Here is a 72,089-nt window from a genome sequence, read left to right as displayed (position 1 = left end):
CAGCAGAGGTCGTCTTCTTCATTGAGACGAAAAATTCGCAGAGTGTGAGCAGAAAACAGAGAGGAGGGACTTGCTTTTCTTTCTTGTTCCAAGTTTGTGAGAGAGAGATAGAAGTTCTCAATTTGTAATATCTGTATTCAAAGTTTGAGGTGAATAAAAGAAGTTCTCGTTTCTTGTCCCGTGGAGTAGGGTTTACCCGAACCACGTAAATTTGGTGTTTCTTTTATCTTTTCGCGTCGATTACTTAACAAATTGGCGCCGTCTGTGGGAACTGGGGCTCAAGATCGACGGAGAAGATGTCTATGTCAAGAATCGAGACTGAGAAATTCACGAGGAAAAATAATTTTGGTTTATGGCGCATAAAGATGCGTGCATTGCTCACGCAACAAGGGCTCTCGACAGCTCTAAAGGAAGATGATGAAAGCTCGTCATCGGCAATGAAAGATGTTGATTCCAAAGAAAAGGTTGCAACAACAGCTGAATCGGAGCTCAAGAAGGCAGAAATGCAAGAAAGAGCTCATAGCCTGATAATCCTATGCCTTGGAGATAAGGTGCTCAGGGAAGTGGCTAGGGAAAAATCTGCGGCAGCAGTTTGGAAGAAATTGGAATCGATCTATATGACCAAATCTCTAGCCAATCGCTTATATTTGAAGCAGCGGCTGTATTCTTTCAAGATTGTCGATGGGAAGTCAATTGATGATCAGCTTGAGGCATTCAACAAGATCATAGACGATCTTGAGAATGTAGATGTCAAAGTTGGAGATGAAGATCAAGCTATCATTCTTCTAAATGTTCTTCCTGCATCATATGATCAACTCAAGGATGCAATATTGTATGAAAGGGAGAATGATATATCGGTTGAGGAGGTGCAATCGGCATTGAAGGCAAAGGAGTTGCAGAAATCATCAACATCCTCTCAAAAGAAAGAGAATGTTGGTGAAGGGCTGACTGCAAAACAGAAGGGTGGTGGCAAGTCCAAGAAGGGCAAGAAGGAATTCAAGAAGGGAAAGTCAGATAAAGGGAATAAGGCTTCTGATGAAGAGGTCCAGACTTGTTATCACTGCAAGAAGCCTGGACATTGGAAGAGAGACTGCATAATCTGGAAAAGAAATCAGAAGCAATCCAATGCCACGGGCAAACAAGAAGTAAAGGAACCTGAGCAATGTGACACTGCAGAAGCTCTTAATGTTGTTGAAAAACATATTGATGATAAGTGGATTTTTGGATTCAGGATGTTCTTTCCACATGTGCCCTGTTAAGGAGTGGTTTGATGAGCTGCAGTATCAAAGAGAAGGAACTGTGGTTCTTGGGAATAATCAAACATGTGAAATCAAAGGAAAGGGGTCCATCAAATTCAGATTACACGATGGATCTATCAGAACTCTCCTTGATGTAAGGTTTATTCCCAGCTTGAAAAGGAATCTTATATCATTGGGATCTCTTGAGAAGAATGGTTATGAATGGAGATCCACAAAAGGAGGAATCACTGTCATTAAAAATGGCAAGGAGGTTTTGAAAGGAACCAGACATAATGGTCTGTAGTACCTTGAAGCTGAAGCAGTCTCCATTCAAAGTAATGCTGTTAAAGGTGATGAATCAATGCTTTGGCATAAGAGGTTGGGACATGTTGGAGAGAAAGGCCTCAACCATTTGCTGAAACAGGAGCACATCAAGAATCCAAATGTTTTCAAATTGGATCAACGTGAGCAATGCATTCTGGGAAAAAGTAAGAGACTCACATTCAACACTGGTAAGCATACATCTAAATTCCCTCTTGATTATGTTTACAGTGATTTATGGGGTCCAACTAGAACTGAGAGTCTTGGAAAGGGTAGGTACTACATGTCCATAATGGATGATTATTCTAGGAAATTATGGATATACATTTTAAGGGATAAGACTGAAGCATTGGAGAAGTTTAAAACATGGTGCAGTGAGGTGGAGACAAAAAAGGGAACCAGAGTGAAATGTTTGAAAACTGACAATGGTTTGGAGTTCATTTCTGGAGAATTCAATGATTTCTGTGCTCAAAAGGGGATCAAGTGGCATAGAACAGTGCCAGGAACTCCTCAGCAAAATGGAGTCATTGAAAGAATGAATCGAACTATACTAGAGAGAGTAAGGTGCATGATGTTTGAGGCTGGAGTACCCAAGAAATTCTGGGCAGAAGCTGTTGTGACTGCTGCATATCTAATCAACAGATCACCATCATCAGCAATCAGCTTCAAATCTCCAGATGAATTATGGTATGGTACTCCACCTGGATATTCACATTTGAAGGTCTTTGGGTGCAGAGCATACATACACACTAAGCAAGAAAAATTAGAACCAAGAGCTTTAAAGTGTATTATGCTGGGATATCCAAAAGGTGTGAAGGGATACAAACTCTGGTGTACTGAATCTGGAATGGGGAAGGTGTTCATTAGTAGAGATGTCATATTTGATGAGTCTCAAATGCCTTTCAAGCAGAACATAAATCCAGACAAGGATAGTCAACCACCTGACAAAGCTGATGACTCAATTCTGTTTGAGCAGACAGAAGGAGAAGAATTCAGGATGCCAGATTCAGGTGGAGACTATGGCAATCTGGAAGAGACCTCACAAGAAACTGTCCATGAAGCCAATGAGGATGATCTTAGTTCCTATCAGTTAGCAAGAGATAGAGTTAGAAGGAACATAACTCCACCACAAAGATTCAGCCATGCAGATATGGTATATTTTGCTCTCAGTGTGGCTGAGGAATTGGAGTATCAAGAGCCCAGAAGTTATGCAGAAGCCATGAGAAGTCCAGAGAGGGAGCATTGGCTGTTGGCCATGAAAGAAGAGATGAACTCTCTTGAGAGAAATGGGACTTGGATTCTGGTATCAAAACCTATGAACAAGAAACTTGTAAATGGATTTACAAGAAGAAGGTTGAGTTCATTGGCAAAGAATAGATTAGGTACAAAGCAAGGTTAGTTGCTAGAGGTTTTACACAGAAAGAAGGGATAGACTACAATGAGGTATTCTCACCTGTGGTAAAACATACCTCAATCAGAGTCATGCTAGCTGTAGTTGCTCAGTTTGACATGGAATTAGAGCAGATGGATGTTAAGACAGCTTTCCTTCATGGAGAGCTAGATGAAAAGATAAAAATGGTACAGCCTGAGGGTTTTGCTCATCCAAATTCAAAGGACAAGGTATGTTTACTACAGAAAAGTCTATATGGTCTCAAGCAAAGCTCGAGACAATGGTATAGAAGGTTTGATGAACACATGAATAGAATGGGGTTCTCAAAATCTGGTTATGACAGTTGTGTATACCTAAAGAAGAAAAAGGGAGTAACTGTTGCTTATCTAGTGCTTTATGTTGATGATATGTTGATAGCAAGCAAGGATAAGAATGAAATCAAGATCATCAAAGATGGATTGAATCAAGAATTCGAAATGAAGGATCTGGGGGAGGCCAAGAGGATTTTAGGGACGGACATAATCAGAGACAGGAAAGCAGGGAAGTTGTGGCTCAGTCAAAGGGATTATGTTCACAAGATGTTGAGAAAATTCAACATGCATGAATCAAGAGAAGTATCAGTTCCACTGGCTGTTGGTTTACAGTTATCAAACAAACAGAAGCCCAAGAATGATAATGAAAGTAACCAAATGAGGAACATTCCTTACTCAAACTTGGTGGGAAGTCTCATGTATACTATGGTCTGTACTAGACCAGATATTGCTCAGGTTGTAAGTGTTGTTAGTAGATACATGACAGAACCAGGAAGGGATCATTGGGAGGCACTGAAGAAAGTATTGAGGTACTTAAAGGGCAGTGCAACCAAGGCCATTTTATTTCAAAGGAATGAGAAAGGCAGTGGATCAAAATTGATGGGATATACTGACTTAGATTATGCAGCAAATTCAGACAATAGGAGATCTCAATCCGGATATATATTCACTCTATTTGGTTCAGCAGTAAGCTGGAAGTCATCACTTCAATCTATAGTAGCTCTATCTACCACTGAAGCAGAATACATGGCTGCAACTGAAGCAGTCAAGGAGGCAATGTGGCTGAGAGGTTTGATTGCAGATTTTGATGTTGGACAGGAATCTGTGGTTATAAAGTGTGATAGTCAAAGTGCATTGTATCTCATGAAGCACCAAACTTTTCATGAGAGGTCGAAGCACATTGACATAAGGATGCATTTTATAAGAGATGTCATAGAGAAAGGAGTTGTGAAGATGGAGAAAGTGAAGACTGAGGATAATGCAGCTGATGCACTGACAAAGGCCTTGCCAGTATCTAAGTTCGAGCATTGCTTGGGGTTAGTGAATCTGCTATCTCTTTAGTTTTTTCAGAGGTTTATTTTTCGGAGTTGGATTCGTGGAGCTTTGATCTGTTCTGCTTGATTTTGATTCTTCAAGCAAAACAGGTGGAGATTTGTTGTTATTTGTTTTGTTTAAAGGAAAGAAAAATCGTGTTTGAGCATTTAAAAGGGAATCGCACTTTTATGCGGAAGGACTCATCTGCAATTTTGGAAATGCGGAGGGATTTAGTAGCAGTTTAAGTTCTAAGCTGATAACTAATCAGGACCGTTGATTTGATCTTGCGGCTGTGTTTTGTTGGAGGGCTGAGTTAGTTATAACTAACTCAGCAGAGGTCGTCTTCTACATTGAGACGAAAAATTCGCAGAGTGTGAGCAGAAAACAGAGAGGAGGGACTTGCTTTTCTTTCTTGTTCCAAGTTTGTGAGAGAGAGATAGAAGTTCTCAATTTGTAATCTCTGTATTAAAAGTTTGAGGTGAATAAAAGAAGTTCTCGTTTCTTGTCCCGTGGAGTAGGGTTTACCCGAACCACGTAAATTTGGTGTTTCTTTTATCTTTTCGCGTCGATTACTTAACAAATTCGAGTCTTACAGTTAACCAAAAACAAGTTTGCTAAAGTGTGTGAAGCATATTACATCTGGAATTTCAGTTGGTCAATACATGTGAGCAAATTCAAGTGTTACATTTGACCAAAAACAAGCTAAGTGTCATGAACCGTATTACACATGCCAGGATTCTTGATACACCAGAGTGGCTGAATAGGCTCAGCACCAATGCCACGTCCCACCATTCTATATCTCCATTCACTCAACCTATCCACAGCCTCCCCACTTCTCTTCTTCCCCATTTCATCCCGATTCCCCGACCACAGCGCTTCCGCCATAGCCGAAGCTCGAGGCCAAATCCGGCTATCCATCACAGTCGAATCCGCCTGCTCCGACCACAGCGCCACTTCTCCTCCCAACACCATCTTCGCCTCCGCTTCCTTCAGGCCATACGTTATATCATAGTTATAAATAGTTTGCCACGTTTTGAACGGCGCACACCACGATCCCCCGCTGCCCTGATCAGCCCCGGGCGGCTTATCATACTCACTGTCGTTTCCAAGAAAACCTCCATGCCCGCAGTCCAAGTAATAGTAGTCCGCAGACGAAACAATGGCGCGGTAGCCTGCGCTAACAATCCTCTTGGTGTTGTTGGGCCCGTTGTTCCAAGACTGCAAGACGACGTGCTCAGGAGGAAGCGAGGAAGGCGACACTCTCACAGTATCGTCCAACAGCACGTCCTCCCAGTAGACCACCGTCCGATTCTTGGACAGGATGTATGGCAGAGTGGAATTCACAAATATTTCAAGAACATGGCTGAGGGTTGTTTGGTTGTTGGACAGGAAGTCTTGAATGTGAGGATCGGTTTTCCAGCAGTTTGGAGCGACCTCATCAGCTCCGGCGTGGTAGAACTGGTCGGGGAACATGGCAACGACATCGGAGATCACATTCTTGACAACTTGATACGTCTTAGGATTTAATGGATTGAGCTGTCCGGTGGCGGGCTCAGACGCCAGTCGATCAGCCCACTCGGCTTCTGCGGGCCACCAGAACTCATTCGCGCAGCTCATGATCTCAGGGTACGCTTCGCCCCACGATCCTGTATGTGCTGCAATGCAAACGGAAACAATAAATTAATTGGGAAGGTTGTCTGTACAAACAAGTGCCAAATGTTGGATGACAAGGTTTTGGTAATTTGCTGATAGAATATGCTGATTGTGGTTCTTAAGAAAATAAGAAAATAAGAAAAAGGGAAGGAAAAGACAACATATGAAGTGAGCATACGCGTGTAAGATTGCAAAGTTGAACTTGATCAAGTGTGAGTTGAACTAAATGATCCAAAAGGATCGTCTCTTCATTGTTGTTAATATTGATTGAGAGTTAGCAATATGTCGATTAGTAAATGATCTTGTCCTAACATTACCATTTCTTGTTCTGCTGCCCAAACGCATTTAAGTATCCTCTCAAAGTTGCCAATCAAGTCTAACTCAAGTAGCAATGCTGAACCATCCAAAAGAAAACGTAGTGTACTAACCAGGCATGTCGATCTCCGGCACGACTCTAACGCCATGCTCCATCCCGTGCTCAACGATCTTCTTCACGTCCGCCGCCGTGTACTTCATCTCCTCGCCGTACGCCCCTCTCTCCGCCAGCTCCGCCTCCGACGGCACCACAAGTGGGAAAGAATGCGAATCAGTTATGTGCCAATGGAAAACATTCAATTTGTTCATGCTCATCGCTCTCACCAGCCGCACCAGATCCGCCGCTTTATAGTAATTCCGCGACGTGTCCAGCAGCACGCCGCGGTGCGCAAACAGCGGCGCGTCCGAGATGCGGAGGCCGCACGCCGCCGCCGCCGGGTTTGAGTACACCAGCTGCGAGAACGTCTCCATCCCGCGCATCGCGCCCCACGCGGTCACGGCGGCCAGCTCCGCGGCGGCGCCTGTGGACGGGATCTCGAGGGTGTAGGACTCGTCGACGCCGTGGGAGAGAGGGGCGGCGACATCGGAGACGGTGATGGCGAGGGTTTGAAGCGGCGGAGAAGACGTGAGGTTGAGGAGTGGCGGGACGAGGGGGCGGTGGTGCTCGGAGAGGACGAGGCGGCGGTAGCGGCGGGCGGCGCGGATGAGGTAGCGGTGGCGGGGGCTGGAGATGGTGAATTTGGGGGAGAGGCGGATTGCTTGTGGGTGGGGCCACTTGATGGAGGTCGGCTTCGGCCAGACGTTGATTGGAAATTGAAGGGCTGAGGATTGAGGAGCAGTGGACCATAATGTAGTGGATATGAATATGATGAAAATGTGGGGAATACAAGTCATTTTTCATGTATTTTGCCGTTTAGTTATTTATGACCTTTCAACAATTTTTATAGGAAAGTTGTATGGTATCCATAGACAAAAGATACTGGTCTACACTGACGATATTAAAGATATTTTTCTTTATATTGGTAGAGGAGAATTACACCTAGTATTTGAATTTCCGGTATCAATTAACTATGTCCATTTTGGCACTTGTGTTCTTAAATTTAAATTTCATTAATATTTTACAGGTTGAGTGACTCAAGTCCGTCAAATGCTCCCTTCATCCATAAAATACAAATTCATTTAAAAATAATACAAATTTTTGAAAAATAGAGTAAATATGTTGTGATGGAAATAAATGTCTCGCTGTATAATTATCATAATAAAATGATGATTACGTGTGTGTTGTGAGTGAAATTAAAGTGAGACCTACATGATTAGTATGATAAATAAATGGCAATATTGAAGGTATTAATTAATGTGGTGTATGGAATATATAACCAAAAAAGAAATTCGGCACACATTTTTGGGTCAAACCAAAAAGGAAATATGTTAGAAAGATAACATCATAATTAGAGAGAAAATAATAAGTAGAAATGAAATTGAAGGAAGGGTATGTAATGAAAATAATAAATTATCAGTTGGTCTTGCATGCGACCCGCCGCATACTATGCGGCCGGTTACTTTTAATAAGCATAAGATATATATTTGTTCGCACAAATGTATACTTATGTAGTAGTACAAGTTTTCATGATTAAAAGTAACATTTATCATGAATAAATGTAATACTTTAGAAATATTATATTTCATTATAACAATAACTACTTTTTGTACGATAATGATTACTTGACTAAATAGTTAAGAATATAAGTATTAATGAGTGAAAATAACTAAAAGTAAAAGTTCTTATGAATAAAAGTAAACATTATTGTGAAGAAATGTAAACTTTCAAACCGGTCGCATACTATGTGACCGGTCGCACCCAATAATTTGCCATAAATTATTGTTTACAAAATTATGAAACAAAATATGTTGAGATTGATGAACTTCTTTGAGGAGCTCATAAATTGTTGCAACTTATTTTCGTAATTTTAAAGCTGCACAAAAGAAAAAAGATTTTGATAAATCTGCTAGTAACTCTATATTGATTATTGATAATTATAGATGTAAATAGGTCGAGCTCACAAATTATTCGAATTTCAATTAGAAAAAGAAAAACGTTTGTTTGGGGATTCATCATTAAATAAATAAGCCAAAGCTCAAGCCTCAATTCCGAGCTCAAAACAGTTTCCTATTCTAGCTTGACCTGAAGGGAGGGGACAATTGATAGCTTAATAAACTCACAAAGTCACTCTAGCTTAAACTCAAATTTAACTCGTTAATTTTTGTTGTAAAGTAAAGAGAATGAGGAGAGAATATTGTAAATAGAGAATAAATATGCAGTAGCATATTAATATTAGGATTAAATATCTTTATTTATGGTCTAAAAAAAATCTTTATTTATAAGATTACAAATCTAGAGTTTGGGGATTGGTCATCACAGTATACTAGATATAAATATATATTTCTACTATAATTTTCATTTTCTTCTTTTCCATTTTATATAGCTTACAACATCCACATTGGTGGTGGCTCATCGCTGGCTCAAGTCGATTTTGACAATGGACTATCCAATGCAGATGGGGGGACCTCGAGTTGCGGCTCATCCAGATGCACCCGACTCATCGCCTCTTTAAGGCACGGGCACGAATACACGCATTGAATTAAAAAACAAAAAATACATATGAAGCCAGCATGCAGAGATGGAAAAGGAAAGATATACTCCCTCCGTCCGCCAAGATTATGTCACAATTACTATATTGGGCGTCCGTCAAGATTATGTCACTTTCCTTTTTATGGCAATGGTCCCACCATCCTCTTTAATATTTTATCCTTACTAACACTCTTTATTTAAAAAAAAACCACTCAAAATTCAATCTCAACCACTCATCTCCTAAAGTGGTGGGACTCATTCTCCACTACATCAAAATCATCACCAATTTCATTAAATCTCGTGCTCAAGCAAATTGCCATAATCTTGGCGGACGGATGGAGTAGAAGATTGTGGAGGGGCCTTAAGAGAGAGAAATGTTGGTTTTAGGATTTTTATTGGTTTAATTATAGTTTGGGTTTTTTAAAAGTTAGTTGGGCTTTTGTTAAACCTTAAAATTATCAATTTAATTTTTTAACTATTTTACTTCATCCGTCCCACGAATCTTGACACGTTTGATTTCGGCATGAGAATTAAGAAATTGTAGATTAGTATTTTAAGTGTGTAGTTAATAAAGTATAAAAGTGATAAAGTAGGAGATAGAAAGTGATAAAAGTGATAAAGTAGAAGAGAAAAAATAATAAAAATGATAAAGTAGGAGAGAGAAGTTACCTTATTTGGAAATGTGTCAAGATTCGTGGGACAACCCAAGTAGGAGAGAGAAAGTGATAAAAATGATAAAACGTGTCAAGATTCGTGGGACGAATAGAGTAATTTTTAGTTTTCTTAATTATTTTAATTTTAATAATTTAAATTAATGTAATTTTAATTTAAGGACATATGTTGTTTAAATTGGTGTCATATAAATTAAATTAGTGTAATTTAAATTAATTCAATTTTAATTCAAGTAATTGTGTTATTAAAATTAAATGAAAAAAGCAAAAATCAAAACTAATTCACATGAGTCAGTGGAATGAGTCAGACCAATGCAGGCATTGACTCATAAGAGCATCTCCAGCGGGCGTGTCGAAGCCCGCGTCGCCAAGGTCGACGCCGCGCTGGAGACCCGCCTTGTTTCGAAGCAGTGGCGAAGCGAAGACTCGGGGCGAAGGGCGTTATTTTATTTTATCACTATACACTGTTTACGATTTCATATCATCAATGTGTAAGTGATATTGAAAAATATGATAGAGAATCTCTTGTGGTTCAAGAGTTAAATTTACTTGGAAATTTCCCATTTTTGCTATTGTACCCGTGATTCATTTGCAAGTTGAGATGACTATTATTATTATTATTTTTTTGGACTAAGTTGAGATGACTATTTTAGGTGTCTAGCACCATTGTACCTACTATTAATTCTATTCGGTGTGACATTATGGAGGTTCTGTCTATCCTACGCTGCTGCGTAGAAAGCACTACCGTGGATCTTTCGACACGTCACTACTCACCAACCCATTTTGGTTTCCGTTGGTCTAGTTCTAAATACCACCTTGCAATAGTTTTCTTGTTTTGCATAATTAGTAGGGCTGTCTAAATGGTTATCGGGTTTTGGGTATCCAATTAACCGAACCGAAATTCCCGGGTTTGGGTATCCAATAACCGAAAATTTCGGGTAATGGATCGGTTTCGGTTATTATTTTTTTGAAAATTTCGGTTATCGGTTAACCCGAAAAACCGATCGGGTTAACCGAATAACCGAAAATTATTTTATTAATTATTTAATATATATATATTATCAATATAATATATATTTATTATATATATATATATTATATATAATATATTTGTAAATTTACATATATATTATATATTTACAGATATATTATATATTTACAAATATATTATAAATTTGTAAATTTATAATATATATTGGTAAATTTACAAATATATTATATATATAATATATTATATATTTACAAATATATTATATTTGTAAATTTACAAATAATTTACATATATATTATATATTTGTAAATTATTTAATATATATATATTATATTTGTAAATATATATTATATATTTGTAATTTTTTTTAGAGTAGACAGAGCAAAAATTATTTAAATTTTATTTTTTAAATGAGTATTTCGGATACCCAAATAACCCAATTGGTTAACCGAAGCGGGTATTGGGTAACCGAACTTCTAAAACGGTTCGGGAACGGTTATTGAAATTTGGCAATTTCGGGTTCGGGTAACCGAAAATTCGGGTACGGGTAACCGAACCCGAACCGATCGACAGCCCTAATAATTAGCCTTTTGTGCATTGGACTCATTTCATTTCTTTTCCTTTCACCAATTTGACACCCAAAATGTCAGACTTCACGTCTTCATCTTCACGCCCCAAATATCAGACTTCCCATCTTCATCGCACCATCACGATTCAAATCTGCTGTCGTTGCCGACTTCTACCAGATTGCGGCGCTATGACGAACAGTAGTGGCGGCATAGCGAATTTAGGTTATTGAGAGGATTTAGGGGAAGAGAGAAAATTGAAAAGTGAAACGGTAAAATGCAGTCAACACGGTAAATTGGCTGCAACCACTTCAGGGTAGAGGTGTGCAGCGGGTCGGACCCGAACCGACCCGCCAAGTTTGTTTGATTGAAAGTTTTGAAATTTTGGACCGACCCGGACCGATTTCTGGGAGTGGACCGAACTCGGGCAACGAGTCCAGTTCGGTCCGGATCCGACCCGTCGATTCACCAACATTAATTTCAAATTCAATAATTACAGGGAAGTATGCATACTTAAGCCGTAGGTGATTAGGCAGAGAAGTAAATTAAATAGTAGAGATATTATTTGTGTTCTGTTCATGAAGAAGGACAAATGTGATTGTTCCTCTAATAATTATTAATTAGCAATTACCATAGATACATAACCAAGAATCATATTGACTTGATATACACAAAAGTTCAAACTGACTTTAGAGAATCACAAAATCTCTAGTCACCCTCAGGGGGCAGGCCTCAAACTGATACATATATATCGTATATATAAACAGTCGATCAATATACATTATACACATTATACAACTGAAATATACATAAATAATCGAGCTCAACTGAGTAACAAGATTCATATAAATATTAGTATTATTAATATTAAATATATAAAATAAATAAATAATTTTTTAATGTATGGGTCGGTCTGGGTTCGGCGGGTTCGACCGGGTTTCGACCCGGACTGACCCGGTCCTAGAAATTGGACCCGGCCCGGACCATACATATATAGTGGATCGGTCTGGTTCGGACTGAACCCGTTGATCCGGGTGAGTTCGGTGGGTCCGATTTAGGTTTGCTCACCCCTACTTCAGGGATATTCTTGTCCGAAATTCCAAAAAACAACTAAAATTTAGTAAAATACTTCCTCTGTTCACGAAAAAAATTTTGACTTTTCATTTTTGGGACGTCCACAAAATAACTTTTTACCCATTTTTGGAATACTTTACCACTTATAAATATCTCATTTACTCTTACTTTTCACATTTTCATCACTCTTAATACTAATTAAAACGCATTTTCACCATTCTCAATACACTCAACAATCTAATCTTCATTTTCAATGCACTCAACAAACATTTCTTAAAACTTGTGTCACTCCCTTCTAGGAAATTCTTTCGTAGACGGAGGGAGTAATATTGATGGATAACTATTAATTTTCACTATTTTATATTACTACCTCAAAAATCGCGTCTAGTTTGCACTACAAAAAAACGCCGATTTAGCGGCGAAAATTACCGGCGGCTCACCGACGGCGGAGCGGACGACCCGTGTTTGTCAAAATAGCAGCGGCATTACCGACGGCAACACTGCCGCCGGTAGCAATAATATGAATTAATTTATATACGTAAATAGGTTACCGGCGGCGATGCCGCCGCTATTTACCGGCGGCATCCGCCGGCGGTGAGGTCCGGCAATTGAAACACCGTCGTCCGGCCACAGTTACCGGCGGCGTTACCGCCGCCGCTAATCACCGATTCACCGGCGGTGTGTGCCGCCGGTAATCTGCTAAAAAAAATTCTTTCTTTTTTTTCCTTCTGTTCATTTTGTTTTTGTTATTTTTTTCGTTTTCAGCATTGAGTAATTATTATTGTTAAAAAAAATGATTAGTCAATAAAAAATTTAAGGACGTAAATGTTATTTGACAATATTTATCATTATTAATAATTTACTGAAACATTTAATATGAGTGAGAGAGAAAGATAAATGATATATTTTTATATTATTAATACTCTAATTAAAATATGATTAAGAATCTTAGTAAGAATCTTATAATTATAACTTAAGAATGTTAATTTGATTAGTGATTCACTCATCAATCATCACTAATCCAAGATTATTACTAAGAATTCAAGATTCTTAGTAAGAATCTTATAATTATAACTTAAGAATGTTAATTTGATTAGTGATTCACTCATCAATCATCGCTAATTCAAGATTATTACTAAGAATTCAAGATTCTTAGTAAGAATCTGTTGGAGTTAATTTTTAACTCCATAAAACTTTCTTAAAGTTTTGGTTTGTTTTGCCTTCTTCACGTGTGTTTTGTAGGGTTCGAATGGCTGAGTCAAAGAGAGGTTGAAGACTCCTACAAATAAGGAAGATGAGAAGACGAAAAAGAAAGAGAAAGGAAGTGGTTGGAGGCTCAAACGTGGCTGCTGGATGTTAAGGGAAGAAAGTTGGTGGAGTTTGTTCCTACAAACAAGGAAAACCTAACCACTTCAACAACCACTCCATCCATCACTTGTAGCACGTTTTTCAAGGCTTGGGGAGCAAGTTGGAGACGCCTATATAAGCTGGGAAAGAGTTCTCATTCAAAGTGCAGCTAGAGAGGGTGATAGGCGATTCTTGTACGAGTGTTATGTTGTGTGTTACGATAACATCTTTTACAGCACTCGTTGCTCCCTCAGTCTGCCAAGAGCTTACAGAGAGAAATCAAGCCATGTAGGGCAATGGTGTACGAGTGTGATTCTGTATGTCGGGATGACATCAGAGTCAACACCCGTTGTTTTATTTTGTAAGGTTTTGGAGTATTACTCTTGAACCGAGTTTTGTTTTTTAATGAGAGTGTCGTTTGTTCAATACCTAGAGTCTTGTAAAGGTATTGAACGTGAGTTGTGCATTCTCCCTTTAGTCATTTTGCCATGAGGCGTCTTCAAGTTATAATTTATAACTTGAAGAATTTTTGTATCTCCTTGTGTCTTCTCTCCCATTTTTATTTCCATTGCAATATTTCTCTATGTGCACTGGTGTGTTTTCTAAACACAGTGCATCACATCAAGTTTTTCGCTGCTGTTTACTCTGTGTTGTTGTGCGTGCTGTTCCAACACTCTGCACAATATTTTTGTTCCAGACGAAGCAACACTAACAGAATCTTATAATTATAACTTAAGAATGTTAATTTGATTAGTGATTCACTCATCAATCATCACTAATCCAAGATTATTACTAAGAATTCAAGATTCTTAGTAAGAATCTTATAATTATAACTTAAGAATGTTAATTTGATTAGTGATTCACTCATCAATCATCGCTAATCCAAGATTATTACTAAGAATTCAAGATTCTTAGTAAGAATCTTATAATTATAACTTAAGAATGTTAATTCGATTAGTGATTCACTCCAAGATTATTACTAAGAATTCAAGATTCTTAGTAAGAATCTTATAATTATAACTTAAGAATGTTAATTTGATTAGTGATTCACTCATCAATCATCACTAATCCAAGATTATTACTAAGAATTCAAGATTCTTAGTAAGAATCTTATAATTATAACTTAAGAATGTTAATTTGATTAGTGATTCACTCATCAATCATCGCTAATCCAAGATTATTACTAAGAATTCAAGATTCTTAGTAAGAATCTTATAATTATAACTTAAGAATGTTAATTTGATTAGTGATTCACTCATCAATCATCACTAATCCAAGATTATTACTAAGAATTCAAGATTCTTAGTAAGAATCTTATAATTATAACTTAAGAATGTTAATTTGATTAGTGATTCACTCATCAATCATCACTAATCCAAGATTATTACTAAGAATTCAAGATTCTTAGTAAGAAACTTATAATTATAACTTAAGAATGTTAATTTGATTAGTGATTCACTCATCAATCATCACTAATCTAAGATATATTCATAGTAAGAATTCAAGATTGTTACTAGATTGATAAAAAAAAATTAAATTAAAATAATAAATAAATATTTTTCCGACATAAAAATAAGGACGGAAACGAGCCAAATCCGTAATTAACAACATTTTTTGGATATCATCTCGACATATTCTGAGGTTATGAATATATATGATATTGTATATTGAAGTAGACTTTAAATGAATTAATAAGTACTAGATATATCAATAATACGAGTGTTCTGTACTGGTGACCACTCGAAAAGAACTTCAAGGTTAAGCGTGCTTGGCTCAGAGTACAAGTAAGATGGGTGACCGAGTGGGAAGTTCGTCTAAGTTATGCAATACTGTATAAATACGAAAATAAATTGTGTACATACAATAAAATAAATAAATAAATTAAATTAAATAAATTAAAAAAATTAAAAAATATTACCGACGGCAAAAGGCCGCCGGTAACCCTCCGGCAGTCCGGCGAGCGTGCGGCCGCCGTCTGGTGGACTTTACCGGCGGCGTCGGCGCCGCCACTAATCACCGGCGGCCGCCATATGCCGCCGAAATAGAGATCACCGACGACAAAATTACCGGCGGCCTCTTGCCGCCGGTAAATGTGTTTCCGGCGGCCGCCCTATATTTAGCGGCGGGAAAAAGCCGCCGGTAATTTGAAGTTTTTTTGTAGTGTTGAGAGATATTAGGTATTTGGCTTTTAACTAATAAAAATCATCCGAGAAGTCAGGATTCGTGTTTGTCTATAACAATAATAATATAAGATAAATAGTTAAAGAATCTGTTTTGGGAATTATAATGGCCAACGAACCAGCCACGAAATATAACAATCACAACCAAACATCAACCTAATTAAACAAACCCCTTGTTTTCAGATAGTTATTTAACAACAATTACATACTAGTAAATTAAAATAATGGATCTGCATATCTGCTCTAATAATGGCCGATCACCTTCTCCTATTCCTTAATTCTTTTTTCTGCAGCTGCTAATATGTTATTATCACCCATTCTCAGTCATAGTAACTAATTTTCCAACCAAACCAAACATTGTATTAATCCAAAATTATGGTTATGGTAGATGGCATGTTCACAATCATGCTCGACCCCACAACTACACATATGCTAAACAACAATATCCTTTATCTCATATATAATTTTGTTTTCGAAATATAATAATTATCCATTAAAATTAAAATTTACTAATTAAAAAGACTAAGAGATCTGTTAACGTCTAGTATGCCATAACAAGTATACAATAACATTGGTGACGTGCAATTTATAGTTGATAAAATATTTCCCCTTCAATTAACAAGTTGGAGACTCGGAGTTATTTAAAAGGTGTATGTGTATGAATGAGTGTAATCTCAAAAAAATAACAACTATACAACAACTCTATAGAATTTCATGCCCTATTTAGCAAACTTGGAGTGTCAATTTGCCTTCTCTGTTAATAACATATTGTGTTTAATTCGTCAACACACGTCATACATAAAATTTTCGAAGCATACAATAATTATAGTTTTACAATTTTATATAAATTGTATGCAATAACAATAGTGAAATATGTGACGCAGAAAGATCATATATATAAACCCTTGGAAGATGTTTGAGACCATCACAATATATATGCATGCTTATAATTAATGTCGTTTTTTCCAACATAGGTTGAGATCTCGATCAACTTGGCTTGGTGATATAGACCAATTTAATAAAAAACAAATGTCAGAAAATATAGATATATATATATATATATACTCAACCATATATATTCCTAATTGCTTAATAACATGCATATGGATTTGTTGGCTTCATATAATATAATATACTATATTAATATAAGACAGGTATTTTGTATCATTCACCACTACGGGATGTGTGTGTATATATATAAATTCCCATTGTGGAGTCACAGCTGAAACGGCACGCACGTTTCTGGCCTTTCTCTATATTTCAACATCATTTGAATATCCAAGGTAATACTTTGCATAAATAAATTGATTGTTTTTGCTCATACATATTTCTCTGTCTCTCTATGTGTGCGCTTTTACGTAAGATTCAAAGAAGCTAAATTCTTGTTTTTGTCAAAGAGCGTTTTTTCTGTTTTTCTTTTTTCAAAAACATATATGATTGCTTCTGTTGATTTGGACCCGAAAAGAAAGTCTTTGGCTTTTCGACGGCTTCAAGAAAAGAATCAGCAGCTCTAAGTTTTCTGTATATATATATATATTAGAAAACTATGTTATTTTTAATTAAATTAAGTAATTCCAGGTAATTGAAGTTTATAAATGGTGGAAATATACTGAGTTTGAGTTAATTCTGCTTTTGGTCTGGAAATTTTGCGCGAAGATGGAATATACGGATTTTCACAACGGAAGAATAGTTAAAAGGTATGAAATTTTCCATCTCAATCATATCTTCTTCTTCTTCTTCTTCTACGTCTCAATTATTTTAAACTTACATTTGTTTACATGAATTAATGTTTGATATCTATAGACTATAGTGTCACTCCGGGCCGGTTGGCGCCAGCTTCAGGTCCCCAATGAAAATAAGGCCCCCTTATATATATTGTGTATTTGTTTATTTTGAATATTAACTTAGAGTGATGCAATATGGTAAAGTCTTTTTTTCACTCTTCAAATGGAGATCAATTTCAATTCGAAACATTTTTTTTTCTTTTAAAATAGGGTTAATTGCCGCTAAATTCAAAAGCTTTCTAAAATTTCGCGATTTTCTCACCAACTTCAAAATCGGCGTATAAATACACGAATTGAGAATTCGTTCTTAATGTTCCCAAAATTAAAAAATCCCCAAAATTTGAAGCTGACATGGATGACCGTAGTTACAGCGTGGCATAGTCGGCGGCGTAAGGAAACGACGTCGTTTTTAAAAATCAAAACGACGTCGTTTTGATTTCCAACAACATTAAAAAAAAAGAAAAAAAAATGCAGAATTCTCTCTCTCTCGAACACCACCACCGCCGCCGAGTTCTGGACTTCCAGCCATCGTCGCCGCCGAGTTCTGGACTTCCAGCCACCACCATCGCCGAGATCTGAACTTCCAACCACCAGACCACCACCGCCGCCGAGCTCTGGACTCCCACCGTCTCCCTTACTCATCTCTGCCAGAGTTCTGGACTTCCACCAGACCACCACCACCACCACCGCCCATCTCCGCCTGCTCTCAACTGTCAACAACAACACACACACTCACCTACAACTGCCGCCGGTCCATCTCTCTCTCGCCTTTCACCGCCGCTCTGCAAATCGCCTCACCAAATCGCGGCCTCCCTCCTTCAAATCGTCACCCCAAATCCCTCTGCAAATCGCAGCTCTGGGTGTTTGGGGATGGGGTAGATGGAGGAGTCGAAGGGTGAGAAAATCTGTGTACTGATTTGGGCGGCCTTCTTCTTCTCGCGGTGTTGGTCGGGGTGGCGCCGGGGGTTTGGGAGGTGGTGGACGGGGTGGCGCCGAGGGTTTGGATTTGGGAGGTGGTGGTCGGGGGGGTTGGGGAAGGGGGTGTTTGGGGTTGGGGGTAGGTATTTTCTATTTTTTTTTATAAATTCATTTATTAACATTTTATTAAAATAAGATTAATTAAAAAAATTAAAAAATGACATGTCATATCTATTTGGCATTTAATTGACATGTCACAGATGTTTTCCATGTCAACTCGCCGGATTTTTTAATTTTGGGAACATTAAGAACGAATTCTCAATTCGTGTATTTATACGCCGATTTTGAAGTTGGTGAGAAAATCGCGAAATTTTAGAAAGCTTTTGAATTTAGCGGCAATTAACCCTTTAAAATACATCATTAAATTACATTCGTAAATAGCTGCATAATGGTTAGTGTTTCCAAAATCATTATAATAAGGGGTTTTGGCAAATAAAATCACGAACTATTGCGAGTTTGCAATTTTAACGCGACTTTTGAAGTGTGGCGAATTAAATCACCACCTTTTTAATTTTTGCAATTACGTCCCCCCCAATTTTTTTCGGTCGCCAGAGTGTTGAATTGGAGCTTACGTGGATTAGTAAAGACGACACCGTTTTTGTGAGGCTTACACGACGTTGTTTCGCACAATTTCAATTGAATTTTTCTCCAAATTATAAAGAGATTGTATCCTATGTTTGCTCTATGATTTTCAATATTCATCAATTTTATAGAAAACGTCGTAACATGAATATTATATGGCGAACTAATCCACGTAAACTCCAATTCAACAATTCGGTGATCGAAAAAAATTGAGGGGATGAAATTGCAAAAATTGAAAAGGTGATGATTTAATTTGCCACACTTCAAAAGTCACGTTAAAATTGCGAATTCGAAATAGTTCGTGATTTTATTTGTCAAAACCCCTTATAATAAATAGTATAACATATATCATCAAATCGCTATAACAAATCTCATCAAATCACGAGCTTTCTATCTCTTAATCTATAAAATATTATTAATTTTTTATTTTTAGTTTAATTGATATTTATTGTGGTTTACTAATTATACCTATAATATAAAAGTTGCTTCTGCTGAAGCAAGATTTTTAAACTAAAATTAATTAAGTCTTATTTAAGGATAGATTGAATGGATTAAGTATATATATTATCTATTGAGAATGATCTATTGTTGATGATAAAAAACAAATTTAAAAAGTATTTTTGCAATTGAAAAAGTAAGAAAGATGAAATGAATTTTTATAAATTTTATTTTATATATACTATTTTCCTTCTTCTCAGACCCCCAATTTTCTTGATTCGACCTTGGTGTCACTTTTGCCTATACATATGTGAATTGAACTATGAGATTAAGAGAGTGTTTGACTGAGCTTATATAAGCTATTTATGAGTTTATAAGTTTTTTCAAAGTATTTAGTAAAATAAGTTCCTAAACCACTTCGAGCTTATAAGCTCCCCCCCAAAAAATTAGCTCATCTACTCCAGCTTATTTTTTTTATAATCTTATATGCAACAATTATTTTATAATTATTATTCAACCATGATTTGTTATTTCCATCATATATACCTTTTCAATTAGTTCATTTCTCTTTAATTTTTGTCCTTTAACAACAATTTTCTATCTCTAGCACAACATTCTCTCTCTAGCTTAGAAGTTCAATTATTCAAACACTTTGACGACTTATAAGCTTATGAAAAATTCTTAAAACATTTTATAAGTTATAATTAAGCTCTTTGAAATAAGCTTAGCCTCGAAAATGTATGAACGAAACATTTTGTGTGATTTTGCCTTTCCTTTTTCATATCAAGTTTCTCTCTTAGTTTGAATGGGAAGAGTTCATCGTAAAATCACTTTTTCTGTATGAGCTTATTACTAGAAAATTGTAGCATGTAATTTGTAGCTCGCAAATGGAGCTTTAAGGCCTAGCTAGTCGGATTTCAATATGATTGGAGGTTTACTTTGAATGAGAGATTAGAGTGATATGCATATAGAATTGGTTTTCTTAAAAAATTAAATAATCAACTATGTATAAAATTATTCATGAAACACTTGTAATATTATTGTATATAGTTTGGGTGTGCTTAGTAAATGGTTTTTTGGGTTGAAAAATTAGAAATACATGGTGTTGTACAGGAGAACAATGGAGGCACAAGGTGGTGCAGAAGTGAGGCGACTTCACATCCTATACTTTTTAAGTCGAAAGGGTCGGAACGAACATCCTCATCTCATTCGAATCCATCATCTCTCCAATAATGGTGTTCGATTGAGAGGTATATACCTAAACATACATGTTGCCTCTCTCTAAATAATTAAATGATCACCTTTGTATATTTAAAATTATATGAACTAGACATCAAGAGATGGTTGGGAGAATTGCGAGGAAAAGACATGCCAGAATCATTTGCTTGGTCTTACAAGAGGTATGCTGCTATCACAAATACTCAATTTATTGGAGTTAAATAAAAAGGTTTCATATTATCAACCTTTGCTGATCGCACAACATATCATTTACTCTCTATGTTGCTCTAGTTTTGTGCCAAATAGCATTGTATATGAAAATGTTCCTCAAAAGTGCATGTCCATGTTTATATATATAGTAGTAACATTTTGGTACCCAATATTTGAATAGTATAACAAAATTATCTTAGAGTCGAAATTTTCAAATCCAGCGTGTCCACCGTCAAAAGAAACTATATTTCGTGGACAGATGGAGTATGTAATGTGAATGTTATGATATTTTTGAGAAAAATGCCTCTATACGGATAGAGATTTCTTAATTATTTATATCTCTATTTGTGGTGTGGTTGCAGGACATACAAGACAGGCTATGTATGGCAAGACATACTAGATGATGACCTACTTACTCCAATCTCAGACAATGAATATGTCCTCAAAGGTTCTGAGATTTCCTCCACTAATCACAACATAGGTAAAACAAAACTCTTACTCACTTTTTGTAGGAATTTCTTTATTCTGAGTTGATTTTGGGTATTTGATTGATTTGTCAGCTCACAAGGAGCAGACAAGAGCTCAAGAATCAGCAAACCATAGTGAAAGAGCATCATCCAACATCCATTCATCAGACAGCTTCAATGATGTCTCATCAAAAACACCAAGCTTTGGATCAGAAACATCCTCTTCAACAGATGATTCACTACGAAAACACACACTAGACGAGACGAGTTCAGACAGATTTAACCAGGAGTCCGTGTCGAACGAGAAGAAGAGGAAGACTAACAAGCTTGAGATCATCAACGCCAAGAGTAGTGTCAGTAAAACAGCTGATAAACCACCCCATCACAGAAAGACCCATTCTAGTGGTATGTTCCGGAGTTTCATAAGCTGCGGTGGCGTAGATACAAATGACTCGGTTGTGCTGATGGCAAGCAAGCGGTATAAGCCATTCTTGAAGACGTGCTCGGGCAACTCAGCAGATGGGGTGAGGGACCCTGCACGGGAGAAGGGAGGAAGCAGAGTGCCTCGTGCTGCTTGGCCACTCTATGGACCCAACTGCTCGTACGTTTCCGCCTACTAAAATAAAATGCATGCTTTTGATCATATAGGTTAATAACTGGTTTTGATGGCAGGCAATGTGGGAAGACATTTAAACCAGAGAAACTGCATTCTCATATGAACTCCTGCAAGGGGATGAAAGCCTTGACCAAGGCTTCTTCTGCTACTGAGAATATATCCAGAAAAGAGGACTCGGTTTCTCAATATTTACTTACTCAAAATTGTTAGAACCGCTTCACTACAATGTTCATTCTTCTAGGAATCATTTGTGCTCAACACAACTTTCAAGACTGGCAAAGTTTCCTTTAGCTGCAGCAGTATAATGTAACTACAGTATAATGAGAGAGGAGAGAAAGAGAGAGAGGAGGAGGACTAAAACTTCATAAGAGATTAACATGAGCATCTTTCCTTTAGTGGGAGCAAGAGCAACAATCTATACAATTCTTTCCTCGAAGAGTGTCAATATGCCTACTCTCAAGCTAAGTTAAGATTAGTAACAATTAGCAGATTTGAAGATAAATAATCGAGTCCAGAAAGTAAAACCTGGACAAACAGCAGATCTAAACTAAGCGTAATCCAGTTCAACAATGGATTTAGCTGTAACTCGGTCAGGTCAGCTGTATATTAAGCATTGCACTACTTGTTAGAGACTGCAGAATCAACGTTGTCAAGTAGAAATCGGTACAACTCTTTTTTCAACTTCTCTATCCTCTCATCACCTTTATCTCCTTTAAATGCACCATCCAACCACTGGTTTACTCGTTTAAGTTGCCCAAGAAGGACTGCTACCTGAGACGTTTCGTCCTTCCTTAATCCAAAACCACGATTTAGGGAAACTTCCAAGTAATCCAAGAACCAGGAATGAGAAAATGAGAGCAGATTTTCAGCTAACTTAGCCACATGTTTTAAACCCAATGGCCTAGCTTGGCGTTCAGCATACGTTCCTTTGGTAGTGGAGGCGCGTTTTTTTGAATGAGACATATGAGAAGTCTCATCTTTTACTTTTGATACTGGTTTACTTGAGTTTCGGGGGCTTTGCTTGATTTTGGTAGAACAGTTCTCCGTGGCAGTTTTCTCTAGATTGTTTTCTATCACAACATAATGGCATTTCTCACCATCTGTGATGCCCTTTTCGCCTCCTTTTCTATATAAAGAGAATTTGGAAAGATCAGTCTCAACTGCAGCTTGAACCCATAACGAGGCATTCTTACTCACAGGAGTGAAGCAAATCCCTGATTCGGAACCTTGAGAACTACAATCAGTACCATCATTTGCATCACAAGACCTGATATTTGTAAGGGTTCTAATAACCTCAGAGGCCTTTTTGATGCTCTCATGAACGCTAAAAAATTGTTCTACTAATGGACCACATGTATCTTTCTCCGATAACTCACATAGCTCTGCAAACATGCTACAAAAAATGTGAAGAAATGTCAGCAAACTGAAAAATGCAGAAAATTACATTCAGATGCAAGCTAAAATCCAGTTTTGAGCTACATGATTATTTGAATGCTCAATATCATGTATAATGGCTATGCTAGCAGTCAATACTTAGTGTTCCAAATACAAAAGGGGTTAACTCTTAACACATTAGGTCCTTCCAAATAGTTTCGGAAAAAATGTTAAACCTAACATAAACGAGAGCAAAAATTCTGCCCAAATCCTTTGTATTTTAGCTGCTTATCCTATAAATGAGTTAACGGTTTGATTAGATAGGAAAAAGATGAGACGTACATTTTAGCTGAAATACATGAATTTTTTGTATATATCACAAGCTAGATGCTTAATCAAGGAGACGAAGAGAACTATGTACCTCATGCACCTAATGACACACTCAGACAAAGATGCTTCTTCTAGTGCACGGACTGCAGAGGTGAATGCGAACTTCCTGTAGCTTCCAACTTCCTGAGAACATTCAAAACAGATATTAGCATATACCAAGGAAAGTGATTGAGCCTTCTTGAGTGTGTCTGTGGCAATTGGTGAAATGTACCTTCCCGAGGTCACATATGGTAGAAGGAAGAGCGTCCCACAAGATTCTTAGATCAGACCTTTTTTTGGAATTAAGAACGACCTTATTGAAATCAACGGGAAAGCTAGTATCTTTCGATAATTTAGTACTCTTCACTGGCTTGATCACAAGATTAGGTGGGACAATGACGTTCTTGCTTTTGAGAGGTGAAAAGTCCAACCTCTTTGGTGACTCGTGAGGGAGAGCCTTCTTCGCAATAACCTGCATCTCAACACATGAAAACAAGTGAATATGTATGTATCATTTAGGGAAATGAACAAAATAGAAATGAAGATGAAGTTTTGTCCAACCCCAGTTCTTACCCCCGTCATAGAAGCTTAGTCAAACTATTATCTCGTTTAGACTTGCTAACATACTTGTGTATTAGACTATGTATACAAGTAATTGACGCGAGCTCAAATTTATTGAGTTTGCCATCGAATAAATCGAGCTTGACAATGTATTAATTCAAATACTTGACCGCACGGATATTCAGAGCAAGAAATGACCTGCTTTTAGTGTCTTATTAGTCTTTACTGCTTATATTTACCATTTTCCAGTGGCTGTATCTATTTCTGTGTCAACAATCCTTACTCCAAAACAATCTACTTCAGCCTATCCAACAAACAAAAATTTACACAAAATATCTTAGAAGAAAGAAAAAAAAATGACATCTTAACTAATTTAACTATGGCTCCTCTGCAATCCAGAACTCTCAAATCAGTTAATTCAACTATGAAGGAAACAATAGAATGCAATCTGCCAATGCCATAGTTAGAACCATGGAGTTTAACATCCTTTGATGGACAAGATTCGAGCAACCAGTTTCAGCAATCACCTTACTACGTTCAGACATAGTTTAACCTTAAAACCAAGCATGTTTCACTAAGAACTCAAATAAAATAAAACGACTACACAACTTTCAGTCATTACCAAGAAAACAATCAATATGTGCATTAATATAATGAAAAACAAACTTACAGAATGTGAAGGTGAAGAAGTGTCTTTTGGTTTAGACTTTGATGAACCTTTCCCGCCATTTTTATTCTGAACACCAGAATCCCATCCTCGTCGTGCTGAATCCAAGCTCATTCTTCTACTCTCCATACCTCCTCCAACCTTGCCATTTCCAAAAGAGAGCCTTCTGAGACTTCCCTCTTCGCTCCCTACCACTTTTTTGAATTTCCCCTTGGATTTTGTCCTAGTTTCCACTTTCTTGGCATTCAAGAAATCACTAGAAATCAAATCCTTAGGATCACCCACACAAGGCCGCCTCTTGGTGATCGGTTTGATGCCACGTAGCACCGGGACAGGGGAGCCGTAATCGAGCCAAGTCACGTAGATGAACTGCCCCAGCTGGACCATGTCACTCAGTATCAACTCCACATCTTCATCGGATACTGACACATAGGCCGAATGCACTGAATCTGAAACCCTCAGATAGTAACCCCTGCTCTTCCATGGATCATCTTCTAAAGAGGGTACAATACTAATAACCTATTTTAAATGAAAAGAACATCACTCACACAAGTTGAAGCAACAAACATTTAAGGGCAAAATTGCTGTTAATGACTTCCACATGTAAAACAATGTAGAGGAAAAAAAATAGTCTCCACTCCTAGCATAAATGCCATATTCAACCTAAAAAATCAGAATCATGAGCTAAAGAAGTTTTTTTTCCTAACACCTCACATGCCCAGAAAGAGGAAAAGAGCAAAAGAGAGAGAAGAAAAGCAGACATACACTGCATTCTAAATACAACAGTGGAGAATACCAACAGAAATCCTTCAAGTTTTAAGCATACAGAAATCAACTCTTATTAGAGTTTGTTACTTGGCATTGCTACTAGAGAGACATTAAGGGTCCGAATCTTCTCCCCTTCTTACTTATCAGTTTTTTTATGATTCGAACTAAAATATTATGAAAAGAGAAAAAAAGTTTCAAGACTTGCCTGGAGAAGAGCGGAACGGTGTTCACCGGCGACCCTGAATTCTTTATCACCAACATTCTGCAAGAGTTTTTGAAGTGTGCCGGGACTTAGCGAAACCATTTTCCCTCAAAAACATGACTTGATAAAAATGTGTTCTTGCAAGAAATCCATACAAGTAAAACAGCAAAGGGGAGAGAGAGAGAGAATCTGAATGGTGAAAAGGGCAAAGAGGGGACCAGAACGAATCTCAAAAAGGGACGCATGGTGACACGTGGCGAGTTGGGATGTGGGCTAGGAGTGGGGTGGGGGCGCAGGTGACGAGGTTTGTGATCCGAACTCAGTAAAACAACAAATATATCCCACAGAGCAAGCGAATGCATACAAGATCTTGAAAGCTACATGCCTACTGCTGCTGCTCTAACTCTGAATACTTTCTTAATGGTGATGATGATATCTATTACTTCCCACATTCTGGTTGGTGGGACTTCGTCCAATCAAATACACCTTTAATTTTTGTTTTTTCTTCTGATTTTTCTCTCCCGATTTTTTTGTTTTGGTAGTCAATAAAGTATATTCGTAGACATATTGTAGCCCTGTACAAAATTTAAATCCTGAAATCCAGATTGGTCTGCACAAAAAGGATTAAACTATTACAGGCGCGATTTGACGTCTTCTTTTTAGATTTTTTATGCCCAATTTTAAAATAATTTTATTCATATAAAAAATTTACTCCCTTCATCTCATCCATCTCATTATAAGTGGCTCAAAACTTTTCGATACGATAATTAAGAAATATGTGTATATTGATTAAAATTGATAACATCTACACTTTTTTAAGGATTAAATTTTTCTATTTGTGGAAACATGTCACTTATAGTGAGACGTCACAAAGTGGAATATAGGTCACTTATAGTGGGACGGAGGGAGTAATAATTTTAATACTCTCTTCCTCCCACTAATCATTCAAAAAAATTATTTTGAGTTGTCACATCTATAATATCGCATTCTCAAAATGGAAAAAAATTAGAATCATAACCGATCGGATTCATATGCTTTATTATCTAAGAGCATCTACAGTGGTTGGGGACCACTTATGAGTAAGGAGCCCACAGTCGAATGACTCATTCTCTTACTCTATTTTTTTAGTTTTGATTTTTGTATTGTTTATTTAACTTTAATTGCACAAATTTAAATAACATGATTTACTTCAAATTAAAATTGCATTAATTTTAAAAACCTACAAATTACATAAAACTTAAAAATTTAGAAACGCAACTCCGTCGGACGAAGACGACGAAGTATCATCGAACCATTCGGCCATTTTTTTGGAGGATGAGAAAGAATTGAAGTAGAGAAATAAAGAAAGAGAGAAAGAGAGATTGGGTGAGGTGTGAATGTAGTTGGAGAAATGAGAGATATGTATAGGAAAAAAAATGAAAAAAAAGGGAAAATGGGATAAACAAATAAATAAATGGAAAAATCGACTAAAGAGCCGTTAGATTCGAATTTCAGAATTTTAATTTTTTTTAATTCCAGCGCTTCGAGTCATACTCGAGTAAGCAACACCCCTGCAGTGACTTACTCGTTCTCTACCTTACTCGAGTAAGGGAGAATGAGTATACCACTGTGGATGCTCTAATAAAATAGATTCATATCGTTTAATCAAGCATCGTTTAATCAAGTTTTATTTCTTGATATGTGTACCTAAACGTATGGAGCCATATTTAATAGCACGGAGAAAATATTACTAGTATGCTAGAGACTGTCATTGGATCGAGCATCCATAGCGAGGCTCAACCGAGGGACTAGAGCCCCACCTCGGCGAGCTCTGCCCCGCTGTCAAGTCCGGTGGCTTGATAGAAGGCTCAAAGATTAGACATCAACCCCAAGGCTTTTATATAAGGTGCGTGTGTCACGCGACATATAAAAAAATAGTTTAAAAAAATCCATTATTGCAACTTTAGAATTTTTTAATGTTTTTTAGTTCAAAAATATCATTGAACGGTTAGTTTTCTTTTATTACCTAAATATTAAATTCATTTTTTATATCAAATTCATTTTTTATATCAAATTTATTTAATATTAATTTATTTAATTCATTTTTTATATCAAATTCATTCTAGGGTTAAGTACCAAATTCCCTCTATCGATGGCGTCCCTATCGCGTACATGACCCTATAGTCATGATAAACGCTGTTTAATGGTAAAATCGTACCAATTTTTCTCCGTCACTAAACGGACGTTAACATCGTCAATTTTTTTTAATTGATATGAAAATCGAACGTTCCTACGGGATCAAATACCCCATGCGTCGTCGGGCCTCCTCTCCCTTCTCTGTTCGATGCAGGGCGCACGGCCAGAACCGTCGCCGCCTCTGTTCCAGCGGAAGTCGCTGGTTCTCGCCGCCTTCGGCGCAGCGAGGCCGGCGTCTCTCGTTCCCCCTCACTTATTCTCTTTTTCCCTTTCCCCAAATAAAAATACATCTAGGATTTTTTATTTTAAAATTTCGATTTTGTCTTCTTCACACCTTGACGGTTGATGGATATGATAAAGGTCAAGGTTTTGGGCTTAGAAAGGGCTGGGGTGGTGGCCATGGAGGTGGCGACGGGTTTGGCGGCGGCTCTGGTGGTGGGGATGGGTTTGGCTGCAGAAGATTTGGTAATAGCGGTGGTGGTAGAAGTGGGTATGATTTTGGGGGAGGTAGTGGCGGAGGGTGGGGTAGTGGTGGTGGTGGAGGCACTAGCATGTGCCAAGGTGGTGTTGTATATGGTTCAGGCGGCGGATACGGAGGCGGCGACGGTTCTGGCCGTGCACTGTGCATCAAACAGGGAAGGGGGAGGAGGCCCGGCGGCTTAGGGGGGTATTTGGTCCCGTAGAAATGTTTGATTTTCATATTAATTAAAAAAATAAAAATAAAAATTGACGGTGTTAATGTCCGTTAAGTGGCGAGGGGAAATTGATTGGATTTTGCCACGTTAAGGTAGTAAACAACGCTTGTCCTGACTATAGGGTCCTGTACGCGATAGGGACGCCATTGATAGGGGAGAATTTGGTACTTAACCCTTCATTCTATTATCTTCTCCTACTCCATATTTCTTAAAAATATGTCTTATTCTTCCAACCTTTCTACTCACGATGCTTCAGAGGTTGATGCCTACAAATAAAATTTTCAAATGCTGACTGTGTTGACCAAGCTATTCAGCATAGACTGATCTGAGGCACAACCGCCAACTCACCAGACGTTCAGACACTCAGACGCAACCAAACTAATAAGTTTTAAAATTCTTGTTTTTCTTTGCTTTATCTAGTTATGTTTATTGTATCAACATGTTTATGAATTCAAAATCTACATGTTTTGATATTTGACATTGCCTATGATATCTTAGAGAGTCTGAGTCTGTTATTAATGTACACTATTGCTCTGAAATTGTATATTTGCCTAAAACTATGAACATGATTTATCTTTTTGATATGATGCAATGTTCAGACCTAGGTTTTTTTTTTTTTTTCCTATTGTGTCAGTGGTTTTGACATCATAAAAAATGGGAAAATTATTGGTAAAATAATATTTTGACCAAGATTTGAAAACCTCTAAAACTGATGATGATATGCCAAATCTTTATCAAAATATATTGCAACTCAAATGTTAGGGAGCGTGTTTCTTATGTTTGTAGGATATCAGCAGTTTGGTTAATGAGCCGATGGATTAGTCGGACAGTGTACAAGTTCAACTAAAGAACAAATGAGTTCTTTTATTAAATGACGATTATATTAAAAAGAAAAAACCTAAAACAACCCTTGAAAGCACAAAAGAGCATATTAAGGGCCGAGCCTCATTAAAACCTTGCTAATGAAAACCCAGTGGGAAAACCCTTAGCAAGGAAAAAGAGTACCCGTCTAAAGAACTCAAAGCAGAAGAAAAGAAAAGCAACAAAGAGTGGATTAACTTTAGGAACTCCGGCCTTACCATCGCCCCTAAGTTAATCCAGACACCTTTTCCGCTAAAAAGATCCCAAACGAAAAAGCAACAAAAACTGAAAAAGCCAAAGAAAGACCGGAACGCAGGAAGAAACTGGGCTAAAGAACCCCTCGCCAATTCCACAATGACAGTCCAATTGGTGGTAACAAAATCCCCGACCAATGAACAGCAAATCCATCGTCGGGCAGCCAACGAAGATCGACCACAACAGCCCCACGCATGAGCGCACCCGCCGCCTGCAAAAGAGCTATAGTTCGCTCCAAACACCACCACCTCCCTGGAGATCTTTCGCCAAAATGCAGTCTTATTCCCAAGCCTATGCCCATCGCAAAACCCAAAGCAACTACAGCAGAGCAGCAAACAATTCTAGCCAAACCAAAAAAACAAATCCCCATGCAAAGTGCTCACAAACTGTTTGCTAAAAAGCCCCAACGAAAGAGCCAACTGCTCCAACCAAAACTCAGCCACAAAAAACATGCGGTAGAGAAAATACCCCAACCAAAGCTCCCACCCAACACCATCGCGCAATCAACCATGGCTGTTAGAGAACCATTCTAACGTACGAGGGAGTTGACATGTCCAAACGGGCAGCATGCTTAATCTCAGCAATGTTGTGAGGCCACCACCCCACAACACGATCATGATTCGCCATAATGTCTGCCACTTTATTTCCTTCACAGTAGATATGAGTCACATGCAACCTAAACGACTCCAACAAACCCAAAATATTCTGCCACAACGCGAAAAAACGCCAAGGAACATTTTTGGAACGCGCTTGAAGAAGAGCCACAACGTAAGAATAATCTAACTCTACCCAAAGATGATTCCAGCCCCTCGCGTGAGTAATTCTAATGGCAGAAATGGCTGCCATCAACTCCGCTTCAAACGCATAACCCACCCCATGCTTGAAATCAAAGCATCCTCTCACCCAACCCCAATTATCACGAAAGACACCGCCCGAAACAATGGCGCCAGGTGCCCCCAGAGCAGACCCGTCCATGTTTACTTTTATCCACGGCGCCACAAGAGGCCACCAACTCACCGAAATAAGCTTCGGAGAGGGAGCAGCTCTGCCTTTGACACCGATATTGCGCAACACCATGTAATCAGACCAAACATTATGCACACTACCCAAGTGTTTGAAATTCAATTCCATCTCGAGAAAAGAAACTTTCACAACATGAAGAACATGTTTATAGAAAAAGTGTTTGTTATCAAAGATACAGCTATTTCTTTGCACCCAAATCGCCCAAATCAAAGCGATGATACCCGCTTTCCAAAACTTATTAATCTGCGAGCTCAACTTTTGGTTCCAGGCGACCACCATGAAGCTTTGAATGTCCAGCTCCTACAGACCTTGAGAAAAGTCGAACCATTTAAAAAAAACCAGCCCAAGTTTGTTTAACCATCGCGCAATTCCAAAAAATGTGCTATGTCGTCTCTGCATCCCTTTTACAGATCGGACACCAATTAGGTGTAATAAGACCATGTCGAATAAGACGGTCGTAAGTTGGCATTCGGTCGTGAAGAAGGTGCCAACACACCAAGGACCTCCTCACCGGGATGAACGGCTCCCAAATCCACGAACCCCAAGAGATAAATGAGTTCTTTAAGTATTAGGACATCAGCTGATGATATCCAACTTAAAGGCTTGGCCCAATCCAAATGTATCACATAAGTCCTTAAGTCCAAAGAAGAAAAATGAAAGTCAACCTACGAGGCGTGACAAAGTAATGAAGAAATTTAATGCTACAAATTTGGCATTAAATGAGTATCTTGCTTTTTCGGAAGAAAGTACATCCTAGGACAAGAATTTTGCATAAATGTCTACGTCGTTAGCATACAGATGCACAAAGTCTTGAGATAGTCTTACGTTGTATCAAATGGAAAGATTTTTCGAAGCCAACAACCGAGGATTAGAAGATGTTCTCACGGAAATATTCAAACTCTCGTCTATGAATACCTCGAGGCATTCAACGAAGTGATTATCGAAAACCCTGCCAATTTAAATCTACAAGTGATCAAGCCTTCAAGCTTTCATCCACAAGATCACAACGTATTTTCGAATAATAGAGTCTACAGTGTAAACAAACTCTATGGAATTACAAGCTCAATTTTTTCAGAATCAAGAGTATATACATTTGCATAGTTCTAGGCATCATATTGTGTATCTTAGGGTTAGAATTGAGCATACTTCATACTCATTGTTCTGATTGTAACAGTGTATTCGCTAGTTGGAAAAACCCCACTTGTACTTAGTCACACCTTCAGCTTGAGACCGTTGTTAAAGTAGAAGTAGGTCGTTCAGAGAATAAGTCGCAGGTAGTAAGACGAACTAAAATCTAAGAATCAGATAGTAAGCAGCAGTGCATAAGGCCGACTGAAATATGATAGGTATCCAATGGTTACGATCCGAGTAAGTTACAATGGGTTACTTCTGTAGTACAAAGTGAAGTATCGATTGGTTAAAGACACGGCTGATAGAATTACTTGCAGCTTTGGAACAAAGAATTCAAGTATAGTGAATTCACGTGTCACAAAGGGAAGTGGATATATGAATTAGCGGAACCACTACAAATTAACTGCGTACTTACATTATGTATTTACTTTTAGTATTGCATGTTTATCTATCTTCTTATCTTATCTGCGTACTGACAATTCATACATTACATCAACATAGAAAATTGCTTTAAGCTCTTGATCTTATATTGAATACTAACTAAACTGAAAAACTAACATGGAAAGATTTTGTAAAGCAAGTAATCAATCACCACATTCTGCACAAGTCAGTAATCTGTTAACCTGATCAGCTTTCGAGCAGTCAGTACGATCGCTAATTGTACTTATAGTTAAAACATGATTATCTGGATATCAGTTTGTTTAACATAGGTTAAACTCATCTGCATCAAACCAGTTGACTCATTATCAGTTGAACCCTATTCAAAATACAATTAATACTTTGAAGATCAAACGAAAAGTTTATAATTGGTATATCCCCCCATACACCAATAAGCATTATCTCGGGGCCAACAACGACAGTACGCACAATCTCGGGCTTGCAATGCTTGAACAATTTATGTCGATGCATCGTCTGCATATTCAGTGTTAAATATCTGAGGAGGTCGACTAACACTAACTGCCAAAAATTGCTAGCTATGCACGATGTGAAGCACGGTTTTTCTGGAATGTTAGGAAGTCTCAATTGCACGCACTGGACTTTGAAGAATTGTCCAACGACATGGCAAGGACCTTACACCCGGGGTGATCACGGTGAGCCAACAATTATCCTCGAGGCGGTTGCCTCCCAGTATCTGTGGATCTGACATGCTTACTTTGGAGTCAAACAATAACAACAATGTGCTCAATCAATCGATATTATTTAATGATGTTGCGGGAAAGGCTCCATTGGTACAATTCGATGTCAACGGGTCTCACTATAGTATGGGGTACTACTTAATCGATAACTCTACCTAGATTGATCAACGTTCGCAGAGAGTCGTCCATTCCCGACTGATGAGAAGAAGAAGAAGAAGAAAAAAAAGGTTTAAAGTGATGCAAGAAGCTGCAAAGAAAGACATAGAATGAGCTCTTGGCGTTCTTCAATCATGCTGGGCTATTATCAAAGGTCCTGCTCAGCTCTAACATAAAGAGCAACTCAACGATCTCATATTTGTGTGCATTATTTTGCACAACATGCTAATCGAGGATGAAGGGGAATATGTTACGGAATGGGAAGAGGAAAGGAACAACGAGGAGTCGAGCAGAACTCATTAAGCCACAGAAGCAGTTCTGCCCAAATTTCGAGCATATTTTGCTCGAGATACAAGCATCCGCGATAAATGGGTCCACTTGAGACTCATCGAGTTTATCGCATCTGATTTTTGATATCCAGTTCCAGTCAATCTTCTAATTGAATACATGAGAATTGATAACCCAATTTCTGTTTACAAGGTAATGTTAAGTCAAAAATATTTATCGAATATAAATTATAATAGAAGAATAGCTATTCATAATATCAAGTACTGAGTTATATGCCAAACAAATTTAGCAGGACTCTATCACCACCCCTGAATCGTGTTCTCGTGCAAAGGGGCGTTGCATATGGAAATTCCTGAAAAAATTACTCTTCTAGGTGTGTTCTCTTTGATGGATAAATTTATCATGAGAAAATGAAGGATATTAAAAATTTATTCCTTTAAATGCCTCCTTTATTTTCTCTCATTTTCTATAAAAGAAAAGTTCACCATTTTTCACTCTTTTTTTTTCACTTCAAGGAGGGATAATATAATCACACTAAAAATGGAGTGATAATATTGTCCATCCTTGAAGTGAAAAGAAGGAATGAAAAATGGTGAACTTTTATTTTCTAGAAAATGAGGGAAAAGAAAGGAGGCATTTAAATGCACAAATTTTTGTTATCTCTTATTTTTCCATAATAAATTTAGAGAGCGCTTTTGAAGTAGTAATTTTGAAGAAGTAAACACTATATTTGACCACTAATTTAAAAACACAAAATCTGGTCATTTATTATGTGTAAAGACTGTTTTGCCTTAAATTAGAGCGGACCGGATTCGGGTTGAATTCGGGTTTGCGTGCGGGTTAGACACATATGGCACTAATAGTGAACTACCCAAATCATTAAAAAAAATCATTGTTCTAATTAAAGAGTTTAGGTCTTCCTAGTCAAAAGTGTACATAAATTACCATATTCATCGTGACAATGTTACGTGAACAAAGAGAACAAAAAATCAACAAATGATCCCCTGGTTACTCTCCTACCTTAATTCGAATCTCCTATACATTTTAATGTAATACTCCATTTTTTATTATATTCGTAACTAATTAACATATATTAATATATTTTTTTGAAACGATTAACATACACTTATTTATTTAAAATTTATATAACAAAATATACACTTTAATATTATATAATTTTAAATCTTTTTAATTATCATATGTCATTTATTTATATATACAATACATAGATAATGTCAAATAAATTAATAATAAAAGATTTTAAACGTCCAAACGTACATCATGATTTTACATATTTACATGTAACACAAATTATGTCAATTTCAAAGTACTTTAAAGTTTTTTATGTTAAAAAAAATTATGTCAGTTTCAAAGTATTTTATATAAAAAATTTCCAACAAAGAAGAAGTATTTTATATATTTCAGATCATAATATATAGTGTCTTGTACCCGAAGAGTATGCTTAGTTTGTTTACCTCGAATTTTAACAAAAATTAAAGGGTTAAGGTGCAGATCCACCCCTGAAGTAGACACCCCTAGAGCGTTGACCCACCCCCCCATTCTCGACTTTGGTGCAAAAACCACCCCCATAGTCCAGAATTAGGGTGCAATGGTCCAGACGGCTATTTGACGCCGTTTACTTAAAAAAAAATTGGTTTATTTTGTAGTGGAATGGGTCCCAAGTTGTACCAACATTCATCTGATCCGATCACTACCCCTTCCCAGCGATATACTTCTGGGAGAAAGAAGCAATCGGTGTTCAACCGCTTGGTCAACTCCGCCGGCACCGACACCGCCGATCACATTAGGGCTAAGGATTCCATCCGACGATTGCAGAGATTGTATTAATCAATACGTTTCAAAATATCGAAGGCAAGTACGTAGATCTTTTGTTGGAATTGACGCGGAAGAAATTCGTGCCGGTGGGCCCTCTAGTCCAGGAGATAGGGCAAACTGCGGAGAAGAAAGAGAATGAAAAGATGATCATGGAGTGGCTCGATCGGAGAGATCGACTCTCGACGGTGTTCGCCTCCTTTGGAAACGAGTATTTCTTTTCGGAGAGCGAGGTTGATGAGATAGCTCACGGGCTGGAGATGAGTGGGGTTAGCTTCTTATGGGTGGTTAGGTATCCGGCGGGGGAGAAACTGCCAGAGAAGTTTCTGGAGAGGGTTGGGGAGAGGGGGATGGTGGTGGAGGAGTGGGCGCCGCAACGGTGGATACTGTCGTGGGCGAGCACAGGGGGGTTCATGAGCCATTGCGGGTGGAGCTTGGTGATGGAAAGAGCATATTGCGGCATGCCGATTATAGCGGCGCCGATGCATTTGGACTAGCCGCTGAAGGCGAGGATGGTGAAGGAGGTGGGGATTGGGGAGGAGGTGGTGAGATGGGAGAGAGAGGAGGTGGCGAGGGTGGTCAAGAAGGTGGTGGTGGAGAGGAGTGGGAAGGGGGTGCGGCGGAGATGGCCGAGAGGATGAGGGAGAAAGGGGAGGCGGAGATGGATGGGGTGGTGGAGGAGGTTATGGCCGAGGAAAACACACAAAGAATGTTGGTACAACTTGGGACCCACTCCACTACAAAATAAACAAAAAAAAAATGTGTTGTGTGAAGAGATGATTCCACTTTTTCGAGTAAAATAGAAAGGGTTAATGGCCTGTAAAACCACGAACTTTGAACGAATTTTGGTTTTAACCTCTAACAAAAGATTCTGTCTGTAAACTTTGAAATCTTTCTGATTTTGACTACGGGATAAATTTTCGGCGGCTTATGTGACATTATAATCAATTTCCTTTAGTCATTTCCCCCAAAATCTTTTAATTAAATGCCCTAATTCTCAAAATCTATTTCCTTTAGTCATTTCCACTAAAATCTCCCCAGAGTTGGAGGAAACATTCAAGTAAGAAATCATCAACTATTCGGTGGAATCCTCGGGCAATTGCTTAGGTCATTAGTAAGAATCATTTCGGTCATTTCCTCTAATTGCTTTCTTATCTTTCATCCTATTATTATAATAGCTCTATTTATTTCTAAATTATTTTGTTATTCGGTGGATTTAATAACATCATCCTATTGCTTCCTGCCTGTCTTTAAGTTAAATGACGTCGTTTTGTATTTTTAAAAGAACCACGCCGTTTTTGTGTCATTGTCGATTAAGCCATGCTGGATTTTAGGCTGCCAACTCAGCCTATTTTTGGCCGGAAATTTATCCTGTAGTCAAAATCAGAAATATTTCAAAGTTCGTAGTTTTACAGGCATAATCTTTTGTTAGAGGTTAAAACCAAAATTTGCTCAAAGTTCGTGGTTTTACAGGCCATTAACCCAAATAGAAAATAATGGTGAGCCATAGTAATGAAGTGACAAAAAAGCAAAGTAAGCACACTGCTATGAAACAAAAAGAGTATATGATTACATGACACATTTTAACGCAAACTTGTAATTCCTTATAATGACATAACTCATTGGAAAGAAAACTAAATATTACACTCTTTGTACCATTATTTATATTTCACTTTTCATGTTTGGTTGTCCCATTATTATTATCTTATTATATAAAAGACAATATTTACAAAAGGTGTGATTCTTACTGTTAGGTCCCAGAAGGTCTAGAATAGGTGTATGAAGGGGGGGGGAAAGAATACACCTATAGGCTATTTTTCATAACACACAGAACAACCTTTTGAAGTTAACTGATACTGACAGTTAACGAAAACTCAGTTAAACAAAGGTTGAAGACTGATACTGAAATTACTTCAGTAAAGATATCAGTTAGTGTTGGGAATCTTGTGGAATATCCTAATCCTTATTTTGATGATACCAAAATCCATAGGTCTTAATTGTAATAGACTAGAACGGTTTTTTGAACTCAAGTGTTAGAGTTCGTTTCTAGTTTAGTTTGCGGTTCTGAAGACTGAAGACTGAAGGACGAAGGAGTGAAGGAGTGAAGACTGAAGACTGAAGTTACCAACTGAAGTATCAGTTGAAGAATCAGTTTGGAACTGATTACTTAATGCGTGCCACGTGGACTCAGCGGACTGATACTAAAGTCAAGTATCAGTTAAACATTCTTCCTCGGACTGATCTTCCAACGTTCAAAGGAAGCCACGTACTACAAAAGTACAGCCGCATTAAATGCAGAGATCTCAGGATATCTTTTATCTCTGCAGAGGTCATTCCTGATTGGTGGCTACTTTATCAGAGACGTCGCATCTCCTGCTCTCAACATAGCCGTTCCCACCAAACAAGGAACCTCGAAGATTGAAGCCTCAGCCCAAATTCGAAATGCTCTCCAACGGAAAAAATCTTGAAGACGTTCTACGCCAACGGATCTATTCAAGATCTCTCCTATAAATAGCGTTCGAGGATCACTTCAATCTTCACCGATTCAACAACACAAGCTGAAGCTCTGCCAAAATTGCTACTCAGCCTAAAGCTCAATCTCCCCACAGCTTGAATCGAAGAAGAGAATTCCAAAGCCAAAATCAGTCACTGCTGATTACATATATTCTCTTAGACCTTAGGCAAACACCTGTTTATCCGGAAGCCAAGGTTAAACTTGCTTTAAAGAACTTGTTCTTTGAAGTAGAGTTGGCATTCGTTCAAACCTCCTTTCCTTCCAAGAATTGAGTGTTTGAGTGATTCGGAGCCTGACTCTGAGAAGTCTTAGCGCGCGTTGTGCTAAGCAAGAGAAGTCTAGGTGCGTGTTGTGCCAAGCAGAGAAGTCTTGACACGAGTTGTGTCAAGCAGAGAAGTCTTGACACGAGTTGTTTCAAGCAGAGAAGTCTTAGTGCGTGTTGTACTAAGCAGAGAAGTCTTAGCACGGGGTGTGTTAAGCAGAGAAGTCTTAGCACGGGGTGTGTTAAGCAAAGAAATCCGACACGTGTGAAGTGTGGGTCCTGAAGAAGGGTTTTCTTCAGTGTTGGTTTGCAGTGCACCGGGTAAGCACTTGCGGAGTGGATTGTTGGTCTGATCAACCGACCGTGGATGTAGGAAAGTGTTTTCCGAACCACGTAAAAGACTTTGTGTTATTTACAGCTTTCAGTTTTACATTCTTAACTGTGTTATTTCAATTGATAAATTGAATATTGTATTAATGCAAAGTGAAGCCTAAGACCAACAACGTGCTCAACCGAGGCTATTACGAAACTAAGTTTAATTTCCCTTGCGTATGATATTAGTCTGACTGATCTATCTTCTGATAGTCAGCTAGAGTGCTATCATCTCTGTTTTAGCAAACCCGACTGAAGCATATACGTGCATCAGTTAAGTTCCAGCAACTTAACTGATAACTCTTTACTGAAGAGCTTTCAGTATCAGTCGACTCCCCTGTTTGGTCAAAACTGTTTTCAGTCAACAGGAGTCTAGGTTTGTGTGTAAAGTTTCGTTTTGATTTCCATCTTTGAGATCCCTCATCTTGAGGAAATAAAAATAGCCCATAGGTGTATTCCCCCCATACACCTATTCGAGACCGTCCGGACCTAACAATTGGTATCAGAGCAGGTTGTTCGCAAGAACACTCTGTTTCTGATTAGGTTCTAATTGAACTAGATCCTTTGATCAAGGTCTCGAAAAAGTTTTATCTTTCAAAATTGTGCTTGCTACTTGCTCTATCTGTTGTTATCTGATCTCTCCTTTTTGATGGAGACTAACTACAGCAGATTATCCTCTCTACCTATGTTTAGTATTGAAAAATACGACATATGGAAGTTTCGGCTTGAAAGCTTCCTCATTGCTCAACATTGCCGAATGTGGGAAGTCATCACCAACGGACCAATCATCATCACCGAAACCGTCAAAAGGATACCGGTTGATCCACATCAGGATCCTTACGATGAGGTCCACCCCAAGCAGAAGGCTGACTTCACCACAGAAGAAAGGAAGCAAGATGAGTTAGACAACCTCGCCAAAAGCATCATCTCCGGCACTGTTCCTGACAAGCATGTCATGAAGATCATCAAGTACGGAACAGCAAAGGAGATGCGGGACACTCTTGAAAGAATGTGCGTAGGTTCCGAGGAAATCAAGGAGAATAAGCTATCCATAGCTTGCCAGAAGTTCGACTCTTTCCTCATGCTCAAGAATGAATCTGTCGACGAGATGGAACTTAGATTCAACCAAATTCTGAATGAAGTTCAATCCATCTCGAAGGACAAGTATACACAACGAGAAATCAACTTGAAGATTCTTCGAGCACTGCCACGAGGAGAATGGCAGATCTACTCAGTCGCTCATCAGAATAAGCCAGGATTCAGTCAGCTCCCGAGAAACAAGCTTTTCTCTGACCTGTTGGCGAATGAGTTCGACATCCAGAGAAATCTTGGAATCAAGAAGGCTGGAGGATCAGACGAAGATGGTCCATCAACCTCAAGAGGAGCAGCACTGAAAGCTTCAGTGAGAGAAGATAAGAAGCAAATCAAGGAGCCAGCGGAACTCAACCCTGAGGACTTCTTCAGTCAATATGCTTTGTTGACTGAAAGATTCAACAAGATGGAGTCCAAATTCCGCAAGTACAAAAGGTTCCACAAGCAGCACAACAAGGGACAAGAAAGAGAAAGCAACTCCAGACATTCCACTGATCGAAGCGGAGAAAGGAAGTCAGCCGCTTACGACCTCAAAAATATGGAATGCTTTGGATGTGGAAAGAAAGGGCACTTTCGAAGTGAATGCCCTGAACTGACTCAATCTAAGCGCAAAGAGTTGAAAGCCAAGAAGGATCGCAGCTATACAAAGAAGAAAGCGATGGTTGCTGACGATGTTGATTCTTCCGAAGACACATCAGAATCATCCGACTTCAATTCTTCAAGCTCAGAGGATGAGAGCCAAGCCCTGATGGCCAATGGATCTGAAAGCGTGGCTGACAACAGCTACGACAATGGAATGAATGGCTCAGAGGTAATCTCTCATTCAAAAACTCCTTATACTGATAACTTCCTGATGTTTTCAGGAGATCACTCAGAATCTGGAGAAAGCTCATCCGATGAAACTGACGAGTTCAATCAGCTCATGACTGATCACTGTCAGTTGAGGAAAATGTTCGAAGATCTCCTCAAGCAGAATCAGAAAATGGAAAAGGAGATCAATGATGAACGAGCAAAGAATCAGATAATCATCTACTTTCCGGATGAAACTTGTCTTGATCAGCTAATCATGGAGAACAGCCGACTGGAAGAAAAGCTCAGAATTTCCAACTCGGAATGTGATAAAGCTTCTCATGAAATCAAGAGGCTAAATCACAAACTGGAAGAAACAGTCAAGGACTGTATAATGAAGTCTCCCATGATGAGCAACTTTCCATCAAAAGGCCTTTTCACAAGCATTGGAGGAAAGCTTGCTGCTGACAAAGGAAAGAATGTCATGATCAACTCAAAGGATGATACTTCTGAAATCATCACATCAGAAGAATCAAGAGATCATGATATGGATGAAGTTCGCAAACGCAAACTGATGGAAAAGACGAATGTTCCGCCTCCACGGAGCTTCAGACGAGCAAAGGAGGCCCCCAACCAGATCATTCTACTAAGAAGGCTGGACAGCAGATTTCAGTCAAAGATCGGGGAAGGAACATCAGGAATCAAGAAGAATCTTCCTCATCAGCTCAGGGGGAAGATCAGCTACATCAGTCAGAAACTGAAGTCAGTTCAGTTTCAGAAAGAACAACATCCATGGAGACAAAGCAATGATGGGTCCAGACGAGCTAAACAGCATCCACAACGCCAAGCAACTGGACATCATTTGACTAATGTCCCACGACATCAGTCAAGTCTCCATCAGTCTGGAATGACTCGAGTATCTAAAGGAAGATACTTCATCGAGCAAAGAAGACCTCAACCACTCAACAGACAAATCTCTTACAAGAGTGAGGCCTTCAAACGGAAAGCTCAACAGAAGATAGCTCATGTGCCAGCTGATGCGCCAACCACATCAGTCAGACGATCAGCAAAGCGCAAGAGATCAGCACGACCAGTTCTGAAGCAGATATGGGTTCCAAAGGGAACTCGAGCTGATATCAAAGCACCCAATTCTTGATTGGGTACTCAAATTAACTCTTCCTTGCAGGTCAAAAATAAGAAAAATAAAAAGAAGGAAGAAGTTAAAGCTTCAATCAGAACTTGGTATCTGGATAGTGGCTGCTCGAAGCACATGACGGGCTACAAAGAATATCTATCTCAGTATGTTGAGAAAGCTAGATCCAAAGTTGCATTCGGAGACAACTCAATCGGAGAAACAAAAGGCTATGGTGTGCTCAACATGGGTAACGCCAGTATCTGTAATGTTAGCTTTGTTTCTGGTCTTAAACATAATCTATTGTCTGTGAGTCAATTTTGTGACAGCGGTTTCACAGTGAAGATCAAAAAAGATGAATTCACTGTTAGAAACAACCAAAAGAAGGTGGTTCTGAAAGGATTCAGACAAGGAAGTCTTTGCGTCGTCTCATGGGAAGACAGCCCTCCAGAGACGTGCCTCATCAGCAAAAGCAGCTCGGAGCTCAACTGGCTATGGCACAGGAGACTCAACCACCTCAATTTTAAGGCGATCAACAAGTTTGCTAAACATCAACTGGTAGAAGGTCTGCCTTCTATTGTGTTCCAAAAGAAGCAAGAATGTGAAGCATGTCAAAGAGGAAAGCAGACGCGGATCTCTTTCAAGACAAAGACAGATCACTCATCTGGAAGAATTCTTCAACTACTTCACATGGATCTGTTTGGCCCAATCTCTCCAAGAAGCTACAATGGTAGGAAGTATACCTTAGTTGTTGTGGATGACTATTCACGATATACTTGGGTTATCTTTCTTTTCAAAAAGAAAGAGACACTGGAGGAATTGCCAAAGTTGCTGAGAAGACTGAGCGTCGAGAAGGAAGTCAACATCATCAGCATCAGATAAAATTGTGGGACTGAGTTCCTCAATGCTGTCATTCGCGAGTATTGCGAAGGACAAAGAATTAGTCATCAAACTTCTGCAACAAGGACTCCTCAACAGAACGGAGTAGCTGAAAGAAGAAACAGGTCTTTGAAGGAAGCAGCAAGAACGATGCTAGCCGAATCAAAACTCCCCTTGAAGTTTTGGGCAGAAGCAGTCAACATCGCAGGCTACACTCAGAATCGTTCCTTCCTCACTCAGAGACATGGAAAAACCCCATACGAGCTATGGAAGAACAGGAAGCCTTCAATTGCCTATTTTCATGTTTTTGGTTCTAGGTGTTTCATCCACAATAATGACAAGAGGAGGATAAACACTTTTGATAGCAAGGCTGATCCAAGAATCTTTCTTGGATACTCTGGAATAGACCGATCCAGCAAAGCCTATCGAGTGTTTAATTCTCAAACTTTGTGTGTTGAAGAAACACCATATGTTGTCTTTGATGAGTCTACAGATGATTTCAGGAAATAGGAAACCGTGAAATGTGTTGAGAACACTGAAGTTTCCAAAGCTGAAATCGATAACACCGAGCCTTCTACTGTCTTGGTGTGGGGATCAGGAAAAGATGAAGATACTGAGAAGCTTCAGTATCAGAAGATCAGTCAAAGGTCTGAAGCGTAGACTGAAGCTAATGCAGATGGCATCAGTCAAGGAGGAACTCCAGCTTCCAAAGATCGAGTTGAACGTGCAGAAGCAGCTCTAGCTCAACTCTCCCCTGCTCTAGAAGGTGCTCAACACTTCAGAACCATTCTGACTGAAGAAGCCGCACCATCACCAGAAGAGATCCTGAAATATCGAAGATGGTTTGAACTCCATTCAAAGGAACACATCATCTGAGAACCATCAGACGGTGTCAAGACTCGAAGATCAATGTGCAACCTCGTCTTTGATATCAACCAGAACTGCATCAACGAAGATAAGAATTTCAGCTGTTTCTTATCATCTACAGAGCCAAAGGATGTCGTAGAAGCTCTGAAGTCCACTCAATGGGTCATCGCAATGCAAGAAGAACTCAATGAATTCAACCGAAATTCAGTTTGGGAGCTTGTGGATCGATCGGACGATGCAAAGGTGATTAGTTTGAAATGGATTTTCAAAAACAAGAAAGACAAAGAAGGAAACGTTGTGAGAAACAAAGCAAGGCTTGTAGCGAAAGGATACAGTCAAGAAGAAGGAATCGACTACGACGAAACGTTCGCTCCAGTTGCTAGATTGGAAGCAGTCAGACTCTTCTTAGCCTTCGCAGCTCACAAAGGTTTCAAGGTACACCAAATGGATGTGAAGTGTGCATTTCTCAATGGAGTGCTCACCGATGAGGTCTACGTTGAACAACCTCCAGGATTTGAGGTTGCTGGACCAGAAAAGGTGTACAAGCTGAAGAAAGCGCTCTATGGCTTGAAGCAAGCTCCAAGAGCGTGGTATGATACTCTCTCGGAGTATCTTATTGAACAAGGATTCAAAAAGGGATCTGTGGACAGAACTCTGTTCACTCTCAAAGAATGAGAAGATCTCTTGCTTGTTCAGATTTATGTCGATGATATAATCTTCGGATCCAAATCCGAACGCATGTGCAAGAAGTTCGCTGATATCATGACCAACAAATTCCAGATGTCCATGATGGGATAAATGAATTTCTTTCTCGGATTGCAAGTCAAGCAGACCAGCGAATGAATACTGATCAGTCAGTCCAAGTATGCCAAGGAACTGATAGCCAAGTTCGGTATTCAGCACATTAAATCAGTCAAGATCCCAATGAACACAAATTGGAAGGTTGATCCAAGTTCAGAAGGTAAATCTGTCTCTTCTACGAAGTACAGAGAAATCATTGGATCATTGCTGTATTTGACTGCGAGCAGACCAGATATGTGCGAGATATCAATCAGATCCAAAGGAAGCTTACTTGGATGCAGCAAAACGAATTTTACAATATCTCAAAGGCACACCCAATATGGGATTGTGGTACCCAGCAGACGATGACTTCAAGCTCACTGGATATTCAGACTCAGATTTTGCAGGATGCAAAATTGATCGCAAATCAACCTCCGGAACTTGTCAATTCCTAGGCAACAAGCTCATATCATGGTTTTCAAAGAAGCAGACTTCAGTCGCCACCTCCACAACTGAAGCTGAATATGTTGCTGCCGGAAGCTGCTGTTCACAACTCCTACAGTTAGTCCAACAGTTGAAGGACAATGGGATGGACGAAAAGGAAGTCCCAATCTATTGCGACAGCTCCAGTGCTATTGCAATCTCCCAGAATCCAGTTCATCACACCAGAGTCAAGCATATTGCTATTCGACATCACTTCATTCGTGATCACGTCGAAAAGAAGAATATCTCTGTTGAATGGATTCCAACTGTTGTTCAGAGAGCGGACCTGCTGACCAAGGCTCTTCCAGAAGAAAGGTTCAACGATCTATGTGGAAGGATCGGCCTCATCAACCCTGAAGAGTGATGCTGTGTTTGAAGATTTTCTCAAACGGTCATGCTGACTGATGGTGAACAACTGCTGTTCTATGACCGCTGACATAGAAAGCAACCAAGACGAGCGATCATCTGAAGAAAAAGTCATCCTGAAGAAGCTAACCAGGATCAAGTGGTATCGACTGACTACAATGATCAGTCGATCAGTAAATACTTTAAAAGCTTACTATTTAAATCAGTTACTTCAATTAAGAGTTTTGCACTTTAGTTCAAAATCTTTCTCTAACTGATCAGTTTCTTTCAAAAACTTTAACTGATTGTTGGAAAATGGAATATCCGAGAAGGACAAGCTTTTTAAAAGTGAAAATGTGTTTTGATTGAAATTGTCCTGATCTTCTCCAAAAATCTTTCCAACCTTTTTACCTCTGAAATCAAATTTCTTGAGAATCTCATTGACATGACATAATGTAATGACATTTCTCACCTTTTTGAAGTCTCAGTCCCCTGCAGTGACGGCGGACGTGAATTTTTACTTCAAAATTATTTTAGGCACAGTCTTCGAAAAACTTTTCATCTTCTTACTTTGTAAAATTTGTCTATTTATACCATGATGTCTTCACATAATTTCTGCATTAACTAACAACTATCCACAGCCTTCACTGTGAGAAAAATTTTCTATCTTTCCAAAGTTGCAAAGAAAAATTTGTTCCGACGAAAGGAGAAATCAATGACTGCAAAGTCATGGAATGGGAGGATGACGCTCACACACTTGGTCTTCACCGGACCCTTCCATTGGATCTCAACGTCTCTCCGACGTCAAAGTTTGCTCTACCCTCACTTGTATCCAACGAAGCGAGTGTCTTCCATCCTCATGCCCGGCACATCGGTTTGAAGTACCTGTCTAAAGAAGACGGTCTTCACCTGGGTCTCAGGAAAGCTTCTCACCTTTTTGTGAAGCTGCCATGTGATGCAACAACAATGAGCAGGAGCTCGTTGTCAACCGGCGCAACATCGACAGTGCTAGTCCTCACGACTACCACTGATTCGATGCCTCATCCTCACCTTCTCTTTCCCTCATGTATGACGAGACGTGTTTTGATCTTATTCCTTCATCAAAGCCTCGCCATGCATTTCCTTTGTTTCTCCTCCCCACTTCTCGCACTCCTCTTTCCCTCATCTCCTTGTCTGTCTCCTCGACCTCCGGATCGTATGTATAGCTACATCTCATGATTATCTCTAAGAGGCTATACATACTTTCTCTTCCTACACCCTGCTCTTCTCCATCTCTCATTCCTCACCACTTCTCCGTCTCTCTTCTCATCTTTCTACCTCTCCGCTAGCGTCCTTCTTCTTCTGCGTCTCGGGACACCTTCTTCTTCTCAAGTCTTCCCACAAATGCTTGAGAGTTGGAGTAGAAGTCCCATTAGATCATAGCTTCCATCATCAGCTCTCTTTTTGATGTTGCCAAAAAGGGGGAAAGTCAGAAGTCAGAGAGAAACCTTCTCTAAGGTTTCTCTTTGTCTCTTCTTACTTGATTGAAGACGGGACATCAAAAGGATCACCAGAAGTTGTAAGGATGACGTTCCAGTAGAGACCTCGTTTCAACGGAAAACAAGTGAGAGTGGAACAAGCTTAGGAACACGAAGACAGAAGATGAAGATCAAGAAGTTCGAGGCGCAGCAAAGCAGACTGCTGGAGTCCATGGGTTTCCCATGATGTTTTGTTTTTCGTTTTACTCCAATGTAACTATTGCTTTGTACCTCGACTGATGGCTTATCAGTCTTTCTTTAATGAAAAGAACTTCTTTTTGATCTCAACCTGAAGACAATGACTCTTTGTCCAGGCTCTGATTAATGGTTTTATGTCTTCTCCTTGTTCTGTTTTTAGAACTGTTTTCATTCTTGACTCTAAGTACAAGTTTTTAGGTTCTATTGTTAAGGGGGAATTGTATTCACCCCAGTTTTAGAACTTGTGCTCTGAGTTCAGTCTTTTTGTTGTCAAGAACTGCTGTATGGTTTTGGCATCATCAAAAAGGGGAAAATTATTGGGAATCTTGTGGAATATCCTAATCCTTGTTTTGATGATACCAAAATCCATAGGTCTTAGTTGTAATAGACTAGAACGGTTTTTGAACTCAAGTGTTAGAGTTCGTTTCTAGTTTAGTTTGCGGTTCTGAAGACTGAAGACTGAAGGACGAAGGAGTGAAGACTGAAGACTGAAGTTACCAACTGAAGTATCAGTTGAAGAATCAGTTCGGAACTGATTACTTAATGCGTGCCACGTGGACTCAGCGGACTGATACTAAAGTCAAGTATCAGTTAAACATTCTTCCTCGGACTGATCTTCCAACGTTCAAAGAAAGCCACATACTACAAAAGTACAGCCGCATTAAATGCAGAGATCTCAGGATATCTTTTATCTCTGCAGAGGTCATTCCTGATTGGTGGCTACTTTATCAGAGACGTCGCATCTCCTGCTCTCACCATAGCCGTTCCCACCAAACAAGGAACCTCGAAGATTGAAGCCTCAGCCCAAATTCGAAATGCTCTCCAACGGAAGAAATCCTGAAGACGTTCTACGCCAACGGATCTATTCAAGATCTCTCCTATAAATAGCGTTCGAGGATCACTTCAATCTTCACCGATTCAACAACACAAGCTGAAGCTCTGCCAAAATTGCTACTCAGCCTAAAGCTCAATCTCTCCATAGCTTAAATCGAAGAAGAGAATTTCAAAGCAAAAATCAGTCACTGCTGATTACATATATTCTCTTAGACCTTAGGCAAACACCTGTTTATCCGGAAGCCAAGGTCAAACTTGCTTTAAAGAACTTGTTCTTTGAAGTAGAGTTGGCATTCGTTCAAACCTCCTTTCCTTCCAAGAATTGAGTGTTTGAGTGATTCGGAGCCTGACTCTGAGAAGTCTTAGCGCGCGTTGTGCTAAGCAAGAGAAGTCTAGGTGCGTGTTGTGCCAAGCAGAGAAGTCTTGACACGAGTTGTGTCAAGCAGAGAAGTCTTAGTGCGTGTTGTACTAAGCAGAGAAGTCTTAGCACGGGGTGTGTTAAGCAGAGAAATCCGACACGAGTGAAGTGTGGGTCCTGAAGAAGGGTTTTCTTCAGTGTTGGTTTGCAGTGCACCGGGTAAGCACTTGCGGAGTGGATTGTTGGTCTGATCAACCGACCGTGGATGTAGGAAAGTGTTTTTCGAACCACGTAAAAGACTTTGTGTTATTTACAGCTTTCAGTTTTACATTCTTAACTGTGTTATTTCAATTGATAAACTGAATACTGTATTAATGCAAAGTGAAGCCTAAGACCAACAACGTGCTCAACCGAGGCTATTACGAAACTAAGTTTAATTTCCGCTGCGTATGATATCAGTCTGACTGATCTATCTTCTGATAGTCAGCTGGAGTGTTATCATCTCTGTTTTAGCAAACCCGACTGAAGCCTATACGTGCATCAGTTAAGTTCCAGCAACTTAACTGATAACTCTTTACTGAAGAGCTTTCAGTATCAGTCGACTCCCCTGTTTGGTCAAAACTGTTTTCAGTCAACAGGAGTCTAGGTTTGTGTGAAAAGTTTCGTTTTGATTTCCATCTTTGAGATCCCTCATCATGAGGAAATAAAAATAGCTCATAGGTGTATTCTCCCCCCCCATACACCTATTCGAGACCCTCCGGACCTAACAGTTAGGCTCAAGGCTTTAACTAATATTAGCGTAAGGGTTTAGTCTTGATTTTAAAACAGAGGAGTGTTATGAATCTTACTGATTATCCGAAAATTTATCAGTTCGACTAATAACACTGGCAGCGAAAAAGTTATTTTTTGAAATAGCCTTTGATTATCACGTTGTCAGATTATAGTTTTACTTTGCAATTAATCAGTTTCAGTTAAAGAGACGTTTGTGCACATATAAGAATGTAAAACTGAAAGCGATAAACGACAAATGATTTTTACGTGGTTCGAAACAAGTTCCTACGTCCACGGTCAATTGATCACACTGACAAACACTTTGGGCTTGTGCTTATGGGTGCACAGCAAACCTAACAACTGAAAATCAGATTTTCAGTACCAACACACTGGGTTGGATTTCTCACTCACTCTTAGCACGCTAAGACACCACAATGCATTTTCAGCGTATGGCTAAGATCTCTTGGAGTCAGAACACTGGTCTCAACTCCGCTCTACTCAAACACTCTTTTCGCTCAGTTAAAAGGAGGTTCGAAGTACCAACTAGATCACAGAGAACATGCTCTCTGTAATCGGAACTTAGGCTTTGGATATACAATGTATTTGTCTAAGGATCTAAGAGAATGTATGAAATCAGTAGTCTGATTTTGGCTTTGTGAATTCTCTTCTTCGATTCAAATCTTTGAAGGCTTTGAATGGTTGTGTTGCAATTTTGGTAGCGTTTCAGCTTGTGCTTTTGAATCGATGAAGATTGAAGTAATCCTCGAGCTCTATATATAAAAGAGGTCTTGAATAGATCCGTTGGCGGAGATGGTCCTCAAGAATTCATCCGTTGTGAGAGTAATTCGAATTTGGCTTAGGTTTCAATCTTCGAGGTTCTTTATTTGGCGAGAAACGACGTCTCAGGTACAAGAGGTAAGGCGCCTCTGAAAAGTAATCACCAAAAAGGGATGCTCTGCAGAGAAATGACAATCCTCAATATCTCTGTATTTAATGCGGCTATAGTTGAAAGTGTGTGGCTTCCTTTTAACTCTGGAGTTTCAATCCGAGGAAGAACGTCAACTGATACTTGACTTTAGTATCAGTCCGGTAAGTCCACGTAGCCAGCATTTGATGAATCAGTCATAACTGATTCTTCAGTTGAGAAACTCGTTCAGTCAAAACATCAGTATTTGACTTGGCCTTTTATTGCAACTTCAGTTGAGTTCTTCACTCGTCAGTCTTCAGTCCTTTGGTCTTCAGTCTTCAGAACACTAGATAAACTAGAAGGTGAACTCCAACAGTTGAGTTCAAAAAGTTCTAGTCTATTACAAAGAAAACCTAAGGATTTTGGTATCATCAAAACTAGGGCTAGTATATTTCATTAAGTTCCCAACACTTACCACTTTTAACTAATTTATAGTATTTTTTTTTCTTTATTTTCGTGCTTAAAATTTATGAGACAATAATAATGGAACCATATTGAGAGTACTTTTTTCGTTCCATACGAGTGTGCACATTTTACAATTTTGATATATTCTATAAAAGTGTGCATTTTCTATTTTTGAATGTTACTTCACCACAAATGTCTTATTTTTTAATCCTCACTTTACCAATTTATATAATCACAATTTTACCATACATGACCCACTATAAACCCTTTATTTTTTTGTCTCACTATCATAACATAATAAAAGTGGGTATCTTCCTCCACTCATAACACATTCACCTAATATTTATTAAAATTTGTGTCATCAAGATATTACATATTTTATTCAAAACATAATTGAATAAAAATAGAAAAATGTGCCTTATGGAAAAAAATGAAAAAAAGAATAAAGAAGTTTAAAATTTAAAGATTAATGCCAATTAACTGAAGGGCTAATGGAAGGTTAATTTTATTTTTGTGTATTAATTTTAAATTTTGTTAATATTATATTATTGATTTCTTTTTAATTTATAAAATTTTTATTTAAATTGATTTCAAGCTCATTCTAAATTGAATAATTTTTAATATAGTATACCTTTATCAGTCACTCAAAAAAAAAATACTTGCCAAAGTTAAGCTAGCCCCCCCTCCCCCTGACGATTGCACCAAAGTGTGATCGGAAGCGGAGCAGCTCGGGTCTTTAGAACATAGAATAAGGCTCGGGGACCCCAACTATTTCAAGAAAGACCGTTAATATCCGCCACATTGAGCTTCAATTCTCCAGCACCATCACCCACAAAAAGTCCAGTGGGCGGAGTGGATGCCCCGACCGGGGAGAACAGGCCATTCATCAGGGCGATTCTGAAATTGAGGAGGCTTCTGCCATCACCTACGCATTTTCAAAGTTGCATTTAGTGACAACTAATTTTATTTTTAAGAAGATATGTAATGATGATATTGATTGTAACTAAACTTTGATTGTCCTAAGTTATCAACAATTAATATCCAGCAATCGTGATTTTAATAGTACAACAAATTGACTAAAACCCACCTCCAAAGTAGTTAAAACCACTCACAGTTGCAACACTAAAGTTGAGCCAACAAACAATCTAGTAAATCAACATTTAATTATACAGAGATAGTATATAGAAAGAGAAACATCATTAACGCAAAAACTTGGGTGAGGTCAACCTCACCGTATGAGGCGGGTTTGACCCGTTTGACCCAATCCGCGTCTATCAATATAGATAGCATTTTCTAACAAATAAAAAAAAAGTGAGAGTTGGTGCAATGGGAACTGTCGCCTACTTTTCCTTATGAGTTAGTCTTGGGTGAGATTGACCTTACCATGAGATGGGTTGGGGCGGGTCGGATCCGGGCATGGGTCGGATCCGATTTGGGCATGTGCTGGGCGCAAAAGAGATAAATATAATAACTTGATATAAAATTGTTGAAATTAAATGTTGGTGCAGTGGGTAAGGCTTCCCACTACCAACCCATTGGTGTTTGTTTGGGTTCAAATAAAAACAAAAGGGAAAATAAAAATAAAAAAGAAATGTAGGAAATGGCAGTTGAGGGTTTTGAACCCAAACAAACACCAATGGGTTGGTAGTGGGAAGCCTTACCCACTGCACCAACATTTAATTTCAACAATTTTATATCAAGTTATTATATTTATCTCTTTTGCGCCCAGCACATGCCCAAATCGGATCCGACCCATGCCCGGATCTGACCTGCCCCAACCCAATCCGACCCGACCCGTCTCATGGTATGAGGTCAATCTCACCCAAGACTAACTCAAATAACTATCATTCTTTGACTTTTATATCATAGATATGTTTGTTGTTAATTATTGGGAAAAAAAACAAAACATATTCTACAAGCATCAAAATGTTATTATCGAATTAAAAAGTAAAGTATTAAAGTTTAAAAATCAATTATTAAGAAAGTGTTCGGTTAATCAGGCCACCCACTCGATTTTTGAGCCAACGTATTTTCGGTTCGGACCATTCGGGCTAAAAAAATTCAGCCTTAACCTTTTTTTTATTGATCTATTCAGGTCGACCCGTCGATTTCGAATTTTTCTGACATCCTGACATGTTTAACAATGGATGAAATTCAGATGATATCTTATTCCTCCAATTGATTAAGGAGATTAAGATACATATCTACGCAATAGATTTTAGAACATGATGATGAATTAATGTAAATGAAATGTCACGTATGGTAATTGTTTTAAATTATTAAGGATGCGTTTAATTTGATGGAAAATTAGAGAAAAGGTATATTTTCACCTATTTTTCATTATGTTCATATGTTTATTATGATGAAAAAAAATTCTCCGGACAGGGTGGAATAAATTCTCGGGCAGTCCCTTTTCACTTCTTAGTAGGGGTGTGAAAATATTTTTCAACATTTTCTCATCTTTTCATGTTTAATAAATATATGATAAAAAAAGGAAGAAAATATAATATTTTCTCATCTTTTATTATCTATCATTTTCCAATGAAAATTTTACAACCAGAGTAAATGCATGCTTACTGTCTTAATAATTAAGCAAAAGATAATTGAGTTAACATAACAACTCTATCAAATTAAATTGTTGTCGAATTACAATCTTTTACAGAAAGTAGATGAAAATCGGTGTCTTTGTCACTGCACCTAATTAATTATGCTAATTATTATTGTAACTTTGATTCTAATTAATTATGCTAATTATTATTGTAACTTTGATTCTATACTCAAGGCATTCTAATCTTGTATAGTTTTTATTATCATTTACATAATATAAAGTATGTGAGATTACCAAACACCAAGAGGTATAGGTATGTAAAAAATTTCATAAAGAAGAAGAATGTTCCCATATATATACATACAAGCTCATCAAATCTATTACTATTACTCAAACCATATATTATATATACTTGGCCATCTCGAAGGCATTATCAGCTTCGTCACAACAGATTGGAATATACCAACTATAATATAATGACATTTCACCTCTCATAAATTGAAAATCAAAATCTTCATAAATTAAATAAATAACGTTACCAAATATATATGTTCCAAATTCAAATCTCTTATGCTAATCTTCTCGACCATTTATACTAATTAAGAAAACCCTAGCCAGATTTAGGTGGAGGAAATGGGAAACGAAGGGGAGAGCGAATCACGAAAACCTCATTACAACATCTCCATGTCAAGAAGAACAAGAAAGGGTGATAAGAAAAGGTTTGAGGAGAGAGAGATGAGGAGCGAGAATCAGAAAATTAGCTTGAAGCAGTTTATGGAAGGAAGATGTTCGCTGGCGCAACACTTCAGAGAGGAGGAGAAGCAGCAGAGCGAGAGTGATGAACAGCTCGGATTGAAAAGATCGATGATCACAAATTATGCTCAACTTCTCACCCATCTCATCAAGGTAAACCACCAATCCTATATTAGGTCATGGAGGAAATCTGCAGTTTCACTAAAACTTATCAAGTACAAGTGAAAACTCCCACCATCATTCATCATCTGGGAACTTTCTCACGATTTATTGAAGATGCCTTGTACAATTTATGTATAGTATGCTGAGATCTTGTGGTATTGTGCTGATTCAACCTTTTTTTTTTCTTTTTCTTTTGATGAATTGGTGTAAGATATATGTATGTATCATGTTAATACTTGGTATTTAATAAAATAAAACAAAAAATTTAGTCGGAATACATGCAATATGAGATTAAATCTATGTGTGATCTAGTGAATGGTGGGGATCTTCGAACTTAATTGAAGAAGAGGCAACACTATAGCCATAGAAAAATCGTATCTATAAGAATAAAAATGTGAAAATTAGTAACTTTTTTTGTGTGTTAAAATAACTTTAATACCATTACTAATACAATTACATAATTTTATTTTTGTTTTATCTAATTTTTGGAAATGAAAGGGAAAAAAAAAACAAAAAACAACGAAAATGAAAAGAAAAATCAAGAATTGGGGGTGAAACCCAACCATCTTTTTCCCCAACAAGGTCCACCATCACCTTTTCAGCAAGTGTCTTTCACTACAAAAAAACGCGTTTTTACCGGCGAAAACTACCGGCGGCTATTTTGCCGTCGGTAGATAACGGCGGCACGGCGGCGGCAGTCGAGGCGACCCGAACTTTCGAATTTACCGGCCATCTACCGACGGCAAATTCCCCGCCGTTAGCTAGCGGCGGCGACGCCGCCGTTAATATTAAAATACGCAATAAATAATTTATTTTATAGCATTAACGGCGGTAAAATTGCCGCCGCTATCTAGCGGCGGCATTTGCCGTCGGTAACCGTCTAAATATAGGGCAGCGGGTTCCTTCTTTTTTCAGTTTCTGCGCCGCACACACACACACGAAAATCCACCCCCCCTCCCCTGCCTGCTGCTGCTGCTTCCGCCGCTGCTGCCGACCGCCGCCGCCCTAGCAGGTATCTCTCTCTCTCTCTCTCTCTCTCTAGATCTATATATATATATATATATATATATATATATATATCTCATTAATTTTAATTATATATATATAATTATATAATTTTCACTTATATTATTTATTGTAGTTCGACGACCTCGTTTCACCGCCTTCTTCACGACACCCACCGGAAACCACCACCGTACGCTCTCTTATTTATTTATTTATTTATTTAATTATGAATTTATTTATGTATTTAATTATATATTAATTAAATAGATTTATTTGTTATATATAGTTAATTAATTTATAATTGATTTTGTTTATAACTAAATTATATGAAGCATGATTAATTTTAAATTATATTAATCTATTTAATATATGTTGTTAGTTTAATTTTAAATTATGAAGCATGATTAATTTTAAATTATATTAATTTTAATCAATTAGTTTAAGAATTGTTTGTTAGAATAATTTATATATGTTGGATAATTTTGTTAAATTTAATGTTATGTGCTATGTGTTTATGAAATGTTATATTATTATATATATATATATATATATTGTGGGATAGATTTAATCAATTTCTTAAGGATCTTCTCCCTTTGGGATAGAAATTGATTATTTCTTAAGGATCTTCTCCCTACAAATGATTGTTTTTAATTTAATTACCATGATTTTTATTGCTTTTATTTGTATTGTATTATTGCTTCGACATTGGGGGGTCGGGTAGACCTAGTATAGGCTTAGTAAATTAGGACCACTATGGTCACTATAGTTGCTGGTAGAGTCGAGCACTTGGTAGTTAGGATAGTGGGGTTATGCTGTCGAAATTTTGTTAGATTTCAAGTAATTTATTATGTTTTATTTGTTTTTTTCAATTAGAATTTGCAAGAATGAGTGATAATCGTACGTGGATGTACGCGAGATACAATGATCGTACCGCATTTGAAACGGGGCTTGAGTTTTTCCTTGAGTGGGCGTTCAATCAAACGGCGTACACAGATGGACAAGGTAACATTAGGTGCCCATGTAAGAAGTGCAAGAATCAAGCGTATTTAGATGTACCTACGGTCAGAGAACATGTTAGTAGGCGTGGATTTGTCCTGAATTACAAAGTTTGGGTTTGTCACGGGGAAGCACCGCTGTCTATGCCGAGAGAACATGCTATAATGAATGAGGATGATGGATTATACAATAACTACGAAAGGATGGTGCATGACCATGCTGGACCTAGTAATTATCAAGATCCTCCAAATCTGGAGCAGCCGCCCAATAATGACGCTCAACAGATTTATAACATGTTGGATGCAGCGGATACTCCATTGTACGCAGGATGTGACACGTACACACAATTAAGTTGGATGACTCAATTCATGAGCATAAAGACTGAAAGCCACATGTCAGAGAGGACTTACAATCAGATGTCTTCGATGATGAAAGCTGCTTTACCAGAGGGTAACAACTGTCCAGAAGACTTCTATAGTACGAAAAGAAATCTACGTGGTTTGGGTTTGCCAGTAGAGAAGATCGATTGCTGTGTTAATAACTGCATGTTGTATTGGGGGGAAACTAGTGAGCTACATAGTTGTATGTTCTGTGACCAATCACGATATAAGGACAGCTTGCGTGCATCTGGGAGTCGCAGAAAGAAACAAGTGCCCGCTAAACAGATGCACTATTTTCCCTTGACGCCCCGATTGCAGAGATTGTTTGCATCTCCTGCAACTGCTGAACATATGCGGTGGCATGCGACCTCCACAGACGATGGGATAATGCGCCACCCGGCCGACTCTCCGGCATGGAAACATTTGAATTCAGTCTTTCCTGGATTCGCCGATGAGATTAGAAATGTGAGATTGGGCCTCTCTACAGATGGTTTTGCCCCATTTGCACAATCAGGGCGTCAATATTCTTCTTGGCCAGTTATTGTCACGCCGTATAACCTGCCTCCGTGGTTGTGCATGAAAGAACAATTCATGTTCCTCACAGTCCTCGTGCCTGGCCCATCAAACCCAAAGATGAAGTTGGACGTATTCTTACAGCCATTGATACACGAGTTAAAATCTCTGTGGGAGGTTGGTGTGAACACTTACGACATATCGTTGAAGCAAAATTTCCAGATGCGAGCAGCTCTGATATGGACTATCAGTGATTTTCCAGCGTACGCTATGTTGTCTGGGTGGGGTACAGCTGGGAAATTGGCATGTCCACATTGCATGGAGAATACAGAAGCATTCACTTTGCCGATGAGTGGAAAACAATCGTGGTTTGATAATCATCGGAAGTTCTTACCTCCTAACCATGTGTTTAGGAGAAACAAAACTTCATTCTTGAGGAATAAGACATGCAATGTTGGTCCACCAGAACAAAGATCAGGAATACAAATCTTGAATCAAATCGAGGGGTTAGGCTTCGTGAAGGTTACCGAAGACTTCGATGGCAGGAATGCTCAACTCGCCAAATATCAAGATGTAGGGTGGAAAAAGAAAAGCATATTTTGGGATCTACCCTATTGGAGATATCTTTTGATTCGACATAATCTGGATGTCATGCACATTGAGAAAAATGTGTTTGATAACGTGTTTAATACTGTCCTGAATGTGAAGGGGAAGACAAAAGATACAGAAAAATCTAGAGAAGAATTGAACACCTTCTGCAAGCGGAAAGAGTTGAAGAAAGTGGATGGAACTCGAGGGTATCCGAAAGCATGTTATACGCTTGACAGGGAAGAGAAGAAGATCTTACTCCAATGGATCAAGAGTCTTAAGTTTCCCGATGGGTACGTGTCAAATATTAGTAGATGCGTTGACATGAACGCCCTGAAGATGCACAACATGAAAAGTCACGACTGTCACGTGTTCATGCAAATCCTTCTGCCTGTTGCATTTAAAGAACTTCTTCCTAAGAATGTTTGGGAGGCAATTACAGAGTTAAGTTTCTTCTTCAGAGAATTAACATCCCGCAACGTGGCCATATATGACATGAGAATACTGAGTGAGAAGATAGCTGTTACTCTTTGCAAACTTGAGCGTATCTTCCCGCCTAGTTTATTTGATTCAATGGAGCACCTACCAGTTCATTTGGCAGATGAGGCACGATTGGCTGGTCCAGTGCAATATCGGTGGATGTATCCTTTTGAAAGATATTTGAGGACATTAAAAAATCATATAAAAAACAAAGCCAAGGTTGAGGCGTCCATCGCCAATGCATACTTACTTGCAGAAATGTCAACCTTCTCTTCGTTTTACTTTGAAGATCAAATATCTACAAAGTGGACAACTTTGCCTCGCAATATTGAGATGCCCGTTGCTGAAAATGATGATCCTCTTTGTCTCTCCATATTCAAACCTATTGGGCGTTCACTTGGCCGAGGGACGAAGAGATACATGGATGAGCGCGAATGGCATGCTGCACACATGTATATTTTGAGCAATTGTGCAGAGGTTGCAGAGACATATAGCAAGTGAGTATTCTCGTTCAATTTACGTATAAGAAGTGTTCATCATATATAGGTGTTAACATATTTATTTGATTCTTTGTAGGGGTGTGCAAACCCAACCCGGACCCGCTGAACCCGCCCGGACCGACGGGTTTGGTCCGGACCGAACCGGCCCAGTATAGGTGGTTGGTCCGGGTTGGGTCCTATTTTCAGGACCGAGAGATTTCCGGGTCGGTCCGGGTCGAACCCGGTCGAAACCCGGCGAACCCGGAACCGACCCATGCCATTTAAAATTTAATATTTAATATTTATATTTAATAATTAATATTTATAATATTAATAAGTTATACTTTGATTCAAAATCTAACCCTAAAAAACGCTGCTCTCGCACACCCCTACCCACGCCGCTCGCTGACCCATCATCCTCCACCCTCAATCTAACCCTAACCCGCCGCCCCGCCAACCGGACCGCCGCGCCCACGCCCGTCGCCCTCACGCCCAGCACCAGCAGCCAGCAGGCCAGCACCGCTGCGGCGCTGCGACTTGCGACTTGTGAGCCTCACTCTCCGCGACTTGCCAGCAGGCCAGCAGCCTGACGCGGTCTCCCCGCTGCGCGCCCACGCCCAGACCGGACCGACGCCTCGGCCTCACTCAAACCGCCGCCCCGCCGCCCCGCCTACTGGTCCGACCACGCCTCGGTAAGTTTCGAATCCCATGCTCAATGTTAAGTCTTGAATTGTATTTGGAAGTTTCGAACATGATATGCTGCTGTCTGTTGTTGAATTGTATTTGGAAGTTTCGAATCCTATGTTGAATGCTGCTGTTGCTTTATGACTGAGATAATTTTTTAATATCTCATGCTCAATGACTGAGATAATTTTTTTTGAATGGTAAAATTGTCTAGTATGTTGAACTTATTCTAGATTTATGAACTTATCTACAATTCAAACATGATATGCTGCTGTTGTTGAATTGTATTTGGAAGTTTCGAATCCTATGTTGAATGCTGCTGTTGCTTTATGGAAAAAAATATTTAATGTTGTTACTTCATAAATATTATGCTGTTGTTGCTGCTTCTTAACCGAAGTTACCGAACTGAACTGCTGCTGTAGCCTGTAAATTAATTGGATATTTTTGTTACTTGTAGGTGATAAGATGTCGAGAACAGCAACTAATGTGCCGGTAGAAGCACAAGGTGAAGCTATTACTCCTCCACCCGATGACGAGGATATTGCATCAAAAGAAACAAGAACCGGGAAAAAAACTTCTGTGGTTTGGCAGCACTTCACCCGATATACGGATGAAAATGGAGCAGAAAGAGCTTATTGCAACTACTGCAAGGCAGATTACTGTGCAAATACCTCAAAAAACGGTACGTCTGCTATGATGAAACACTTTAGAAAGTGCAAAAAAAAGCCTCAAGGAATTGGTCCTAGACAACAACATTTATCTTTGCACCCAATTGTTGAGGGGGATGATGATACTGTTGGTGAGCTTGTGAGTTGGAAATTTGATCAAGAATTGTGTAGGAGAAAGTTAATTGAGATGATAATTAAGGATGAATTGCCTTTTAAGACTGTTGAAGGTGAAGGGTTTAAGGAATTTGTTAGGACTTTGCAGCCTAAGTTTAAGCTTATCTCTAGGTGGACAATCTCAAGGGATTGTTTTCAGTTATATCTTGATGAAAAACTTAAGTTGCGTAATTTTTTCGTTGAAAGTGGTCAAAGTGTTTGTATTACTATAGACACTTGGACCTCTATTCAACGATTGAATTACATGTGTATTACTGCTCACTTTATTGATAAAGAGTGGAAGTTGAACAAGAGGATAATCAATTTTTGCACAATAGAGAGGCATAGGGGTGAGGATTTGGGTAGGCAACTTGATGCTTGTTTGCGTGATTGGGGGATTGCTAGGGTTTTTGCTGTGACTGTTGATAATGCTTCATCAAATGATACTTGCATGACTTTTTTGAAAAACAAGTTATCTGCGAGGGGTTGTTGTCTATTGAGGGGTAAATTCCTACATATGCGATGTGTTGCTCATATAATTGCTTTGGTGGTTTTGGATGGGTTGAAAGAAATTGGCATTTCTGTGAAGAGGATTAGAGAGGCGGTGAGGTATGTTAGGCAATCTCCCTTAAGGTTGGTCAAGTTTAGGGAATGTTGTGTTGAAGAGAACATCTCCACTAAGAGTCTTTTATGCCTAGATACACCTACTAGATGGAACTCAACTTATCTAATGTTGAGTGTGGCTTGCAAGTTTGAGAAGGCATTTGAGGCTTATAGTGTGAAAGATCCTTACTTTGGCATCGATCTTGCTCATCATGATGGTGCTCCATTGGGTATTCCATTGGGTGAGGATTGGGTTAATGAGAGAACAATGTCTGAGCTTCTCCTTGCATTCTATGAGTTGACAGTTAGAGTCTCGGGCACAAATTATATTACATGTAATGAATTTGTGCATGAGATTACTTCTGTTAGTACTATGTTGAATGATTGGATGCTAAGTGATGATGAAGTAGTCAAATCCATGGGTGCTAGAATGAGAAAGAAGTATGATAAGTATTGGGGAGATCCGTATAAAATGAATCACATAATTTTCTTGAGTGTGATTGTTGATCCAAGGTACAAGTTTGAATTTCTTGATTATGTACTAGTTCAAGAGTGGGGTGAAGTGCTTGGAAAGAAAGTGGGCAAAGAGGTTTTGGCTAGCTTGCATGAGTTGTATGATGCATACAAAGAAATTCATCAACATGCAACTACCGCAGCCACACAATCTCAATCTTCAAAGCAAAATGAATCATCTCAAAGCTCAAAGAAACGAGTCATGCTTGAGAGATTCAAAAGGCAAAAGGTTCAAGTTGGATCAATCTCTACAATTGATGAGTTGGATGTCTATTGCAATGAGCTTGTTGTGTCTACAGATGATGAGAGCTTTGATATTTTGATGTGGTGGAAGATTAACCAACACCGCTTTCCGGTTCTTTGTCATCTAGCTCGAGATTTGTTGGCTGTCCCAATCTCTACAGTGGCCTCGGAATCGGCTTTTAGCACCGGAGGAAGAGTTCTTGATCCTTTTAGGAGTTCTTTATCAGCTACAATTGTCGAGTCCCTCATATGCACTCAAGATTGGCTAAGAAAGGCAAAAGAAAGGATCATGATTGAAGAAACAATTGAAGACATACAAAAACATGAAGAAGGTAACATTTTAAAGTATATTTTCATAATTTATATATGTATTACTTATGTTATTAGATGTTTATTAATTTTATAATTTTAAATCTTATTATGTAGGTTTGAAGAACCTCTCCATCAATGGAAGTGAGGAGGGGAGTGTGAGTCAAACTCAAGGGATGAGTTCTCAAACTCAACAAAGTCAAGTGCAAATGATGGATAGCACTAGCAATGCAAGTTAGGATTGGATTGAAGATTTCTCATTTTTTTTTATGAACTTCAATGCTTGGACATGTAATAGTTTGATTGTTATTTATGTTTTGTTTTTTGTGATTTTGGATTGCTTGAATTTGAGACTATGATATGTGTTTTGGTATCATATTTTTAATGTTTTAGATCTGAAAAATAGGTGAAAAATAGGGAAAAAAAATAAAAAATAAAAATCAGGTTTTTAGCGGGTCTGACCCGGACCGAACCGGACCCATTGCTCAGGTTCGGTCCGGTCCCGGGTCGGCCCACTCTCTACTTTCGGTCCGGGTCGGTCCATTTTTTAAAAAATTTCGGGTCTACAAACCCGGCGGGTCGGTCCGGGTCGGTCCGGGTCCGACCCGCTGCACACCCCTAATTCTTTGTATCCAAGGATCTTCAAGGAGGAAAAACGATATGCAAATCCTTACATGACTGATGCAGAGTTTGAAGTCGCGTTTCACAACGAGTTTATTCTGTGGTTTAACCATTACGTAAGAGACGATAAATTTATGTTAAATATACATTTACTTAATCTAAAATTGGCTAGCAAACTTAAATGATATTTGTGTGAAACAGGTTTGTCGTCCTTGTAACGACGAGTTGAACCCTTATATTAGGTCGCTTGCAGCTGGACCATTAAGGGAGATTGAAACATACTCCGGCTATTTCGTGAATGGCTACAGGTTTCACACAACTGATCATGATAGAGAGAGTGCGACTGTGAACAGTGGCGTTTGCATAAAAGGTTCGGTCTATGGTAGTGATAGAGATGTGCTAGACTTTTATGGGCGTCTGCAAGAGGTTTGCGTGCTGGAGTATCCGGGGCATCCAATTAAGCAGACAGTCTTGTTCAACTGTGAATGGTTTGACTTGTCGGCTCAGGGAACTTCTATTGATACAGACTTCAAGTTAGTTTCACTGAACCACACACGAAGATATAAGAAGTATGATCCCTTTGTTTTGGCGAGTCAAGTAGTTCAAGTGTTTTACTGTCCCTATCCCAGTACGAACCAATCAAAGAAAAATTGGTGGTCAGCATGCAAAGTCAACGCAAGATCTAAGGTTGAAGTGTCTACTGCAGCATCTACATCAACATTAGATCAACCATTTCAAGAAGAAGTGGTTACTATTATGCCTACTCACACAAGTGTAGGCATTGAACAACCACTTCTCCTTCATCCCCTCGGTGGAGTCGTTGAGATTGAAGATGACGATGAAGCAGAAGACGATGATTCCCCGTTGACATCTAACGATAGTGATGATGATAGTAGTGATGCTTATGAATAAATGTAAATGCACATTTTGGTTGAATTTGATTGCAAATTTGTTATGTTTGTTAGTTACTGTTAATGTTACGTTTCGCTATATATTTGTTAATTTAATTGTATGCAACAGGCATCATGTCTACCTCTCGAGATTTCTTGGGATTTGGGAGGCGATCTGGCGTTAATGCGCCAGAAGCTACAGCAGATACATCTGATGGGTCTGGGACGCATATTTCTGGGACTCCCGAGACTCCCAATGTTTCTAGTAGTTCACGGGCTAGAAGGCCTAGGGGCCCTACAGCTGCCGCTATCAGAGAGAGAGAGAGGTTAAGGCACCTGATGGGAGGACGGTATTTCAGAGGCATCCTACGACTGGGTAAGTACATTAGTTAAAATTACTGTTTCTCGTACACCATGATTAAGTGACAAAATTACTTGTACACAGTGTTTTGTTGGAGCCCACTGGCCTGTCCAAAGCTTGCACGTGCACATTTAAGATGTTTGAAAACCCAGGCGGGTACACATGGAAGTTGACGCCCCCGGCGATGAAGGATAAATTTTTTGATGAATTACAGGTACAATTAAATTTATAATACATATAAATATATCATATTAAATTGTTAAAATGTTTGATATTAAATTAATTCTCTTTCTTTCAACAGAAAGAGTTTACGTGGCAGCCCGATGATGAGCATGACGTGAGGATAATGTGGGAGACAAAAGCCCGCAAAAGGTACTCCGACATGATGAGCGACTACAAGACAGCTCTCAAGCAGTGTATCAGCCAAGGGAGAGAGATGTCTAGGCCCGTCTGGATGACTCCCGATTTTTGGACTGGACTCCGGGATTACTGGCATCAGCCCGAGGTTGAGGCTGTTTCAACTCGAGCTCGTGCCAACCGGATGTCCGAGCCCGATGGGGAGGGTACAGGGATCAGTAGGCACGTGGGCGGGTCCCAGTCGACTCGTATCCTGCAGCAGTATATGGTATGTAATTAACAAATAATTAAGTATATAAATTAAATTAATATATTGACTAATATAACTTATTTATCTTATATAAATGCATCTACAGAGCTTGGATCCTGGTACTCCCCAGGATGCACCGAACTATGCCACCTTCCTCCGCCTCCACACGTACGCCGACGGAAGTTATACGTCGGAGAGAGATGCTAGAATTGACGTAAGTGTTTAAGTTTATTCAAATATTTAGTGAATGTATTTATTTTCTAACAATTATGCATTGTTATGTATGTATTAGGCCGAGGTTCATCGACTGGCCGCTGCCACAGGACGACAGGAGCGGCTAGACGAGGTGTATTTGGAGGTGGTGCAAATTGATAGGTCACGGATCTACGGCGTCAGGAGTGCCGGGCAGAGTCAGGCTAGTAAGGGGTCTATCCGCAGCACGGGCAGTTCTGCGGTGTCTCAACAGCTTTATGAGACACGGATCTCCACGCTGGAGGAGCGATTGGCGGCAGAGCAAGCACAACGCCAACAGATAGAGGAGCGCATGGCGGCAGAGCAAGCAGAACGCCAACAGATGCAGGACCGCGTGGCTCAATTGGAGGCGTTTATGAGGATGTATAATGCTCAGCCACCTCCACACCCTGATGCCGATGATGATGATGATGATGATGCTTAGACTTATGTTTATGTTTTCAAACAAAATTACATTTGCACTTTCTTTTCAAATTTATGTTTTATTGAACTATATATTTCAAGTGCTTTAATTATTAAAACTATAAATGTTTTATATATTTATGGCAATGATGATGATGATTGCATTTAACATAAACAAATAAATTCAAATCACATTATAATAACCAAATTAAAACACTTTTGGTGTATTAATGTTAAAAAAAAATAATAATTAATTAATTAATTAATTAATTATTAAATATTAATTAAATATTTTACCGACGATAAAAATAAGGACCGAAACGAACTCGCTCACTAATTAACAACATATTTAAGGTATTATCTCCACATATTCAAAGATTATAATTATATGAGTGAGTATATAGCATTTAAATGAATTAATAGATGTAGATATATCAATAATACGCGTGTTATGTACTGGTGATCACTCGAAAAGAATTTCAAAGTTAAGCGTGCTTGACACAGAGCACAAGCAAGATGGGTGACCCACTGGGAAGTCGGGTCGCCGACTGGGAAGTTCGTCTAAAGTATGCAATACCGTATAAATACGAAAATAAATTGTGGATATACAATAAAATAAATAAATAAATAAATAAAATAAAATAAAATAAAAAAATAAAATAAAAAACATTACCGTGGGCAAAACGCCGTCGCTAGTTACCGACGGCAATTTCCCCTCGGTAAATACCCGGCCATCCTCCGGCATGACCCACCGGCTGGCGGTAGCTTGTTACCGACGGCGATTCGCCGCCGCTAGTTAGCGGCGGTAATCGCCGTCGGTAGTTTTCCGGCAGGGTCAGCCGGACTCCGGTGGCTCTCTACCGACGGCAAAATAGCCCTCGGTAACTAGCGGCGGTGTCTGCCGCCGCTAATTCTCCGGCTAGGCTCCGCCGTTTAACGGCGACAATTCCGGCGGCATCGCCGCCGTTAACTGCCGACGGCGGATGTTCGCCGCCGTTATTGTCGTTGCCGACGAACCGTTTAGCGGCAGGAGTTTGCCGCCGTTATCGCCGCCGGTAACACTATTTACCGACGGCCGTCTTTTTTTACCGACGGCATTTAGCCGTCGGTAATCAACCCTTTTTTTGTAGTGTTTGGGCTTCGGCGAGTTTTCGACGAACTAATATTTCTGGCCTTTTTGTGTTCAGTCTCTTATCATGAATCCCCTCTCTTTTTAGTTATTATCTTGAGAATTTTTGAACAAGTTTACAAAAATCTTGGACTGTCATCTATACACGAGACGGTGTCGCCGCACGTTGGTAGAGAGGTAGCGGCACCAAAAGCTTTGGCGGCGATTATTTATTTATGGTGAAATTGGGGAGCTGAATTTGAGGAGGTAAATTCAGAGGTAATTTATAGTACTCCCTCCGTCCCCCTAATATCTTCCTAAGAGAAGAGGGCACGAATTTGAATAGTAAAAGTTAATTGTGTATTTGATAAGTGGTGATGGGTCCCACAAAAAATGAAATCATAAGAGTAATATATAGTTAGTGAAAGTGGAGAATGAGTCTCACAGAAAATGAAATTATAAGAGTAATAATTAATGAAATTATTTCCAAAAATAGGTTAGGAAGATGTTTTAAAGACGGACCAAAATAGAAAGAGAGAAAGATGTTTGAGGGATAGAGAGAGTATTTAATTTTAATTTCATCTCTTATAGAATAAGTTGTACCATACAATCGGATCAGACTAGAGCCCCGAGCTGCTTAGACCCGACTAGGGCTGTAAAATCGGGTTGCGGGTATCGAGTATATCCTCACCCACCCCGATACCCGCACGGGTATCGGGTACCCGATACCCGCAAATTTAAAAAGAAGGGTCGGGTGCGGGTAGCATATTCTCAAAAATCGCGGGTAGAGGGTACCCGCGGGTATACCCGAGGGTACCCGCATACCCGTAATATAATATTTAAAAATTAAAATTAAATAATTTTATTTAGGAATTTTAGGAATTAAAATTCCCAAAACCTCCAAGACCTAATCGTTTTCGTTCGTCTCTCTCTCATCTAATTTTATTTAGGAATTTTAGAAATTTTAGGAATAATTTTGATTGTTGTGCTTGTTTGTCAGCTGTTTATTTATTATTTATTCGTCACAGGTTTTATGGATAATCGATGAAATATAAAGGTATTTTCAATTTTTTTTGTGAAATGCGGGACAAAATACCCTCTCGCGGGACAAAATACCCTCTCGCGGGACAAAATACCCTCTAGCGGGACCAAAAACCCGCAAAATTACAATATAAAAAAATTGCGGGACTGTGAGGGTACCCTCATACCCGCAGCGAGTATCCGCTGCGGGTATTCGGGTACCCGCAGTATGCAGGAGGGTCGGGTGAGGGTGGAGATTTTGGCGGATTTTGTCCCGCGGGTACCCAGATTTACAGCCCTAGACCCGACCCAGACTCACACCCGCGCCCCCTCCTCACCCTAAACCCTAATATTAGCCGTCATTTCTCCTTCCCCTGAATTTATAGTCGGACAATTAAAGAATCGAGTTTCATTTCAAAAGCAATGAAAAAGACTATTGAATTAATTGAACAAGCGGATACAAAAGGAATTCAAGTACGAATTACAGGGCGTATCAACGAAAAAGAAATTGCCCGTGTCAATTGAAAAGCAAATAAAGGAGTAATAAACCCTCTTTTAATAGAACAAGTAAAAGGTTTATTGCTCCTTATGTATATCTATTCTATTTTCAAAAACTCCGACAGACTAAAAACAAGTCTTAGTCATTTGTTGGAGCTTCGATAGCAATTAGGTCTAGAGGGAAGTTATGAGTATTCTTTCTCTCTCTCTCTCTCTCTTTCCTCCCCCACTCACTCTTTCTCTTTCTCTCTTAATCTCATTCTCTCTCTCCTAATCTTCCATCTCTAGCATGCCATTGTCGCCGCCTTGCTCCTAGGCCCAATGAGCTACCGTTCTCTCTCTCTCTCTTCCATTATTCTCCATCTCTCAAATCACGCTATTTCTCTCTTAATCTTGACAGAAAACACACAAACATACACACTGCACATACAACACGGTGTCACGTCGGATTGTTCATGGTCTGACGACATCGCGCTCAACCATTCACCTCTTTAACTTTAATGTATGTTAATGATACTTTTAATAATAGAAAATAATACTTTTAATGTATACAAATGATATTTTATAATAATATTTTTTTATGAAATTAAATGATACTCCATTCGTCCCATCAAAATATGCATAGTATGAGACGACACGAGTTTTATGAAATCCTATAAAGTGTAGTGTGAGTGGAGGAAGAATCTCACATTGATTGTGATGTTTAGTGGGATAATTATTACTCCCTCCGTCCACGAAAAAGTGCCCCATTTGGGTGCCGGCACGGGTACTAAGAAAGCTGATAAAGTTGTTTTGAGTGGGGTAAAAATTACAATAGGGGTAGTTCTAATGACATTGATTAGTTTGTTAATATTTTCTTATCTTTTAGTTGTTGAGAGTTTAAATAATCCTACTCTTTATTGAGTTCGATTTTAATGTTAAAGACTAGTATTTAATTTTTATGCTTATTTTAATTCTTGTGTTTTTTTTAACATATTCATTCTTGTTTTTTTATGCCTATTTTAATGTTAAAGACTATTTAATTTTTATTTTATTGTATAATTGTAGAGAAATCAATTGATTAGTTGGCACTAATATAAAAAATAAAATAAAATTTACTTTAATTTGTCAAAATATAAATATAAAAATTATTATCCACACATATATTATGTGTGGTTTAAAAAAATTAATAGAGGTGCACACCAAATATAAAAATAAACTTCATTAAATAAAATAAAACTTAAAAAATAATTACCGCCATATAATAAATATTACAAATAAATTTTTTGCTACACATTTTAAATGTCATAACTAATTGAAAGTTTCAAATTGTTTCACCTACACATTTTTCAAAATATGTGTGGGTAAAACATCAATTAAGATTTGCATAAATAATTAATTAAAACCAAAATATAAATGTAGCTAAAAATATTTTCCCACGTTTCTTACATGTCAAGAAAAAATTACGATAAAAAATCATTACCCACACATAGATAATTTAGAATTATGTGTGGTTAATAACTTTTATTAATTTGCCACGTTGGCGCAACAAATTTAAAAATAAATTTTATTATACATAAATAAAACTTAAAAATAACCGTAAAATAATAAATGTCACGAAAATATTTTTGCCACACATTTTAAATGTCAATAACTAATGAATTTTTTTTGTGTGAATTACCTACACATTTTGAAATTATGTTTGGTTGAACTACCACACATTATTATGTGTGGGTAAAAACTCAATTTCTTGTAGTGCGGAATTCACATGTGAAGTGGGGTTAATTTTCAAAACATATTTATTATTCCATTGAGCTAATCAACAAACACACATAGCCCAAAAGCCATTAAATCGGGATGTAGATACAATTGGAGATACAATTTGGAGGATTTGTGTGTATTTCTTCCACTTGTTTGAGTTCAGAGAAAGAGTAATTTAATTAATTTTGGGGGAAATGGGATTGATTAGGCGTGGGGGAGTTGGTTTCGTAGTTTTAATTAGTGAGTTAATTGTGTGGGTTAATTGTATAGATTAAATAAAAGTGTGGATTTATTAATAACATAAGTTGTAAATAAATTGAAAAGTAAAGGTCATAAATGTACAAAAAGGTAAACATGACACTTTTTCGTGGACAAAAAAAAGGGGTAAGTAGGGCACTTTTTCGTGGACAGAGGGAGTACAATAAATTAGATATGCATGTTTTTATGGGACGGATAAAAAAAGAAAAATTATGCATGTTTTTATGGGACGAATGGATTACTTTTTATTAAAACAAATTATGCTTTTAATAACAGGAAATGATACTCTTAATGCATGCAATTGATACTTTTGAATAGGCCGAGAACTTATACTTCATAAATTAATACAATACAAATGACATTTTTAATAACATAAAATGATACTTTTAATGTATGCAAATGATACTTCATAAATAGTACTCCCTCCGTCCGCCAAAAGTAGACCACTTTTACTATATTGGGCGTCCGCAAAGAGTAGACCACTTTGCTTTTATGGAAATGGTCCCACCACCCACTTTAATCTTTTATCCTTACAAACACTCTTTATTTACAAAAAAACCTACCACAAATTCAATCTCAACTACACATCTAATAAAGTGGTGGGATCCTTTCTCCACTACATCAAAATCATCACCAATTTTATTAAATCTCGTGCCCAATCAAAGTAGTCTACTTTTGGCGGACGGAGGGAGTAGTATTTTTTATGTATTCAAATGATAATATGTATAAAAATAAATGGCATAAATATGACAAACGACACTTATAATAAAAGAAATGATATTTTTAATATATACAAATGATAATTTCAAATGAGCAGAAAAATAACCAAATATAAACATTAGTATTTTGGTTAATTGAAATAACCAAAAAAAAGTAATTAACTCGTCTATAATAGGGTTAATAGCCGGAAAATACACGAACTATTTTGAGATTTGCATATTGCACATGACCTTCAAAATTAGCCCCAGAATACATGACCTTTCAATATAATCGCAATTTGCACCCGCGTTGACTAACACTTTGATCGGTGGTGACGTGGCCGTCAGATTTTGTTGACGTGGACGATTTTCCGGTGTATGAATCGACGTCGTTTTGGTATCACATTACAACACCAAAAATGATGTCGTTTCGTCGACTTAAATTTTGAAATCACCTTGGCGACACCCATTTTAATTAGGGTTCTTACACAAATCGCGGCTGTCCCAGAAATTTGATAGAAATCGCGGCTGTCCCAGAAATCGAAGGCCAAATCACGGCGAGTAAAGGAAGAGTGAAGAGAGTTGAAGCCAAAACCGAGGCGAGTTGATACGAAGAAGCATGAGTTATTCTCGAAGCTCGTCGTCAGTGGGAAGGACGAATAATGGCGTGGAAATGAGATGTTATCATAAAATCCCTACGATTATGAAGACGTCTCACACTGAGAAGAATCCGGAGAGAAGGTACGTTGAATGTCGATGGAGAGATGTCAATTATTGTACTTTTTGGGATTGGGTCGATCCTGAACTCACACCCTATTACAAGCGTTGTTTTAACAAAATGAGAAACGAAAAGGATGCTGCATTGAACAATTACAGTGGATTTGAAGGCCCAACAGGTGATGGAGTTGAATCTTCCATGGTGAAGAATGAAGATGGTGCAGTTGATGTTAAGTTGCAAAGAATGGAAAGTAGAATTAGGGCTCTTACTTTTGCTTTGATTTTGGTGATCATTTTATTCCTGTATTCGAAATTGTAGACTACTCTTTGGATGTCAATTCCCATGGAATTTTGTTCCTTTATTCGAAATTGTAGACTACTCTTTGGATGTCAATGAAGTATGTCATTTTATTTATCATTTTGTTCTTGTATTCAGAATTGCATTGAAATGTAAGAGTGCACAAATTTGCCAAAACCATAACATTCATTGATCTTGGGAAGCATACAGAAGTAATAAACACAATTATGATCGGCAAAAGCTAAGACAAAATGAGGGATTATAAACTTGTTTATCCCTGAATCTACATCACTGCCAAAAGACAAAAACTTTGAATTCCAGAAGCTAATCACAGTATTTAGCATGCATTTACATCACTTTGAAAAAACAGAAACTTGAAATTCTTCTTGCTTGAGTCATTTGTTGCAACTCTCTTGTGTTGCCTGCCCTTCTATCACTGAACTCCCCGACCCTTGGCCACTTCCACCTCCACGAGCCTTGCTCCTTGCACTTCCCCGAGGTCTGCCTCGTGCACCACCTCGTGCACCACCCCGAGCTCTGCCCCTTGTCATTCCAGCTGCTCCATCATTTAAGGGTGTAACACCCTTTTGAAGTGGTGCCTGCATTAATGAATGAATTCATCTGTTTTTTGTTATAGTAAAACAATATAATTACACAAGTGGAGTTCAGTAATGTCACACTTACCCGAAAGTAGTGATTGCCACTGCCTTCATTGATATAAACTCCACAGCCAGTCATTGTTGATCACTTATGAATGTGTAGTTTTCTCCACTTCCTATATCCAAATCTTGCACAAGCAACCTCACAAACCAACCCCAGTTAACCTCATTCTCAACACTCACTGCTCCCCATGCTATAGGGAACATTTGATTGTTCCCGTCCTTCCCAACAGCACACATAAGTATCTAGGTAGGTCTTTAAAAAGCATCCATCCAACCCAATCAAAGGTCTACAGCTCTCTTTAAAACCCTTCCTCAAAGCATTGTGACCTATATAAAGACACTTGAATACACCCTCACTGTCAACCACAACCTCATATCGGCCCTCTGCATCTACCCTCTTCAACTCAGCTATGTATCTCCTCAGGGAGGCATAGTGATCCTCAACTGATCCCCTAACCATTGTCAAAGCAATTTTCCTTGCCTTATAGAGCCTGTCTCTGCTACAGTCAGTAGCAAACCTGTTAGCTATATCCCTCCTCAATTCACCTATGTCCCAATCTGGTTTCACTCTGAAAACAGGCAGATATCTTTTGGCTATCCATTTGGAACTAAGTAATTTGTTCCTTGTAGCCCTCTTACATGTACACTCCCCACGGAAAGACTTCACAACGAACGACTTATCCTTTTGACAAACAGATGCATAAACTCTCCAGGTACATGGAGGTTTACAAATAGCCTCACACTGGTCTTTTGATACTCTCCTAAACCGAATAAACCTCCCATTTGCTATTGCCCAGCTTGTTAAT

The 72,089-nt window shown here is 38.6% G+C and overlaps 3 protein-coding genes and 1 pseudogene across 3 annotated transcripts; 2 read left to right on the top strand and 2 right to left on the bottom strand.

Moving 5' to 3' along the window:
* Positions 1 to 4,890: 4,890 nt before the first annotated feature.
* LOC131015928 (beta-hexosaminidase 2-like) lies at positions 4,891 to 7,230 on the bottom strand. The gene is made up of 2 exons (XM_057944443.1): positions 6,377 to 7,230; positions 4,891 to 5,950 (listed from the first exon to the last, which is right to left on the bottom strand). The coding sequence occupies exons 1-2, from the start codon at positions 7,155 to 7,157 to the stop codon at positions 4,998 to 5,000; spliced, it is 1,734 nt and encodes a 577-aa protein (XP_057800426.1). The 5' UTR covers positions 7,158 to 7,230; the 3' UTR covers positions 4,891 to 4,997.
* A 9,722-nt stretch (positions 7,231 to 16,952) lies between these two features.
* LOC131015927 (protein SOSEKI 1-like) lies at positions 16,953 to 22,284 on the top strand. Its single transcript, XM_057944442.1, has 7 exons — positions 16,953 to 17,004; positions 17,300 to 17,418; positions 20,617 to 20,753; positions 20,834 to 20,903; positions 21,294 to 21,439; positions 21,492 to 21,999; positions 22,071 to 22,284. The coding sequence occupies exons 2-7, from the start codon at positions 17,378 to 17,380 to the stop codon at positions 22,222 to 22,224; spliced, it is 1,056 nt and encodes a 351-aa protein (XP_057800425.1). The 5' UTR covers positions 16,953 to 17,004; positions 17,300 to 17,377; the 3' UTR covers positions 22,225 to 22,284.
* Positions 22,285 to 22,379: 95 nt separating this feature from the next.
* Positions 22,380 to 26,407, bottom strand: LOC131015926 (uncharacterized). Its single transcript, XM_057944441.1, has 5 exons — positions 25,959 to 26,407; positions 24,989 to 25,504; positions 23,990 to 24,229; positions 23,810 to 23,901; positions 22,380 to 23,407 (listed from the first exon to the last, which is right to left on the bottom strand). Exons 1-5 carry the CDS (start codon positions 26,055 to 26,057, stop codon positions 22,633 to 22,635), a joined length of 1,722 nt encoding a protein of 573 aa, XP_057800424.1. The 5' UTR covers positions 26,058 to 26,407; the 3' UTR covers positions 22,380 to 22,632.
* Positions 26,408 to 35,378: 8,971 nt separating this feature from the next.
* Positions 35,379 to 36,256, top strand: LOC131018848 (UDP-glucosyltransferase 29-like; annotated as a pseudogene).
* Positions 36,257 to 72,089: the final 35,833 nt, after the last annotated feature.

Source organism: Salvia miltiorrhiza, chromosome 3 (assembly GCF_028751815.1).
Source record: "Salvia miltiorrhiza cultivar Shanhuang (shh) chromosome 3, IMPLAD_Smil_shh, whole genome shotgun sequence".
Taxonomy (NCBI): Eukaryota; Viridiplantae; Streptophyta; class Magnoliopsida; order Lamiales; family Lamiaceae; genus Salvia; species Salvia miltiorrhiza.
Note: the sequence above shows the minus strand (reverse complement) of the source record. Positions and strands in the feature narration are given on the sequence as shown.

Excerpts from the sequence above, each read along its gene's own strand:
- LOC131015928 (XM_057944443.1), bottom strand. The coding sequence starts at position 7,157 with ATGACTTGTATTCCCCACATTTTCATCATATTCATATCCACTACATTA. Across the intron at positions 5,951-6,376 it reads GCCGGAGATCGACATGCCTG|CACATACAGGATCGTGGGGC; the intron begins GTTAGTACACTA and ends TTTGCATTGCAG.
- LOC131015927 (XM_057944442.1), top strand. The coding sequence starts at position 17,378 with ATGGAATATACGGATTTTCACAACGGAAGAATAGTTAAAAG. Across the intron at positions 20,904-21,293 it reads TTTGCTTGGTCTTACAAGAG|GACATACAAGACAGGCTATG; the intron begins GTATGCTGCTAT and ends GTGTGGTTGCAG. Across the intron at positions 22,000-22,070 it reads CTCTATGGACCCAACTGCTC|GCAATGTGGGAAGACATTTA; the intron begins GTACGTTTCCGC and ends TTTTGATGGCAG.
- LOC131015926 (XM_057944441.1), bottom strand. The coding sequence starts at position 26,057 with ATGGTTTCGCTAAGTCCCGGCACACTTCAAAAACTCTTGCAGAATGTT. Across the intron at positions 24,230-24,988 it reads CTTCTTCACCTTCACATTCT|GTTATTGCGAAGAAGGCTCT; the intron begins GTAAGTTTGTTT and ends GTTGAGATGCAG. Across the intron at positions 23,408-23,809 it reads TGTGTCATTAGGTGCATGAG|CATGTTTGCAGAGCTATGTG; the intron begins GTACATAGTTCT and ends CATTTTTTGTAG.